Raw genomic sequence first — 72089 nt, forward strand, 5'->3', positions numbered from 1 at the left:
ATTGATTTCAATGGACTAAACATAATATACCGGTGTCTCTAAGTTTACTCCATTTTGGAAACCCATACTTTTTTTTTTTGCAGCCACCTGCTTTTTGGAATTCCTTAAAAATGTATGTGCTGGTAAGTGGACCAAATGTAGTAAATAGTAGGCTATGTTTGGTCTATTGAAATCAATGGATCTAGAATGGGTAAATGCTGCCAGTAATGCCAACACATACCCAGATATTACACTACTTTATAGATTTACTCGTCACAGCCAACAACTACTGTACATTGTATACACCGATTTACCTGTCTCATAGTAGTCTAGGATAGTTGCAGTGGCTGCCTGAAGGTTTCCAACAGGAATTTCTTGCTCAACTAAGAATGAGAAGGTCTTTACATCTTTATTGAGCTGATTCAAGACAAAAGAAAAGCAAGTTAGTAAGTAAACATTAATTTCATTGTATAGATACTGTATATTTGCTGTATCTATTGCATCAGCAGAACAACGATATACTGTAGTGAGTCCATACAATGAGTAACTGCACAGTTATATAACTAGGCTGACTCTATCAGCTTTGTGCATATTCTGTAGTCTGTCCTATGAGATGCAGCTTGACACTGCTCTATTGATTGGAGACAGACTGAAGCTGCATCTTATAGGAATACACATACTCTATTAAATGGGTTATCCAGTGAAAAATCTTTTTATTTCAAATCAACTGGTTTCAGAAAGTTATATAGATTTGTAATTTACTTCTATTTAAGAATTTCCAGTTATCCAGTACTTATCAGCTGCTGTATGTCCTACAGGAAATGTTGTTTTTTTTCAGTCTGACACAGTGCTGTCAACTCTGTCCGAGAGGGAACTGTCCAGAGCAGGAAAAGTTTTCTATGGGGATTTGCTGCTACTCTGGACAGTTCCTGTATTGGACAATAGTGGCAGCAGAGAGCACTGTGTCAGACTGAAAAGAAAAACTACAGTTCCAGCAGGACATACAGCAGCTAATAAGGATGGGAAGACTTGAGATTTTAAACAGAAGTAAATTACAAATCTATGTAACTTTCTAGGACCAGTTGATTTGAAAGAAAAAAGATTTTCCCTGGATAACCCCTTTAAGTAAGTTAGAGGACAAATTTTTTGTGTCACTTGCTATCACTATCACTTAGACTCAGAGCATGTTGAGTGATGCGACTCTGCTCCTCCTGTCTCTGCATATCCAGAGGCATTGCAGGAAATTAAGGCTGTATTAGAAGAACCATGTCAGAGGGGAAGAAGGAATGAAGATGGCAGACAACCTGTAGACAATACATCAACTAAAATAGGTATACACAAGTGTCTCTACATTATTCTATAAAAGTAGCCAGAAATGAACTATATAGGCAAAAAAAAAAATGTTTTTCTATGCCTGGTGTTGTTGCTGCGTGCAGTATATGGACAGCATTCAATGGGGTTGGATGTTGTGATGGACAAACAACCTCCAGAAAACCCTTTTACGTTACAGTAAGAATAACTGAGCTTACCTTCTCGTAGTATACAATGACTTTATTGGTATGACTCTCTGTCCTGCTAATGGAATGCGTCTTTGTAGCTGGAAAAGAAGATATAAGTCTACATGATGAGCCTTTATTAAAGGACATCACTAAACAATATATAGTATAGTGTGTGGTTATTATACCTCTCTGACAGAAGACTTCACCGGGGAGTATCCAGATGGCAGCTTGATGTCTACTAAAGCCATATTTGAGACCTCTCTCTTGCCGATGTAGCTGTAAGAACAGATTCAAGATAAAGATTATATATATAATATATATATATATCCCTCCCCCCCTCATTATATGACTCAGATTTCTAATATATTCCAGTATTCCTACCTGTACTATATAACTACCACAGCGACATGTCAGAGCAGAGGGCACATATAAATACTATCATTCTTATTGAGTTTTAAAACGTTCACTTTTTGATACAAGATTCCAAAAACATTCAGGAGCCCATGTCTATCCTGCCCACCTCAGTCTACTGGCCTAAATCCAGCCTCTCTGTGTCCGTGGGGGCCCCAGCCATTAGCCCTCACCCCATCATTCTATCATGAGTTACAGAACATTATCATATGGAAAAAAACCTTAAAGCGGACCTGTAACCTTTAAAAAAATAGCACCATCACTGCTTTTTTTATTTTTCTACCTCTAAGCCCTATTATTTAGCAATTGGTGCAGTTAATTTCGATACCCAATATGCTAATGTGCCCTAGACTTTCAATTGGACGTGATCTGCTTCTTAGTTCTGAATAGGGAGAGTCTTAGGTTCACACCCCGTTACAGCAGTAGTGACCACCCCCTTGACAGTCTATGGAGTTGTAGTTTATGTGCTGTCACACACTGTTCTTAATTGGGTGTAAACCTAAGGCTGTTTAGGTGGTGACAGCCCAGGCCTCATCCCTATTTTGGCTCATCCAGGACACACTCTTCTAGTCTGCACACGTATGAAGACAAAGGTGGAAATACATTATAATAGTCTTACAGTAGTAGTTCTGTATTGTGCTTTCACACAAAAACACAAAAAAATGCAACAGCTCACCGCAATGGCAAGATACATTTTTTGAGTTTTTGTGTGCTTGCAATTTCAGCCATAGCAACGTGCTCCTGCCTAGTGTGAATGGTGTTCTAGGAGACCAAATCTGTCTTTTTTTCTGTATTGTGCTTTACATGATTTTATATACGAAAGTTATGGACCATTGGAATTCACATTACCAACATTAGAGTAAGGTTTGAATGGAGGTAAGATGTTATGTAACTATATTGTGCATAAATGTTATAGATCTAATATATAGCCGGGACTCCTGAGGACAGTTATTAATACCTCAGTCAGTATATATACACATATATAATGATGCTCGTACATCTCACCTGACATTGACATGGATGGTAAATGATTTTAGAGACTTGACGTTACAGATCTCCGGCACTGTAGACACAAAAATGGTAAATGGTGCTTCACCTTCAGGATGTGGCACGTTGTACTTCAGGTTAGTCTGCAACACAAGGACATTTCTGTCATTTTATTCAGTTCAAGCCATCAACACTTTGTAAATTTAGCAAACGGAAATGAACGTGTCAAACTGAAAAATACTGAACTTGGCGACCAGGGAACAAAAGTGTAATGGTTCTCCAAGATGAGAATGGTTATTGGTGTAAGCACTAGTATACTAGATGTTAGGCACTAGATCTACAGCCAACCAGTTCCTCTAGGCAGTAGATTTCAAGTATAAAACTAATGGAAGTTAAGTGGGTCCTATGGCAAATGAAGACCAACATTGACCCATGACGTACAATATTTCTGTACTGTGGTCTCCATGTCAGTCTGCAATAGGCCTTCACAATGACATTTAGAGACTAGCAATAACCACTAGGGTGGTGTCTTCCACTTCAGCCCTTGTATCATATGTTACCTGTCAACTCTTACATTTTCCATCTTATTGGCTCTATTTTGCCCTTGTACGTACTCATTGTCAGTTGAAGCAGACACTAAATGGTATTTGTCCATAAATGGACAATATATAGAGTTATAATGGACCTCATTCAAGTTATAATGCGAAACACTAAATTTTTGCCATTCTTTGGTTACTTGTTAATAAAGGCTATAGGGCTAAATGTTTCCCCGTACACATGAGATAATAATGGAATATTACACTGTTGTCCCTGATGACTAACAGAGGAGAATAACTCTACTCGCCCCTTGGAGTCTGCTACCAGGATAAAAAAAAAAGTTCAAAATGTTGGAATGTACATCTTATTCTGGAAGTACTAGAAAAGACTACAGGCTAAAACATACACAATACTAGGCCAACATTACGTGAGTATCTTCTCAAGACGTCCATATCTGTAGCCCCTTACCTGTAAATACAGACAGCCAGATCCGCTGATGGTGGCGGTGTATTCCCCAGGCACACTCGACAAAGGAACCTTCTGCAGGAGTAGCCGGTAGAGTCTTCTACATCAAATTTGACAATTGGGGCATTGTCCATGGTTAAGGTGACTACTCGCGGACCATCATGGCTCAGAGCATGATAACCATAAAGGGAGAGCGCCTGAAGAGCGACCACTGTGTCCTGGACAAAATACAAAACATTTTGAAATCTCATTGACATTGCGGACAACATGAGGATACAAATACAGAGTTATTTTAACAGCTATGTCCACCATCACCTACAGGTCTCCTGGTTCAGGGCAAGACTTGCACCATCAGGGTAGGACTTGTACCATCAGGGCAGGAATGTACCATCAGGTTCACAAAAAGGACTGCGACATTGGCATGCCCGCACAGGTACCGATCCATTGAGGTAAAAAAACCAAAGCGATGTACCTGATAGTACATTAGCTTTAAGGTTGTGCAACCCATGAAGTCACACAGAATGCATCAGACATCCCTGCTGAAAAGCACCACTAGGAATTTTAATAAAATTTATATAGGGGCATTACCTAGACATTATAAAGCACTGCCATTATATTTCCATATGGATGTAGTTGTTATTTAGTCATTGTATCTTGGTATTATTTAAGCTCTGTATGATGTGTCCCATTACTTAACTAGTGGCCCCTGTAATGTCCCTTCTCTAGCCCTAATCAAAGACAAGCTCAATCATTTTGGAACATTTAGGCCAGTCCAAGTGTGGTTCCTCTTTAATTGCATGTTCTTTTTTGAGTTCCTTGTATATTTCTTAATTCCTATTCTTGTTGTCCTGATTCTGTGTTTAGAAATCATAGGTCTTACTTAGGGCCCTATTCCACCGGACGATTATCGTTTGCATAATCGTTAACGATTAACGATCTCAAACGACCGCTATTGCGAAAGACCTGAAAACGTTCACTCATTTCCATGGAACGATAATCGTTACTTATGATCGTAATTGCGATCGTTTTTCTTCGCTATTTATTCGCTATTGCGTTCATATCTATTGCGAACGACCGAACGATGTCTTATTCAATGCGAACGATTTGCGAACGAGCAACGATAAAAATAGGTCCAGGTCTTATAAAGCGATCAACGATTTCTCGTTCGGTCGTTAATCGTTAACTGCATTTCAACCGAACGATTATCGTTCAGATTCGAACGATTTAACGATAATCTGAACGATAATCGTCCGTGGAATAGGGCCCTTAGGGCCCTATTCCACCGGACGATTATCGTTAGCATAATCGTTAACGATTAACGATCTCAAACGACCGCTATTGCGAAAGACCTGAAAACGTTCACTCATTTCCATGGAACGATAATCGTTACTTATGATCGTAATTGCGATCGTTTCTTCTTCCGTATTTATTCGCTATTGCGTTCGTATCTATTGCGAACGACCGAACGATGTCTTATTCAATGCGAACGATTTGCGAACGTTCTGCGAACGAGCAACGATGAAAATAGGTCCAGGTCTTATAAAGCGATCAACGATTTCTCGTTCGGTCGTTAATCGTTACTGCATTTCAACCGAACGATTATCGTTTAGATTCGAACGATTTAACGATAATCTGAACGATAATCGTCCGGTGGAATAGGGCCCTTAGTGTGCCTTTCTGTCAATTATCGGTGTAGTTTTTCTGGATCTTAATGCCTTCTGCTTGTTTCCATTGTATAGTTTAGTCTAGGGGTAGTGCAGGGACATTACAGGGACAACTTTATGTTAGGGAAAGATATAAAGTCTGAGATACTGCTAGATTATCAGTTATTATGGTCTGTTCCATTTCTGACAGTTGTCTATACAAATCCACCTGAACCATCATTCTAGCCATTATTTCCACTTCCACTCATCTAGTGGTGAGTTGCTATTTTTATCTTGTTACCTCTGATATTGTTATATGCTTGTATTATTTTTCTTGTGAATGCCTTCTAGTCATCCTTTTCTGCCCTACTATAGGTCCTGGGGGTATTTGAGTACTGAGGGCCATTGTAAGGACCCAGGAGAAGTGACTGCTATATGTGAAGATGTCTAGCAACCGGCCAACATTGTTGCATTAAGACTATTATTGTTTAACGGATACATGTGTTTACAGGATCCTGAGTATCACATAAGTCTACCTGTGTAGATGAAAAGCCGCCTGTGGGGTTCTGTTGCTCTATCAGCCAAGTGACAACTTTTGTGGCGGCAGTCATGTCTTCGGCAGTGACGCTAGGTTTAGACAACATGGCCAGCAGCACATAAGATGTCATCTCAACCTCGATAGATGCGGCTCTTCTGTACCGAGGTCTCACTGAAGCTTCTGAGAGTTCTGGGCGATGCCAATGGACTGTGTCATCTAGAATATAAAGGATACAAGATCTTATATATTTCTATTATATCCTATGCACATATATAAAACCACTAAGTATTCTTTAATATCAGCCTTTGTAATGGAGGGAAATGCCAATTTTAGAGTAAACTTCCATCCAAAAGGTAATAGTGGAGCTTGGATCTGACCAGGGCCAGTACAACTACAAGAATCTCTCTCCCTGTGATGTAAGTCCTCTTCTCTGTTTTCCCCATCTTTGATCTGTTATAATGATGTTTTATGTATGTCCCACTTAAAGAGATAATAGATGAATGCCGATACTTCTTCTACAAGCTAGTACAGCACAACTTCTCTCAAAGGTGGGATGGGGTTACCCACTTCAATAGATACATATACCAAATACTCACCGGCCCATGGCCTGGGGTACAAATATATAAAATATTTTAAAACTATGATCCCCTATTGCTGTTAATGAGAAATATACTCTTAATGGAGGGTGTACCCTGTCAAAGAAGATAACAGTGTCACAGTATCACAACACGTCCTCAGGAAGAAATTAGGCTATAGGACATCCAGCTTTAAAGGGACACTTGGATCCCCCCGATTTCACGCCCGTTGCCGGTTTGGGCGCCAGCCCGGTCTCAAATGTTTTATGTCACACCATGGATGTATATGCCTCCTCCCATATGTCATATGTTATGTTTTTCATGTTTTGCTACATGCCTATTAGGCGCTTGTTGTATTGTTCTCTTATTTGGAAAACTTGAAAATTTGAATAAATTCAGAATTAACAAAACAAAAAAAAGGAATGCTTGGCTGCTCAATAGGTTAATTGCCTAATTTTTTCCTGAGGACATGGTGTGATACCCCGAAACATGTTGAAGGGGTATTTGTATCAAGAAACTGAAGAAGGCAGAATTGCCCTTTAAGGACATAGCTGAGCCGTGCGCATACAGCCTGTAAAGTGGAGCCCCAACAGTTACTTCCTATGGAGGTGTAGGTACTCCATGTGCCGCCATATCACACATCCATAACGGACTATTGTAAATGTATTCTCTCCTAGAATCAATGCAATGACTCTAGGGGAGGATATATAAGTAATGCAGAATCCGAAGGCACATGCAATAGATTTATCTGGTCAGATTAAACACCACCATATGCCTCTGTATGATATTGTAGACATAAGGAAGCTCTGTATGGTCCCATAGACCCCTATGATTGCCATATTACAGCTGTGTACAACTCACTCCATGCAATGTACACAGAAAGGCATGAATAATGCACTATAGTCCATAACGTCTTTTCATATCACAATCTTGCACCTTTCTTAATGGCCTTTTCTTCCAGGGATTGAAAGAGACGAACGCGAAGGTCCATTCTTCCGGCGAGTGTAAAGGCATAAGCCATTAATGCTTGTGTATATATGTTGTTTTGGCTGCTCAGTGCACTCTCCAGGCAGAATAATGCATTTCGGACTACAACATCCTGTGGAGAGAGTAACTTTGATTATATGGCTGCTCTTTACAAATCAATAATCCCCCATATGCATGATCTCCTATTCATAGGTAGTCAGCGACTAATGTCGATTCAAGCTTAAAGTGGTATTCCTATTTGAGCATGTTATGCCCTATACAAAGGTCCTATAGAGAATGAACGGAGCGCTGGCCACATACACAATGGGTGTTTCATTTATTCCCAAGTGCAATTTACCTTTGTTCTCTGGATTGATGGGGGTAAGACACCCACCAATCTGCATGTTATGCCCCATTCTATGGGAAGGGGATACCATGCTCTGATGGGAATGCCTCACCCTATTATGAAATCGGTAATGAATATGATAAAACCTCTGACATGTCATCGTGACATTTCAGAAGTTATGATCAGTGGGGCTCCAGGTGCTCAGACACTCACTGATTCCTAAAACGAAGAGGAAGAAGAGTTCCGCTGAGTGCAGTATTCATTCGTTTTGGTTTGGCTCTCTTTAAAGGGAATCAATCAGCTGTAATCCATGTTTCAAATTGCAGACACTGATAGGGTCCATTTATGCTGCGTTTACACGGAACGATTATCATTCAAATTTTCGCAACAACGATCGCATTTGAGCGATAATCGTTCCGTGTAAACACAGTGAACGATGAAGCGACGAGCGAGAAATCGTTCATTTTGATCTCTCAGCATCTTCTCAAATCGTCGTTCGCTAAAAATTCACGCGTCTACTACTCACCTACTCCCCGTGCTGACCTACTTCATGTTCATCAGAAGTGGCCTGGACTACGCTGCCTTCTTCTCCCTGCAGCATAGTCCCAGCCACTTCCAGTAAACATGTAAAACAGTCAGCACGGGGGAATAGGTGATTAGTAGATGCGATGACAGGAGCGCACATCATGCTCTCTTGTCATCTCTGCTGCCGGGGGTGGGTGCGGGGGGTCCGTGTTGGGTGGCGGGGGGTGGCTGTCTCCCGCTAGTGGATCCGTGCCGCGATCCTTCTCCTGATCGTGGCACGGATCACATGAATAAGGCCTTACTGTATAAAAAAAGCATTTTTCTACATTGTGGAAGAACAGACAGATATATAAAAAGGTACCAGGTGCCCCCAAGATCTAACAGCTATCAAACAGCGTCAGCCATTTGGAATAAGAATGACGGCTGACAGATTTCCTTTAGGCTATGTTCACACAACGATTTTCAATAGCCACTATTTGATACTCACAATAACAACTTTTGAGTATGAAATAACGGCCCTTATTTAACATACTTTGGCAGCTGCCATTGCAATGACAGCCATTGGTACATTATTCTAGATCAGGTTGAATGATGGCTCTTTTAAATGTGTCTTTTTTTTTTAAGGTCCATTGAATTTAGTATAAAAGACAGTGAAAGGACAGTGAATTACGGTGTGAACAACTTAAAATAACGGCCATTGTTCCCTAAATAAAGGCTGCAAATTAATGTAATGAACATTAATTTGGCGCCCACTGCGATTGATAGGCAATGCATTGTGTGACCTTACGGCCGTTGTTTCCATGAAACACATCTATAGCTTTATATTGCTAAAACCGACTTCCATACTAAGTTAGGTCATAGGTTGCCATAACAGATTCTTTACCAGAATAGATAAGTATTAAACGCTCCGCCATACTGATTGGCTGTCATAAATCTCGCTGATAGAACAGTGCCGTATCTACTGTGTTCACGTACCTGTGTAGGTAATGGATATTCCAATAAAGCTATGGTAATGTATGCAGCCAGTGTTACTTCATCATCTACTCCACCCTACAGAGAAAAACAAGCTATACTTAGACCAACACATCAACTGCATATACAATACCCCATATAGACAGTATGCAGATGCTATATCTGAGGGTGACACAGAAATAGCTAATTTACATAGCAAGGTCATGTTTTATGATTGAACTATATAGCAGCTTGTCATTTATGTTTATCTATATATATATTTTATCAAATTTTTTTTTGCTACGAAACTAAAAAACAGTCAACTGCGAAAATAAATTGTCACAAACCAGACAAGTTATACAGAACCACTCCTTACGAGTGACTACCCCATGTCATATGACTTTTATTTAAATTAACCAATATGTCTTTCAGATCTTCTGTCAAATATCATGTACTGTATTTTCCTGAATATAAGGCTACTTTTTAAACCAGGAAAATCTTCTCAAAAATCGGGTCATCTTATAGGGCAAGTGCTGAAAAACTTCAGAACCTGACTGGAGAATCTGCGGTCACCACATACGGTGGGGGGAGCACAAATATGGCCGCATCCCCACCATATGCAACAACCATTCGAAGGCAGAGAGGCTGCAGCCATCTGAGGATTGGAAAAAGAGATACGGTAGAATGGCGCTGTGCCCAAAAAAAGACACCTCTTTCACCTGTCTGTCCCGCCCTCGTACCCTACCGGTATTACTGTACCTCCTTCTCTGCCTCTCAGATCACGCTGCTGAGGACTGCAGTGAAGCGGCGCAGGAGCCTGTATGTGAGATCTGAGAGAAGGAAGTACAGTAATACCGGTAGGATACAAGGGTGGCCAGATGGATAGAAGAGGTGTGTTTTTTCTGGGCACAGCGCCACTCTACCGTATCTCTTTTTTCCATACCCTGGATGCCTACAGCTTGCTCTGCCCTTCATACAGAGGGGATGCAGCCGCTTTTGAGCTCCCTTGTATCCTATTACCGTACCTCCTTCTCTGCCTCTGATATCTCGCTGCTGTCTGATGTTTTTATTAATTTTTATTTGGTGTGCATTGGAAGAGGGGTAGTCCTATACGGCGAGTAAATCCCAAACTATATATTTTAACTAGAAAGTTGGGGGTCGTCTTATATGCCCAGTTGTCTTATACGCCGGAAAATACGGTAGTTGTGACAACCGTAGAGGAACAGTGGGTCCTGTACTGCTGGTGCAACTAGAGATCACGGCGAGCCAGGCAGTGTACGGATCACCTTCTCCCGGCTCGATCTTATGATCGGTCGTGGTGTATGCTCTTAGACCATGACTGACCAAAACTTCTCATCAAGTTTGTTAAAGCGGTTTCTCCAATTAAAACTTACTTGTACCCTATCCACAAGATAGGGGACAAGAAAGAGGTTGCAGGGTTTCCAACTTCCGTTGCCCCCCCCCCCCACCGGTGATCAGCAGCTGTGTTCAAACAAAGGAGCCCAGGGGGGGCGATCTGGAGATTGCTGGGGCATGGACCCCCTGCGATCTCTTATTTGTCTTCTATCCTGTGAATAGGGGACTACCATGTTTTCATTGGAAAACCCCTTTAAATAACAGGGTCACTTTAACATTATTGTTACCCACTTTAATACCATGTAATCTGTCCACTGAAAGCAAATGCAATGCATCTTCCTCCCTTCCACAACATCCTGGACTGTCTACTTAGGGCACCATCGACTATTGTCTGCCTCGTTTTAAATCTTGCTCTCACCTTCATGGCATTGTTAAAGAGAGAGCCAACATTTTGGAAGCAGCCATTAGACTTCTGTCTTCGAGTAAGCCAAAGAAGAGCATCAGACGCGTGCTGAGGATCAATGTATATGTAAGACTGGGCTCTGGCAAATGACTTCATGACAAAGGCCGTCAACCTGCAGAGAGACGTATTATTAGAATAATGAAGCTTTATGATCAAAAGAGCCAAGAAGGTTTATGGCAGCAATATAAAGATGTGTTTTACCTGCAGTAATGATACACACAAATCAACGAGACACATGGTACCCTTCATATATCCAGCTGTGCTTCCAGAACCTAGAAAGATGCTTTATTCTGAGGTACAGGGAGTTAAAGAGACTTTTCCAAGCTCCTAAATAGCTGCAAGATGGAATGCCTCCTCTCCCCCCTCCCTGTTTGATTGACACCTGGAAGCTAAACCCTAAGCAGGGTCAGGTATGGGAGGGGTGAGTAAGGGCCCTATTACACGGGACGATTATAGTGCAAAAAATCGTTATATCCTTCGAATTTAAACATTAATCGTTCTGTGTAATTGCAGATGACGATCGAAAAATCGTTTGTATGTCGTTGATTGTTGATTTAGATCTGAACCTAAAATTATCGTTTACTAATCGTTCGCTGTAATTCCACATTCGTTTGCTCAAGTTCCACATTTTTTCACTAATCGTTCAGTGTAATTGCACATTGCCCATTGTTTTCCTGAGATCAGAAGGAATAAATGATCATAGTACCAATTGCAATAATAATCGTATCTAACGATCATCGTTCTGTGTAATATGGTGGACGATTTCAGGTTGACGATAAACAATCTCGTTTGCGATCGTTTATCGTTAGTCAGTTAAAAATCGCTCCGTGTAATAGGACCTTAAGGAGATGTTGAAGCTTGCTGCACTTCAGGAGCTTTAGAAAGCCCCCTTGACTATTTTTTCTACAGGACAACAGCATTTTCTATGTTCTGGAAGCACAGACAGATATAAGAAAGGTACCATGTGTCTCCTGGCCCAAACAACTATCTAAATGTGGAATGTGAATTGCAGCTGACAGATTCGTGTCTGGGGTCCGGATTAGTTTAGGGACCTAATCTGGGGTTGGATGGTCCCTCTTCCATCTTCCATATTATACTAGTGTATCTGATGCCGTTGTTGGTATTTTCCCGCCTCTCTTCCCTTTTCTTTTGACGTGTGTCAGTGTGTGGTCATTATTGCCACTTAACAATTCAAACATTTGTGGGCATGTAGTTACCTGTCTGAAGCCTTTCATGACTTTGTATATATCCAATAATTCTGTGATTTACATTGCTTCAGTGTCCCCCACTTTTGATAACCCTCACATCCCAATTACCTACCAGGTATTTTCCTGAACTTCCTCTTCCATATCCTGGTCCAAATGCGCTGTAGGATCCATCACTGTGTTTATAAGCCAGCTGTTTTTGATACCCTATATAAAAACATTCTCTGCTTTACAGGTAAGTAGTAAGGCAAGCAAGCACAGAACATAGACTTAAAGGGAACTGGTCACACTAAAAATCTGCCGCCAGAATGTTATAGAGCAAGTAGGACTGAGTGTATATATATATATATATATATATATATATATATATATATATATATATATATATTAATGTAACATGTATTTTATCTATTTAAATATCTTCTAAGGGTAGATTAACACGTACCGTATCACAGCAAATTTGATGGTGCGGATCCACGGCAGATTTGATCTAAGTAACTGAACACAGCATCAGTTCCTGCACCATCAAATCTGTGGATCTGCTGTGGATTCTGTATGTGTGAACACACCCTTATTCTAATTTTAAGAGTCCAGAGGGCAGTCCTAATCAGTGATTAGCGTGTATACAGACATAGCAGTCAAGTTGATAGTTTTGTATGTAACCCCCCAGGGGGTGATTGATAATTTGTATGTAACCCCACAGGGGGTGAATGAGCTGCAGATCTCTTACCAGTGCTCAGGTAGCTCAGGGCTTTGGCTTTTATCGCTGGGGTAAGCTGGTTCTGTTTTATTGAGATACTCCAAAATATAAATGTTAGGAGTGTGAACAGAACCATGTTTTGCTCCCCACATCCAAATGGCAGCTGCAGGAGATTGCCCAAATTCTGCATTGATGTTCCCATGACATCCCCTAAAAAACAACAACAAATTAATAATTATAATTAGTCATGTCAACAAAATTCATAAATTATTTGTTCTGTCCTCTAAGTGTTTGAGGTATTACAATTCAGCTCTATTCATTTATTCATATCAATGGAACTAAGCTGCAGTACCACACGCTGACTGAGGACAAGAGTGGCGCTGTTTCTAGAATAAATGAATTTCTAATCTGGATAGCCCTTTTCACTAAATAAATTCTTCTAAATATTGCATCCATTATCACTTTATGGCTATGAAGGAGAAACACGTCCACAAAATGAGCAATATGTCCACTTATTTAGTGCTAATAGTAGTTTTAAAAGCCATTTTTAGGCCGTGTTTCCCCACACTGTAAAATAGTACCATTGTTATCAGTCTTTGATGACTTCCATTAAAGTCTATGGAAACAATGGCTGTCAGTTCACACAATATATAAATAACAGCGGCCCCCAAATTAATGTTCATGTCATTATTTGTGGCCATTATTGAGCAAACAGCGTCTGTTATTTTACGTTATTCACACGCTGATTTTCTCTTCACTGTCCTTTCACCATAATATCCACAATATTGAAAGGGACTTTAAAATAGACACACCCAAAAGGGCGGCTATGTCCAACCCAAACTTGAATAATGTAACAGCGGGCCGTCATTATAATGATGGCCACCATAGTGTCGTTAAACAATGTCCGTTATTCGATACTCAAAATAACAGCTGTGGTTTTCAGTATCGAATAACGGCTGCTGAAAAACATTGTGAACATAGCCTTAAAGAGTCACTGTCGTATTTTTTTTTTTTTTTTGCAGAAATCAATAGTCCAGGCGATTTTAAGAAACTTTGTAATTGGGTTTATTAGCCAAATCTGCCATTATCTGCATGTAAAAAGCCTTTTCCCAGGTCCCCCCCTCCTTCCTCTTTTTCATCCACTCTGAAAAATCTGAAAATTGTGACTTGTTGCAGGAGACGTACCCTGTCTGCTCTAGGGAGAGGGGAGGGGGGAGGAGGAAGGAGGGAGTGTTAGCCGGCAGCAGAAAGCAGATAACAGAGGATTACAGGCACAGAGCTGGGTGACAGCTGTAATCCGAGCTCAGACAGGTCACTGGTGATGGTCAGAACAGATAACGGGTGAGGGATTTGTAGATTAACTCTTTGTTGTCCTGTTTTGGTCTTTCTTTAGCTCTCTCCATAGGAGAACAATGAAGACAGGGGGGAGAGTTTCAAACTGCTTTTTCATGATAAAAATGCATTTTTCGGATAATAAACCCAATTACAAAGTTTCTTAAAATCGCCTGGACTATTGATTTCTGCAAAAAAAAAATTCACGACAGTGACACTTTAAGATCTATCATTCCAATATGAGTGTCACAGTTGTTGGCTTGGTGTCTGCCATTAGCTATACATTGCTCTTTGTGATTCCAAATGTCCGTCATACAATAGCATGGCTGCTCTATCAATGTGTTATAATGTAAAAATGTATGAGTGTCACAGTTGTTGGCTTGGTGTCTGCCATTAGCTATACATTGCTCTTTGTGATTCCAAATGTCCGTCATACAATAGCATGGCTGCTCTATCAATGTGTTATAATGTAAAAATGTATGCTGTGTTTTGTAGGCTTTACTTACCGATAACAGAGAAGTAAGCGCGAGGAGAACCTTCCACCACTTTTTCTGGAAGCTTCAGTGAAATCTGCTCAGAAATATCATCACCTGAGTATAAGATGTGGTAAAAGTTATGTTCTTTTATATCTTTTACTTTACATATCATATAGCTTTTTATTTCTATTTACCGTATATCACTTTTCATATTGTTATATTTCTTTTATACTACTAAACTCACTATATCACTTTGTATAACTTTACATATAAAACTTTTTATTAACTTTACATATAGCACTTTATATTCCATACCCAATAAGTATAGGAAGAATAAAAAGAAAGAGGAGATGGACCCAAAGAAAAAATAGAAGAATCTGAGAGAGAGAAAACAAAGGCACATGAGAAGTATTTTGATACATAGTAGTAGTACTACTACAATATATTACTCAAACACACCACACGCAAAAATTGAGTCAAAATACATCCAAAAATCATAAATAATAATAAAGAACTCTATATAAACTCCATAGATCTAGTATAACAAACAAGTCTAAGGCCTTATTCACACGTTATGTAAATTTGTTCGTAATTGCAGAAATTCAGAACCCCATTGCTCTTTATTGGGCTATTAATACTATCTGTAGTTTTACGGATCTTCAATCAGTTCCCCCCCCAAAAAAATAGGACATGTCTTAGAGTGGACCATAAATGTGGAAAAAATAACCAATAGAAGTGTTTATGTCTGTAACGTCCGCAAAAAATACATACCTCCTTAATTTAAATTTCTCATTTAGCCTTCCCATTTTTGTGGTTCCGCCAAAATAGGGATTGTACTACCGATGGAATACAGGCATATCTTTTGCAGACCACGGATGACGATTGCAGACATAATATACGGTCCAAAAAAATCACTAAACGTGTGGATAAGGCCTAAGGCTATGTTCACAGGACATTGATGCCAGTCATTTTGAGGCAACAAAGGAATGTATTTTCACCTTAAAATGACGGTTCGCCAAAAATACGTCTGAAAACAAATGTAGTGTGAACATATCCTAAATATCATAATAACACAGATAACATCAAGAGTATTAGAACAATTAGCTTGCAACATAGAAACATATTAGTGAAGCTTTCAGTCAAGTAAACAAATGAATAACACACAGTGAAGCACCGGCACATTTCGCCTTTTTGCTTCTTCAGGGGATAGTAAATCAATACTGATTATGCGGTTACCTAAAATTCTATTCACAACATAACAGGTCTGCACCCACAAACAATTTACCTTTTCCACAAATCATAGTGCTCTGGGTTTCTTCTTTTTCCACACCCTCAGGCTGCAAATAATAACAAAACAAAAGAAATAGTTAAAGGAGAAGTCCGGCCAAAATTAATTTTTGATATGTTGTTACTTATGAAAAGTTATACAAATTTCTAATGTACATTAATTATGGGAAATGCACATATACTGCTATTTCCCTTAATTTAGTAGATCAGGAAGTGTTAGAATTCTCTCTGAAGAAGTGACGTCACGACCCAGGGTGTAATTCCTATGGAGTGTCCAGCAGGGGGCGCTCTCTATATAGAAGTCTATGGGACTTTATTGTTTCTATGGGTTTCTATGTAATGTAATGTAATGTTATGTACAGTGTGCTTTATTGAATGAATACATCTATGGAATACTTTGGGGAGCAAGTGTCCCTGCTCCCCAAAGTATTGCATAAATGTATTAATTCAATACATTCGGATATCACAGTAAGCCCGCCGATCCGCCGCATTTCCGCCGATCCGCCGCACGCCGATCCGCTGCATTCCCGCCGATCCGGACCATATACATTGAACTACAGCTCCCATCATCTGCTTCTAGTATGAACAGGTGATGGGAGCTGTAGCTGGGTAATGGATATGACATGCCGCCGGGCGCAGGGGGGAGCCGCTCAGTACACAGGAGCGCTCCCCCCTCCTCCTCCTCCTTCCGGGATAACTTCCGCCTATACCAATGCTGAGTCCCTGCCTGGCCGCCGCTCTCCGCTCTCATATACCGGCTCCCGGCATCAGCGCGGACACCAGGATGCATCGGGAGCCGGTATGTATGGGGGGGAGAGCGGAGAGCGGCGGCCAGGCAGGGACTCAGCATTGGTATAGGCGGAAGTTATCCCGGAAGGAGGAGGAGGAGGGGGAGCGCTCCTGTGTACTGAGCGGCTCCCCCCTGCGCCCGGCGGCATGTCATATCCATTACCCAGCTACAGCTCCCATCACCTGTTCATACTAGAAGCAGATGATGGGAGCTGTAGTTCAATGTATATGGTCCGGATCGGCGGGAATGCAGCGGATCGGCGTGCGGCGGATCGGCGGAAATGCGGCGGATCGGCGGGCTTACTGTGATATCCGAATGTATTGAATTAATACATTTATGCAATACTTTGGGGAGCAGGGACACTTGCTCCCCAAAGTATTCCATAGATGTATTCATTCAATAAAGCACACTGTACACTACATTACATTACATTACATTAGATAGAAACCCATAGAAACAATAAAGTCCCATAGACTTCTATATAGAGAGCGCCCCCCTGCTGGACACTCCATAGGAATTACACCCTGGGTCGTGACGTCACTTCTTCAGAGAGAATTCTAACACTTCCTGATCTACTAAATTAAGGGAATTAGCAGTATATGTGCATTTCCCATAATTAATGTACATTAGAAATTGTATAACTTTTCATAAGTAACAACATATCAAAAATTAATTTTGGCCGGACTTCTCCTTTAAGTGAATACATTGTTACTTGTAACATAATTTTATGTAAAACATTTTATTCAATTTATCCTGCAGATTGTGTGTTTTTACATTTGTTTGTACACACACACACACACACACACACATACATATTTTTGTTACCACATTTACACTAAACAGTAGGCAAGCGCCACATTTACAGGGACATTCCAGGAAAAGAAGTAAATGTGAATTATCCTTTTTATTATTTATTCATTTATCTTATTATTTGCTTGGTCACTTTCTTACCCTGTTCAAAACAGGGAACACATATAATCTCTCCATCCACCTGCATGTTATAGAACAGATTAGGTTGATAGATAATACCTTAGTCCTTCTGTCGTACTCACCTCAACTAAAATAGATTTGATAACTGTGTCCTTTCTGCCTTGTACCGGATTCACGATCTCATTGCCACAGACACCTCCTCCAGGAAGAGTCTGGGCACTTATTGTAAACTTCACTTCACCTGAAATGCAGAGAACAGAGGTGAGTGATATGGGTTTTTCGACAATTTGTCAGTGTTTTCATCTGTAACCCCAACAACCCATGGAAAAAACCACGTCCCGGGAAGCTCCGCTGCCCCCACAGCTACCCCTGTCATCGCGAGTGACGTCACTCATGCTGAGCAGGGAGAGAAGTGGCTGGGGGACTAGAGGAACCATACGGGTGATCATAGCTTTTATTGTTTCAATTACAGATGAAGGGGGTAGTGGTATGATGATGATGAAGGGGCAGGAGGATAATGAAGGGGTAGTAGTATGATGATGGATAGACAGGAGAATGAAGGGATAGAAGTATGATGGTGGAGAGGCAGGAGGATGAAGAAGGGGGTAGTAGTATGATGATGGAGGAGCAGGAGGATGAACGGGGTAGTAGTATAATGGTGGAGGGGCAGGAGCATGAAGGGGTAGTAGTATGTAGATGGAGAGGCAGGAGGATGACGGGGGTAGTAGTATGATGATGGAGGGGCAGGAGGATGATAAAGGGGGTAGTAGTATGGTGATGGAGGGGCAGGAGGATGAAGGGGTAGCAGTATGATGTTGGAGGGGCAGGAGGATGAAGGGGTAGTAGTATGATGATGGAGGGGCAGGAGGATGAAGGGGTAGTAGTATGATGATGAAGAGGCAGGAGGATGAAGGGGGTAGTAGTATGATGATGGAGGGGCAGGAGGTTGATAAAGGGGGTAGTAGTATGGTGATGGAGGGGCAGGATGATGAAGGGGTAGCAGTATGGTGTTGGAGGGGCAGGAGGATGAAGGGGTAGTAGTATGATGATGAAGAGGCAGGAGGATGAAGGGGGTAGTAGTATGATGATGGAGGGGCAGGAGGATGATAAAGGGGGTAGTAGTATGGTGATGGAGGGGCAGGATGATGAAGGGGTAGTAGTATGGTGATGGAGGGGCAGGAGGATGAAGGGGTAGTAGTATGATGATGGAGAGGCAGGAAGAGGAAGGGGTAGTAGTATGATGATATGGGGTGCAGCTGCATCATATAGGCACAAACTACCAGTATATATAGCCAGTCGGTAGAGTGCTATCCCTGGCCCACAGCCTGTATACTGCTCTGAGGTGGGGTGTGTCTTTTTGTGTTGTTCTGACTGTAAAATTATAACTGGAAATTTGTGGGGGAAAAACCCACTGGTGACAAGCCACACCCTGCAAACCACACCCACAATAGTCTAGACCCCATTGAGACCACACCCACAATAAGCCACACTCTTTGTTGTCAATGGTAAAGTGTCCCTGGAAAAAAATTTTCAAATGTTGGCAACTATGCAAGCGTAACATATAAGAAAGGAAGAGCACTAACCTAGAGAAGTCAGTGTCACCTCCCAAGATACGGTCACACTGCCATTCGCGTCTATGCAGTAATCTTCATCATCATCCTCATCAGTGCTTAATTTTTTGGCCGTGAACTCACCAGATTTTTCCAAGTTGATGTTTATCTAGGAAAAAAAAAGAAAGTAGCACATGGTTAGAGAAGGTTAGAGGGGGTGGGACGTGAGGTTATAAGGCTTTCTTGTCGCTTACACTTATGGTTTGCTTGAGGTAATTGAACACGGTGGCCTTCAGAGTGAACTTCTCGCCCCGGATTGCTGAGTATGGTACTGTAACCTCCAGGAAGAAAGGCTGGAAAGTTACCAGGGAGGTTGGCTGTACAAGGCCAAAGCCATTTTCCTCAGATGTGCAGAACATGCCAACTTGCCACGTAGTGATGGTGTCTGGTACAGTCAGTTTCAGATTAGAATGTCCAATGGAGCTAAAGAAAAATGATGGTAAAGTGTGTTAATCAATATGACACCATCTCTGCAAGGTGCAATGGCATTGCCAATGGACCAGCCTTGCATATTGCATCCATAGACCAACTAAACAGGACTACAAATGGAACTGGGACTTTAGTGTCAGTAAATGGTATAGGAAGGTATCTGAGCTGTTCACTCTAATAAACTAGATTGAAAAATTAAAGAGGACCTGTCACCCGCAGTGACGGGATGACAGGATCCTGACCCCCGTTAGAGCCCCCTATACTCACGTGATCCCACCGGGTCCCGCTTCTGGAGATGGTCAGGTCACGGAGATATCGGCGCCCGAAGCCCGACGCGCATGCTCCTCAGATGAGTCCAACACTCATAGAGAATGACAGGAGAGTCCAGCGCTCCGTCATTCTCTATGAGCGTTGGACTCATCTGAGGAGCGCGCGCGCGGGGTTGCAGCGGCTGAGATCTCCGTGACGTGACCATCTCCAGAAGCGAGACCCGGCGGGATTAGGTGAGTATAGGGGGTTCTAACGGGGGGTCGGGAGCCTGTCACCCCGGCACGGGGGGGTGACAGGTTCCCTTTAATCACTGTCATTTCAATAAACTTTGGATACATCAGTAGTGAATATAAGAAACTTTGTAATATATCTTATCAGACAAAAAGGCTTCCTTCTACTGTTATCAAGCATATTCTGCACCAAACTCTACTCTGGAAAATCAGTCTAGCAATGACTTTTGTTTACTGAGGGGGGAAGAGGGAGATAGAAGGGGGCGAGTCTGGCAACGCAGTCAGAGAGAGAAAGAAAGACAGCTAAGTGGAAACATGCAGAGCAGAAATGTAGTGAAAAATGCCATATACAAGATTAGGCCATGTTCACACAACGTTAGTGCCGTATTAATCACGGCTGTTGTTGCACAGGGTATATGCTCTGGCCAGGATCCCTAGCGGCACCGTAGAAAACTGACATGTCAGTTTTCTGCGGCCGCTGTTCATTGAATAGCGGCCACAGAAAACCCTGTCAGTTCACACTATGGAGCGAGCGGCTCCGGCCACACGCTCCATAGTGTGCAGTGGGGATTTCTGATGAGGGCGCACACGGATGCGCCCGCATTAGAACTCAGCAGAGCTAGAGTTAGTACACTTTAAGGCTATGCTCATACCTGTAAAATATAATAAAAATATGTCCTTAATTTCAATTTTATAGTGCGCACCATTGAAGTCAATGGGATATTGGATGGCAATGCACACACAGTATAGAATAACTTTTGTAATTGATTACAATCATCCAGACAAAGAACGTCCTCACTGTTTACCACCTGCTGTTGTAAAACTCGGCTGTTCTTTCTTTTTTTTTATTTTAATGTGTTCCCACGTCTGATGATCCTGATTGTCAAGATTATGTGTCATTAAAGGACAACTCCAGCCAAAACTTATTTTTTAATATGTTAGTTAGACAAACTCCTAATGTACATTAATAATGGGAAATGCACATATACTGCACGGTGGTGGTGCTACTTTTGGCCGTACTTCTCCTTTAAGCATTATTGTGGCTACTGTACTTACTCAATCTCAATCAAATCCCACAGCCAGGTTTCAGGGAACAACTTCCGGACAGTTTCAATAAGTCCACCACTTTCTCCCAAGGAGAATCTTAGGGGCGTTGCCATGCCTGCCATTACTGCATAATATATAATGATATAATACAAATAAATACATATAGAGAGACTAAGATTTTTAATCTGGCCTCACAGCTTTATGTTACTTTTTTACTGTAACTTAACATAAGGTTAAATTATCTTTAAAAGAAATAGCAAACTGAAATAAAAAGACAAAAAAAAAAAAGATCCCATTCCCTGTATGAGTGTGCAATATTTTCCTTATTCCCCTGTCTTCTCCGGGACTAGCGACATAAAAGGCAGGGGAGGAAAAAAGATGTAGGAATGCGGCCGCCGTCATGGTGCAAACAAGAAAACAGCTAGGCTGGTGCGGTGAGGGGGGCTCGGTCACAACTGGTCAGGGAGCTGGAGACAATACCACAATGACACAAAGTACACAGCTTCCTGTCAGGGGTAAACCCAGCAAAAACATGATGAAGTCAGCACAGTGAGTTATATAGCTTGGGGTGATAAATTTATTTAAAAAATAATTTTCTCATACTGGAGTACCCGTTTTAAAACCTAAAGCCCTGTGCAGCCTTACCTGTGGCCCTCATTGGTTGTGGCTCTCTCAGTCTGTCAGCAGCGTGTATGCCTAATTAAAATATTAATACACATAATATATGAATACACGCTATGGATATGGCCTTGGCTTTGGCCTTGAGTGTAACGCAGTACCTACAGTGTTAAAAATGACCCCAATAGATCCCACTATCACAGGTTTTCTAAATGCAATGCCAAAATTTGCCCTCATGGAAGGTGTACTTTAGCTTTGGGTTCCCAAAATGCATTACTGTGTGTGAAGGACAACGGGGAAACCTTGTGTTCCCCCCAGTACTGAGGTTGCGTGTCTATCAAATATACTGACGTAATTGCCTTCATGTTGGGTACTGCCATGTTTGTTGTCAGCCCGTTAATCCTTTGCTTGGCGGGCCACTTTGCATTCCAGCATTACCATGCCCTTTAGGGGTTGCTGGGCATTAAGGGATGCTAGCATTAGCAAAGGCAATCTCCAGAGATAGATAGTCCCGCCCCCAGGGCACCAAACCATTCATGTTTATTCATATGGAATAAAGTTAAGATTTCCTGAAAACGGCAGTGAGGATAAAGGACTTTATCCCCAGCACCCTGTGCACTATGGGAATGCAGCAGCAGGGTAAATAGTTCCAACCTTCTGTTAGTGTCACTGTAAGGACAGTATAGTACAGTAATACCCATAGGCCCATGCACTTACCCAACTCAAGATTCTCAATGTCTATAGAGCCCCATCAATGCAGAGACCCAGACCGGACCATCCCTATTAGTTAGGCTGGGTGTATATAACATGTTCCAAATGGCATAAGCCATGTTGGTTAAGAATGATTGAAATTTGTTTGACCTCTAAAACCATGTGGCCAATAAAAGGCATCATAGAACCGTGGTAAAATGTGGGTGGTTGTGTCCCATGGACACAATGGGGGACATTTATTAAAGGGGGTTGGCCACTTTATAGTAAAATAGGTCAGTACAAAGTATTAGTAAGTGTGCTCAATGTATATACTGACAGCAGCTCCTTGTGTACCTCATAGAGCTAAAATCAGACTCCCCTTTACCAGACTGGGCTGCCCTGCTCTGTTTTGTTTCAGTCCATAAAATGGCCGACATGGAGGAGCATGTGACCATGCCCTGTCCCCTGTGTCCTCCATAGACATATACAGGCTCAATGGTGGACACAGGGGTGGGGCATGGTCACATGCTCCTCCATGTCAGCCATCTTATGGACCAAAACACCAAAGAGCAGGGCAGCACAGCCTGGAGGAGGGGAGTCTGATATTAGCTCTATGAGGTACACAGGGAGCTGCTGTCAGTATATACCGTGAGTACACTCAGTGGCGGTCTTTGGCACCAAGCACCCCAAGCGATCGCTTGGGGCCCCCGACATCCAGAGGGCCCCCCACGCCCTGCTCTTGTGCTCAAGACCGCTGGACAGGGCCGCTGCCCCGCTCGCTGCTGCCATCTGAACTGTAACTATGAGCACTCATAATAAGCGCTCATAGTTACATACAGCAGCACTGACAGGGCGGGAGACATTGGCTCCCTTCCTGTCAGTCACTCTTGTGGCCACAGGAAGGGTTTTCCCTGCGGTCACAAGTGGCAGCTTTGTCCTTGTGGTGCCAGCGCTCCAGTGACATCACTGGAGCATCAGCGCCAGGACAAGGGGAGTGCGGCCTCTTGTGATCGCAGAGAAAACCCTTCCTGCGGCCACAAGAGTGAAGAGAAGAGGAGACGCCCGGACCCAGGTGAGTATAAGTGTTTGTTTTATTGTGTTATATACTATATGGGAGGGGGAGCACACATATTGTTTTGGAACGCGTGTCGAGGGGGGGCCCCCAGACATAACTTCGCTTGGGGCCCCAGAAATGCCAAGACCGCCCCTGAGTACACTTACTAAAACTGTACACTTAGCAATTTTATTATAAAGTGGCCAACCCCTTTACGCCGGACTTATAAATGTCCCCGCATCTCTGGCACTACGGGGATTTATGCAGAGGCGGACTGCCTCTATATAAATCCTGTGCGCTCTGGTGTGCACCGCCGAAAACCTACGCCAGCTGAGGACTGGAGTAGGTTTTCGGCGTATCTTTTTGCGGAGCGGATGGTGAATCGCGGTGACTCTGAGTCCGCGTCCTCCGTCAACTTCACACCCCCTCCCCGCCCCCCCCCCCCCCCCCCCGGCGTACCCGTCGGAAAGTGCAGATTTGCGAATATTTTATTCGCAAATCGGCCATTTGCAAATAAAATATTGCGCAAATCGGCAATTTCCACCGAAGACCCCCGGACCGCACGATGATACATGTCCCCCAATGTGTGTTCCTAGCTGTGAGCTGTATAAATAAAAAAATAAATGAAATATTTTTTATTTTTTTTTTTTTTTTTAAATAGATACCACTTTCAGCGTCATCATAAATAATGTATGCCACTCTAGGTGCAGAATCTGCGCAGATGACAGGGATTCTTATCATTGTGTTCGTGGCAACTTTCAGACCCAGGTTCTAAAAAAAAATATGAATATATAAAAATGGGTAAATAAATGTTTTTTCATGTCTGCCACAGAACAGGAAACAGGACACAAAAGTAAAAAAAAAAATATATTTAACTGATACAGTTTGTTATAGTGGAACATTATAGTGGGGCACTACATGATGTAGTGGGGGGGATTTATTAAAGGAGAAGTCCCATGAAAATAAAAAAATCCTGACTCCCCGTACCCCCGGACTGCCTCCTGTTACGTCATGGTCCGGCTCCTGGTGTTGGTGTCCTGTCCCAGTCACTGATTGGTTGAGCAGACAGTGCTGGGTACGTGACGTTACAGCAGCAGAAGCTGCAGGAGGCCGGGGCTGTCTGAGATTGGTAAGGCAGGTAAGGTAAACTGTCTAGTCTAAGTTTAGGTAGGACCCCTTTTTTGGGGAGTTTTTTTTGCACAGAACGAAGGATAAGCTTAGACTATGCCCTTAGGGATAGACGAGCATATGGCACAGTGGGCTTATGTCCCGCTGATCCTGACATGGGCATTCATAAAACAGTCAAGAAGTGGTGACAAACCCTCTTTAAATGGTACCCAGGTATACAATGTTGTAAAAAGGCTGTAAAAAACCATAATTAGTACTGACCTTTAAGATGGTATAGGTGTCAGTGTCCCAGGTAGGAGCGGATGGTTTATAATACACTCCATTCATAAAGATAGGTTTCAACTTTAAGCAAGGATCCTCCCGTTCCTCTTCTAAGTAGTTTCCATCATGAACATAGCCAGACAGACTCGTAACTGGCAGCAGATCATATACCTGGATAATAAGACAAAAGTCCAGAACACATTTGATGGAAGACTTGTAAGAAATCAGTTGAATGTATTTCGAACAGTCATTTTCGTACCGACTTTGCTGACAGCTCAGCCTCGGGTTTCAGCAATGAAACACTGATATCAACGGCTCGCAATGCACAAAGAGAGTTCGGCAGAGCGAAGAGGGTGAGATCGACCTGAGATCCGGGAAGAGCCTCGCTGGCAGAGAAGGAAAGCTTCACCTGATAAAAAACAAGATAACAAACAGCTAGGCCGCATGCACATGTGCACTATAGCTCACTATGAGCTCACCAGGCAGTTTAATGAAAAAAAACACAATAAACAGGCCTAAATTGGTGCATGGCTTTTTTATTAGCTTAAAGACCTCTGCGCCTTCTGAGCTCTCTAACATTGTTACTTTCCCATTGGTGGAGCCATAAAAAGGCTTATTTTTTGAAGGACAAAAGGATTTACTGCAAGAATAGAAGATCATTTATAATCCAGCTAATAATAGGCTAAGTTCTAACTACAGGAACATAGCTGGGAAAGGCATCCGTCTTGTTATAATCACAGTCGGGAACAATGACCATGATTGTTATTGTACCGAGATGGACAATTTTCCCTGCTATGTTCCCGTAGAACATAGCCATAGGCTGTAACACTGGATCTCTAGTGGAATACTGTACATAAGCAATGCTTACTAAACCTTTAATGCAAAAACAGCACCATCCCTGTCCTCAGGTTGTATGTGGCATTACATTCACTTCAATGAAACTAAACTACGCACCCAAACTGTCAACAGGAGAAGTGCTGTTTCTGGAAGAAAGCGGTCAAGTTTTTGTAAGACTGGACAATTATATGATAAGTGATCGCTCATCTTACCTTGTTTGTAAAACACTTCTGTACTTTGAATTCGACACTATCCGCAATAACCTCACCACTTTCCAGCACAAGGTATACCAGCACTTTACCCAAGGGGGCAGTGTTGACATTAATAGGAAGAGTAAATGTGAATTGTCCGAGCGAATCTGTAGTAAATAAGACAATATATGACTATAAGTACCACACTTCAGATAGTTGTCAGCCAAAAGAGATGAGCGGATTTACAATAAGTAAGGGTTTATGAAATCCCAAATGCTCGGAATTTGCCTCCCAGGGACTGGAGAAGATGAATGCAGGGTAACCCTGTATCCCACTAACCTCTATTCTTTCTGTCATCAGCATATAGCCCTCAGGATTGGGTCCACATCCCAGCCCCCATGAATTTACATTTTTGGCATATCTTTTCTTCTAAGACCCATAATGTTTTTCTTTTTCCACTGACAGAACCATATGGGGGCAATTTTTTGGCGGGACAAGTTGTACTTTCACTGTAACCCAAAGCCCGGCCTCCCTCACCCGACCCTTGCCGTAACTCTATGTCATGTATTGGGAAGGGGTTAGAAAGCAGAGACTTTTTGACTATATGTGCACAAGGAAAGTGTGCAAATATTTCCATCACAGTTTTTCACTTTTTTGGTAAAAAATACTGACCAAAATTAACTCTGTACTGTATGTGAACATTGCCAAGTGTCAATACAGTCATAGTGGAATCTTACATTTGTATAGATTACTGTAGTGTACCTTGGTTTGAAGTTATTTTCACCTCATGCGTTCCAAAGTCGATAATCCCTCCTTTTGCCATCACCTGTGTACAGCAAATATAACTTGAATGTAGCAAAAAAAGGTGGGGTCTTAGCACTTTACTTATTTGGAGCAGACCCTATTCACTAGAAAGGGAGTGTTTTCTATGCATGCTCTGTGACCTGTGCAGAGGCCATTCTACAGGAGAGGAGGCTGATCTCTAAGCTTCAGCTCTAGTAAATGTCCATGATGATAAGGAGGAAACTTTTAGAAATTGATCTGTACAGAATAGTAAGTATCAGCTTAGTTTTATGCTTAGTGGTAAGATTGGAAAATGCAATGAAAAATTAAAAAAAAACATAAAACTTGATTAGGATAATGGACTAATAACTTATAATATCCTAAAATTATGTCTACACCTCACCCCACTTTAACAGTTATAGATGGATAAACACCTACCAGATGGTGGAACACAACGCCAGATACGTTTCCGACCCCTTCTGGAGTTAAAGCATAGAATACTGTAAATGTCTCATCTTTTTCACAGGTTAGAGTCCTGAATATGGGCTGGATCTTTATATAGCTCTTAGTCCGGGAGTAGAAATGTTGTATGGACTGTGAATCGTCCTCATAGACCGGAAACAATGTGGAATGACTGTAGCACCTATCTGAACTCTTGTATTGGGCCTATGTGAATTCAGTAAAATATGGACAAAATATAAATCTTTAGATTATCTTTTTTTTTTAATAATAGGATGTATTTAAAATGCTGGCAGATATTTTTTTGTCAGCTACTTCTTACCCTTAGACTTATAGATGATGAATGAAAATCCTTGGTGTCGATAGAAAAATCTGCTGTCCCATCAGGTCCAGTAGTATAGGTGAAGTTTTTGCCATCGTGATTTACAAAAAGTGTGACATTCTCATTCGGAATTGGTTTGCTGGAGGCATCTTCTAGGAAAATCTGCACAAATATATGAGAAGACCAATAGATAACACTGTAGCATTGGTACATATGCACATTCCTCCAGTTGTGGCCGGAATCTCACCTGTCCATAGAAGGGAATGCCCTTCTTAAAGTGGGAATCCAACTGTCGTAATGATACTTTAGCAATAGTCTTTTTGATCTCTGATTTTCCTTCTCCCGTAAGAACAACTCCTACAGAAACAGTAATGCTTTACATACCTGTTGCGTGTCCACCATTTCATTACTTTATGCTATCTATGCTCTTGTTTTCTCTCACCTGTTCCTTCTTCAGTTAATTTCGCAGTTGCAATGAGTTTCATCTCATATCCAGAACGTTTCATCTGGAAAAGTTTGGTCTTTACCACTTGTGAGTAACATCCATTTTTGTCAGTCTGCAAAAAAAGATCAAAACGTAACAGTTGGTAGGTTGGAATTTCCAATAGTCTATATGTACTGTCAGGGCGAGTTCATGAGCCAAAAGCGAAAACTGAAGTGCCCCCTTCCCCTTTGGAAATCATAATATATGAGTGGAGAAAACTTGCAGCTTAGGGCTATGTTCACACAACATATTTTTTCGTATTTGCAATCGGCAACAACGGCCGTAGTTAATCCGAAAAAATACGTTGGCTTGCTGTCTATGGGGTCCCGGCCGGAGCGTATACACATTGTATAGGTTCCGGCCCGGACCCCTAGCGGCGCTGCAAACAATTGACATGTCAGTTTTTTGCGGCCGCTATTCAATGAATAGCGGACGCAAAAAGCTCTGTTAATGCACACTATGGAGCGAGCGGCTGTGGCCGCAAGCTTCATGGTGTGCCGTGGTGAGTTCTGATGCGGGCACCGGCATCAGAACTCTGCAGGCTGAAAGATCTGCAGTACCGGCCGGGATGATCTTTTCAGAGTCTGTATACCCGGCTGAGTCACAGAACAGCTGGTCTCTTACGCCATGTGAACATGGCCTTGAACTGTACCAGCAAAGTGCCCTGTATACCTCTATATTATAGTCATTCAGTTACCAATTACTGCCATTCTAGTAGACGATGCTAGATAATATAGTATTGTTTACAGCCACTCCATGAGACCACCTCTCAGGGACTCTGCAGTCTACCGCCTGAGGCAAGATACAGCCTGATACAGATAGGTGAAAAGTATACCCCTTGGAATTTAGAGTAGCAGGAGGCACATATGCTGTACCTGCCCTATTGTCATGTCCATGCCTATTCAGACCTCAGCACAGTCCTCTGCTCGTAGAATACAGCTAAGAAAGCAATTTTAGCCTTGATTCAGTGGTTGAATTCTATATTTCATTTTCACCAATCTGCTGTTATTTCAGTACTTGCTGTATGGTGTTTCCACCACATCTGTCTGGGATTCTGCTAGCCTTGTCCTGGACTGCATAAAATTTAGTCTGAGTGATGATGGACAGTTGTCTTCGACACTCATCCCTTTCCTTGTCAGTCTGTATAGCTGGTCCAATGATGCTCTAGACCAGGACCTGACATCCCCCAAACTGTCCTTTACCCCAGACTCCATTGCTTGCTATTAGTCTCAGTTTGAGTGTGCTAACATTTCCTCCTGTCTATCATATCTTGTTTATCCTGACCCTCTGCTACGGCTATTTTATTATTCTTGTAGTTTTGACTTTGTACTTTGCTCACTGATTGGTTCTGACTCTTGGCTTCTTTATTGGCTTGTTAGTTTGTTTTTGTCTACATTTTATGTATTCAATTGTGTCATAGGAAGGGTCATTTGCCAAGTTGTCCGCTACCACTTAGGGTAGCTGAGGCAAGCAAGTAGGGACAGCTGGGTGGGCCAAAGATTAGGGCTCACTTGTCTGCCCCCTTTCTCCCAGGTTTCCAGCAGCAGCTATTGGCATAACACCTATATTCTAAGACACTCACTTGATGGGAAAAGTCTTCACATACACTTCTCTCTTCCATGGGACATGAGGAATAAGCGTCTGAGAACTTTCTGCAGACTTGGCCATCGATTTTTCCTATAACTGGTTTGCCATAGGTGTACCTGATAAAAAAAGACATATCTTCAATTCTGCCTTCAATTATATACATTGTTGACATTAGCGATAGCAAAGGATGGGATGAGATATAACAAGTCTTAACTGCTGCTAGTCTACCTTCACCCCTTCTCTGCTACCAGGACATTATCAAACCAGCTTTGAGCAGAATAGATTGGATGCAAACATGTCTGAGACAATGGGTAGAAGGAGTAGGTGACTACTTAAAGTGACACTGTCACCCCCTATTTGCATTTTGACTGCTCTCCACAGGTGTAAAGGGTAAATGTTACAGCTTTCATTACTTATTTTATATCACACCTCATGGTGCTTGTTCTGGTAAAAAGTCGTTTTTATCACCTGTGGATTGGTATATGTGAGCGGGGCAGCCTTTGTGCCACATCGCTCCACCCCTACCGCCCCTATCGTGACGTCATCGACACATAGGCCCTGCCCACTCAACAGCCATTGGAAGGGCCAGCCTAAAGCTCTAGGCCCCACCCCCTAGATTGTACCATACCAATGGCTGCTGAGGGGGCGGGGTCTATGCAGCGATGACGTCCCAGATGGGGGTGGTGCTAGGTGGTGCTAGGGGCGGGGCAATGTGGCACAAAGTCGGCGAGGCCCCGCCCACATATACCAATCCACAGGTGATTAAAAACAACTTTTTAACAGAACAAGCATCATGAGGTGTAATATAAAATAAGTAATGAAAGCTGTAACATTTAACATGAAACATTTAACATTTAACATGTAACATGAAAGCTGTAACCTTTACACCTGTGGAGAGCAGTCAAAATGCAAATAGGGGGTGACAGTGTCACTTTAAGGTGTCATTGAGGCAAGGTTCCCAATTTAACATAAAAAATTGTAATAATAATATTTATTTGTATAGCGCTAACAGCCCTTATGATAATGCTAAAGGTGCGTGGAAGCAATTATGAGATTTTTGCTATATGCCCACATCAAATCTTCCAGTGGTCATAACTTAAAGCGAATGTACAACTTGTACATCGCTTTGCGTTTTTTTACTGCAGTACCGGCCGGGATGATCTTTAATTAGACCCGGACGGGTCACGGAACAGCCGGTCTCATACAGCGTGTGAACATAGCCTAAGTGTGTAATACTAGCCTGCATCTGTAAGAAACCATAGTAAATATGTTTACAGTGAAAATGCTGTCAGATATGACTATGTTACAGGCTTACATACTTGCCACATACTGTCACTTCAACTTCTTCTTCTAGAATGGTAATAACTGAGGGGATTGTCACCTTCACCTCATATTTGGGTAGCACTGCAAATATAGTAAATCAAATATTATAGCGAGCAATTTTCTATGGTCGGATCTAATGCTGTAAAGCTGGTAATAACAACTAAGGTTTAAGGCTTGCACTAAAGTCAGTTAAACTATACTTATCTATTAAATTTTTACTGCACCCAGCAGCACAGCTCCAGTTCTCCCCTCCAGGTTTAATCAATGGAGAAGCTACCATGGAGGAAGACCATGCAGCTGCTATGGGGGCCTAAGCAACAGGGGGTGGGGTCCCTGCAGAGTGTGGTCTGCCTCAATGGTACGACGGCTCCAGTGCAGCAGTGCAATCACCCCCAGCTTCCCCCCTGCCCAGTCACCCCCAGCTGTTTTCTTGTCCCAGTCACCCCAGCTTCCCCAGATTTAATTTTAACCCCCCCTCCCCCAAGTGCCCCTGCTCCAGTTGCCCCTTCTTCTTTGTGATGCACTGCCAGAGGTTGTCTGGGAGGGGAATTTTTTTGCTATAATTAATTAATCCTAGCTTCGCCCCTGGGTTTAATTACATGGCTAACCGATGACATGCCTGTATACCCACATCACAACTTGCCTTGTATTGTATACTGCTGATACCAGTGATGCCGCAGTGATGCGGGTATATGGGCACCTTAATGCTGCCGCCATGTAAAAAAAAATCTGTTGGGAGGGCAGAGCATTAAATCACAGTATAAATGTATCCTTACAGAAGATAGGTGTACTCGCTTTACTCAGCAGTCCTATAGACTTTAACCCCTTCACATCAGCAATACGTAGATATACATTACTGCTGCAAATACCCTGTGCAGTAGGAATGTATATCTACGTTCCTGACTGAGGGGTTGTAGATGTGTGCGGGACCACTGCAGTGAGAGCAGTCCTGCACACATCAGTGTCTGGGGACCCCAGCATGATGACCGGCAGTTGTGATCCTGCAGCTGCCTGTTATTAACCCCTTAAACGCTGTGATCTATAGCTATCCCGACATTTAAGGTTCTCAGTGACAGGACAAGCTCCTGCCACTGAGTGATCGGGACCCCCCCCCCCAGCCATGCTGCAGAGGTCCCAATTGCTGGTACCGATGGGTAGGGGTTAAGTCACTTACCTCCGTCCTGTCGGATCAGCGTTCTATGTATAAAGTCTGGCAGTCTCTATGCACAGATTGACAATAACACTGATCTATGCTATGCTATGGCATAGCATAGCTCAGTACATGAAAAGTGTTTTAGAAAGTGTAATATAAAAAAGTTTTTTTAAAGTATAAAAAAAAACTTATAACCAGGGGGTTAAAAGTTCAATTTACCTCCTTGCCCATTATAAAAATAAAAATATATTTTTTAAATAAATAAACCTGTTATATATCGTAGCTGTGGATTCTCCGATCTATTAAAATATAACATTATTAGAATAAAATTAATAAAAAAGCTATCAAAAATTTTCTGTCACACAGTTATGATATTTATAAAAAACTAGAGATAATTTTGCAAAAAAATGACAACCCCAGCCAGCCCTGGTAGGTGCCAAAAATAAAAGCGCTATGGCTCTTAGAAGGGGGGAAGGAAACATTGCATAGATTTGACCCGGACATCCATGCATCAATGGGCTCAGTCTTGAAGGGGTTAAATTAACTGTTTGACTACTGCGTCCTTCAAACAGGGCACTTAGAACCCCCATTGTATTCATGTTCTGATGCATTAATAATATAAGAAATATACCATATTCCTCCACAGTAAAGCTTTGTTCGATCTGTGAGCCCTTTCCCCTTTGAGCGACCAGTTTATATGTCCCCAATCGAGGCTCAGAGGTTAGAAGAAAAGACTCTTGTGCAATTCCTTTCTTTGTCTCCACATCCAGCCATTGGACTATACGATTTCTTTGAGGATCCTAAAAAAAAAGAGATGCCGTTTTAGGCTATGTTCACACAGTGTATAAACAACGGCCATTGTTTGACATATTACCATATCGGCCGCAGGAGCATCATCTATTTTATTTGTATTGTGAGCACATTTGGGTGTGCCTGCACTTCATTTAACCATTGAAGTCCATGCAATGTACAGTGCGGCTGTCAGAGCGGCCATACGTTGTGTGGACAAGCAGGAACAATGGCCTTAAAATAATGTACTGCATTGAACTCTATGGGAAACAGTGGCCATTGTTCGCACACTGTATTGAGCAATGGCCGTTGTTCCCTACAGTCACACATAATTGACATGTCAATTATTTGCGTCCGCTAATGCAGGAACAAAGGTTATTGTTCAATACAGTGTGTGAACCACGGCCGCTGTTCCCCATAGAGTTCAATGCAGTACAGTATTTTAAGGCAAAAACAGCTGTTGTTTCAATCACCAACAACGGCAGTTCTGGTCTTGGTTTTTTTTTTTTTTTTTTACAATAGAAGAAGGCAGCAAATGGATCTATCTCCTATCTATCTATCTATCTATCTATCTATCTATCTATCTATCTCCTATCTATCTATCTATCTATCTATCTATCTATCTATCTATCTATTTATCTATCTATTATTTATCTATCTATCTATTTATCTATCTATTATCTATCTATTATCTATCTATTTATCTATCTATTATCTATCTATCTATCTATCTATCTATCTATCTATCTCCTATCTATCTATCTATCTCCTATCTATCTATCTATCTATCTATCTATCTATCTATCTATCTCTATCTCCTATCTATCTATCTATCTCCTATCTATCTATCTATCTCCTATCTATCTATCTCCTATCTATCTATCTATCTATCTATCTATCTCCTATCTATCTATCTATCTATCTATCTATCTATCTATCTATCTATCTATCCCCTATCTATCTATCTATCTATCTATCTATCTATCTATCTCCTATCTATCTATCTATCTCCTATCTATCTATCTATCTATCTATATCTCCTATCTCCTATCTATCTATCTATCTATCTATCTATCTATCTATCTATCCCTATCTATCTATCTATCTATCTATCTATCTATCTATCTATCTATCTCCTATCTATCTATCTATCTATCTATCTATCTATCTATCTATCTATCTATCTATCTATCATCACACTACCTACCAACCACCTACCTAAGTATTTCTCTATCTTCTTTTTATCTATATATCTATATTACATTTATTGATCATTACACTATCTTTTCATCTATCTATTAGAAAGTAATAACATGAATGTAATAATTATAAACTTCTTACCTCGACATAAATCACAGGGAACTGAAAGAGAAAGCAGGAAACACATTAAACGCTTTTTTTTAAAAAACATTTAGTTCATATTATTATTATTATTTTTTATCATTAGCAATAATATTTTATTTATTAGCAATAATCCTGCAATGCAATATCTACTTACAAGCAGGCATATAACATGACATTGAAGCGATTTCTAAATGATGTTTTCAGTTGCTCATGTGTTGTGATGAATAATTCTGTATTCAGTGTCTGATTGATCATCTGATACATGACCTACATGATTGCTTTTGCTGTATTTGGAGCAATTTTGCATTGATAATCAATGAGCCATCATTATTTATATTATTTTATATTATATTATTTATAAAGGATCTGAGAACGATCAGTTTTGTGGTTAGACTGGCGATCTTCTACATACCTTCTCATGTACTGCATGAAATGTTTCATCCAAGGCAGCAATACGGTACTGGACTATATAAAAGAGATGTATAAATACACAATCAATACACAGTCAATACACAGTTATTGATCGCAGCATTAGAACACTTAAATGAGCAGAAAGTGACCTCAGCTGCCTGGTATGAAGCAAGCTCAGCTCCCTAGCCTGCTCCAAACTCACCTGATGTCTGTCTGCTGTACAGTTGGGCATAAATGGAAAAAAGATTAATCAGGAGCTTTGGGGCCTTTTACAACATGATCATAAATGATAGACATTCATTTTAAGGGTTTTCTCCAGCAAATAAAATTTGTAATTTACTTATTTAAGTCTTTCAGTACTTATCAGCTGCTGTATGTCCTGTGCTGACACCTCTGTGACTGGGAACTGTTCAGAGCAGTAGCAAATCCCCATAGACAACCTCTACCACTCTGAACAGTTCCTGACATGGACAGAGGTGGCAGCAGAGAGCACTGTGTCAGACTGGAAAGAATACGCCACTTCATGCAGGGCATACAGCAGCTGATAAGTATGGGAAGACAAGATTTTTAAATACAAGTCAATTACAAATCTACGTAACTTTCTGGCACCAGTTGATTTAAAGAAACAAAATGCCACTGGAGTACCCCTTTTAAGTTTAATAGAATGCTATTAAGACATTCTTTGTTGTATCTGCATATTTACGATTATACCTCCACATGACTTCTCACCCAGCATGTCCAAGTGCCAATGTTACAGTATTAAAGGGCTGTCCAGAGAAATAAGTATAATATAATCATACTAACATAACAAATCTTTCCCTATTTGAAACCTGCTTTCCTGATCTCGACAGCCCTACTTCTGTATTGGTCCTGACACTAGTATAGGAGCTTTCTCCCTCTGAGTATTGGGGCATGATCATGGACGTGCCTGAACAGGGCTGCCAGCCTCAATTTAAAGTCAGGCGATTAAACATTTTTTAAAATGGAAGTGGGCAGGGGGAAAATAACAAACAATCACAGCTCACCTCTCCCCATGCCTCTCCAGCACTGGATTTCCGCTCCAGGACCCCTCCCGCCAGGCTCCAGGATCTCCTTCACAGCTGACATCATGACCCGGTTGATGGACAGCCTGCTTGACCAGTCAAAGACTGGGGCGAGACGCGGCTGCAGTCACTGATTGGCTGAGCTGGCAATCCATCAACTGGGTCATGCATTTTCCCCCCGAGTCGTGATGTCATTAGAACTCAGGGGAATCCCACGTGACAGACAGGGGGCAGACAGGGGGTGGGGTAAGCAATGATTGTTTATTACATTCCCCCCTGCTGGCTGCCAATTTTTAATAATCGCTGGACTTTTTCTTCAGTAGTTAAGTGACTCTGTACCCACAATCTGTCCCCCCAAACCACTTGTACCTTCGGATAGCTGCTTTTAATCCAAGATCTGTCCTGGAGTCCGTTTGGCAGGTGATGCAGTTATTGTCCTAAAATACAACTTTTAAACTTGCTGCACAGTGCCCAACGGCTGTGGCCTAGAGTATCTGTGTGCGATGCCCTGGCCCCTGGGGGCCACTTCCGCAGTGCTGGTGTTATGAGCGGGCAATGACCGGGGCAGCTGCAGGGTGTATACTTGTCACGGTATAGGCCTGAGGGCGGCACAGCTGTAGGGCCGGTCTGAGGAATCTGCGGGTGATGATGGGCATGCGATTCTTCGCTGCACTTAGTCAGGGCACCAGTTAGTGGACACCAATGCCAGGGTTCAGTAACAGCGGTTTTATTATAGATGAGGTAACTAGTAGCAACAGTTCTGTCCGGATGCAACCGGGTATATAGCAGGCTTTGACAAATAAGGCAGGAGTGGTGCTGCATAGGCTGTGAGAATACGTGCCGGATGATGGGAGTAGGAGTATGAGAGGAATAGCGTTGCTGGGTGGATTAGCTTGAGAATAATACTTGCTGTGAATCCTTGCAGCGATGAGGAGAGATAACGGAATGACACCCAGATGAGAGAGAAGACTCCGGACACTTGAGCAGGCAGATACAGCCGAAGACTGGTATATAGCAGCAGACTTAGTCACTCTTCTGTGTGAGAGGATAGAACCACACAACCTCCTTGCTTGGAAGCAGGGGGAAGACCAACTTGTTAGGAGGAAGTGGGAGGTCACATGGTTGCTCCTGGCCAGAGCTAGTGGGCCATTGGAGTAACCATGGTTACAGGTCACGTGATCAACAGCCTTGCATACCACTGTACACTGTAATAATACACAGGAATACATGAGAATACACATGAAAATGCACATTACCAGAGAATACTAGGGGAAAACCAGCAGCAGTTGCAGTGCAAACACTTACCAGAACAGGCATTGACACAGCAAGAGAAATGGCCATAATAGGAGTAGTAGTCTGCATGTTCTGGGACACTGCATACCTCCCTAGCAAATTTGAGCCGACCTCGGCGAATCTAGAAGGCAGCAAACATGAATAGACTGGACAATCAAACAACAGGAATGAATGATGAGAGTGAGTGTGATGAGGTGTGTGTTTCCCACGCCCAAGGCACAGGTGAGAAGAGAGAGAGAATGAGAAACCCTAGTGGCAGGACTTCACCTAGGGGTGCCTAACGTACTCTGGCGACCAGGTAGCTAGTGCGTGAACCATCTGACGTGTAAGCCAGGACAACTTAACTGCTGGCGGGTGACCCTCCATATTCCAGCCAGTTAGACAGTAGGTTTTCTGTTAAATGTGTTACCCTACTGGAAAAGAGAACTGTGAAGACCTGTGTACTACCTTGGCGTGTCTGAGTAGTGTCTTGGATACCTGGAAGAGAAAAGAACAAAATAATAAAAGCAAACATACATGGGGAGCTCCCTTTCATACCACTCGATCACACACACAAGCACTCCACAGGCCAAACACACGAAAAGATATCCAAAGTGCGATATGTATGGACAAGTGTGAAGGTTAGGTATGACTATGTGTGATAACTACTGTGTTGGGACAAGACGGAGGCGAACAAATACTGGAAACAAAAAGGAAGGGAAACACAAAAGACAACAAATACTGCGAGGTCTTGAGGAGAACTGGCTCATATGAATCTGAATGAAAATCTGAGAGAAATCTGAATGAAAATCTGTGAAAAATCTGAATGAAAATCTGAGAAAAATCTGCATACAAACTGGCTCAACTAAATCTTTCCAGCTATAGATACGATAATAATACACAATACTGAGACTGGATGAGAAAATACACTCCTACATAAACTGGACTTTCTCTGAGGTATATATATATACTGACTTCTCTTACTCAGAGGAGGAGCTATCTGACTCAGACACTGGAAAATATACTGTTTTACAAAAGAGGCGCTCTACTCTGAGGCAATCTATGTAACCTTGTGCTTACTCAGAGGAGGAAATACAAAGACTTCGATAACACTGGAATGCAATAGTAGAAAAAAAAAAAATGCAATAATGAAATAAGTGCAATAATACCCTGTGTGGAACACACAATCACAGGAAAGTGCATTAGGAAGGAATGGATTAAGTGTCTCTGTTAGGTAGAGTCTCTTTTAGGCAATTAGACATCGTCCATGTAAAAGGCTCTGGGACAGGCACTAGAGAACCTTTTGTTACTGTAAGTGTCCATCAGCTCATGGCTGGTTAGTACAGGGAACTTGGTCAGGAGGACCAGGCACGAACCTTAAATGTTGCAGGAACTAAATGGTGGAACAGCACACAAAAAAAACACAGTCATAGAACTCAGCCTTTGAAGAGAACACCTAATAGAGGTGTCCTGGAGGACCCCAAATGGCACCCCTCTTCTCCCAGGAGTAATACCGGGAGGAAGCCGGAGCAGGAGCCTCATCTGCTGCGGTGGTGACCACGAGGCTAGGGGTCACGGTGGTCACAGGAGAGACAGTAGGGGCTACTGTGGTCACAGGAGAGACAGTAGGGGCCACATGGTAGGTAGCGGTGGTGGTTGCAGCTTTAGCCACGGCAGTGGTAGGGGAAGTCACCGTAGTAGCCATGGTGAGGGGGGCTTTAGCCACCGGAGGTAGCAAGGTTAGGGTCTGCTTGATCTCATCCGCCAACTTCTTGATAACCGGGTCGTCCCCAAACACCCACTGAGGCAGGGATGGTGACTCGGGCCCGGGGAGCCTCCAGGGACTGGCGTAGCAGGTGGCCTTAAAGTTATCCCCCTGGCTAGAGGCAGGAAGAGGGGCGCCCGGAACCCCCGGTACTCACGGATCCATCGTTTTCTGGTGAGGTCGATCCTCCTGTGGAGAAGGCAACCTCGGGAGTGCTGGAGCAACGAGATCCCGGTGAGACGCTGGCGATGGAGACAGGCTCTTCCTCCGGACCGTTGGAGACTGGTGTAGAGCCCCAACTGATATCGCTGTCGGAGGGTGGCGGCATTAGCAGGCACGCAGGATTGAGCAGAGGCAGACTCTCAGGCAGTGTAGGCATCACAAGCGCTGGGGCTGCAGGCAGGTGCTCTTCATAGGCCGCCATCTTGCGTTCCACTGGCCGGAACTTGTAGCAGGAAGGGGAGGAGCGCCAGGCTGGAGGATCAGGCTCCAAAGTCTGCCCAGCAACAATGACGTCAGTGGAAGCGGCCGGCCAATCAGGAGAGACAAAGCCATTATCAATGGCGCCAAGCAATTCCCGCTTCTCGGCCGCATGGCAGTTAACCCCCTCGTCACTGGGGGATGGCGCAGGTAGAAATAACAGCAAGAAGCGGCCATTTTGTGTACAGTCCCAGCCGTGCAGCGACTCAGTTATCAGAACTCCCATGGCAATTTTAGCACAGTCTCTGGAGACGATATTAAACTGTAGATCTGGTACACCGCGTGGCGTGTGTATCCTGTTCGTGACGCCAAAAATGCGATGCCCTGGCCCCTGGGGGCCACTTCCGCAGTGCTGGTGTTATGAGCGGGCAATGACCGGGGCAGCTGCAGGGTGTATACTTGTCACGGTATAGGCCTGAGGGCGGCACAGCTGTAGGGCCGGTCTGAGGAATCTGCGGGTGATGATGGGCATGCGATTCTTCGCTGCACTTAGTCAGGGCACCAGTTAGTGGACACCAATGCCAGGGTTCAGTAACAGCGGTTTTATTATAGATGAGGTAACTAGTAGCAACAGTTCTGTCCGGATGCAACCGGGTATATAGCAGGCTTTGACAAATAAGGCAGGAGTGGTGCTGCATAGGCTGTGAGAATACGTGCCGGATGATGGGAGTAGGAGTATGAGAGGAATAGCGTTGCTGGGTGGATTAGCTTGAGAATAATACTTGCTGTGAATCCTTGCAGCGATGAGGAGAGATAACGGAATGACACCCAGATGAGAGAGAAGACTCCGGACACTTGAGCAGGCAGATACAGCCGAAGACTGGTATATAGCAGCAGACTTAGTCACTCTTCTGTGTGAGAGGATAGAACCACACAACCTCCTTGCTTGGAAGCAGGGGGAAGACCAACTTGTTAGGAGGAAGTGGGAGGTCACATGGTTGCTCCTGGCCAGAGCTAGTGGGCCATTGGAGTAACCATGGTTACAGGTCACGTGATCAACAGCCTTGCATACCACTGTACACTGTAATAATACACAGGAATACATGAGAATACACATGAAAATGCACATTACCAGAGAATACTAGGGGAAAACCAGCAGCAGTTGCAGTGCAAACACTTACCAGAACAGGCATTGACACAGCAAGAGAAATGGCCATAATAGGAGTAGTAGTCTGCATGTTCTGGGACACTGCATATATACATATATATATATATATATATATATATATATATATATATACACATATACTGTATATATGTACATGAGATGGATTTTTAGAACAGTGAGACGGAAAAAGACCGTGCTCTGTCCTCTCCAGGCCTTGACCTTGTACTGCAGTGCTTCCAGGTTCAGTGCCCTCCCGAGTGCGTTTCCAAAAATTAGACACCCCCCCCCCCCTAGGGTGCGTAGCAGACTTTTCATACCACCCTGCGTGTTGTAAGCACCTTGGCCGGTGAGTGCACATATAAGGCTTTACATTTACCATGTGTGAATGGAGCAAAAGTTGTTTACATCTAGCATACACAGAGAAACATTCCGTGATGATGTCATCAAGGCTGTGATGTCACATATAACTGCCAGGCAGACAGACAGACACTGTAGTTGCAGCCAGGCAGCCAACCAACCAACCAGGTAGGTAGGTAGCAAGGAAAATGCAGGTAGGTGCCGTTCAAACCATTTAATTAGGATTTTTTTTTTGTGGGGGGGGGGGGGGGTAGGTCATAAAAGGGACTGGACAAAAGTTGCTCTTAAAAGGATGGGACAACTTGACTGCGCCAAATTTTCTTTTTAAGGGCCGGCACCGAAGTCGTTCCTAAAGGGGCAGCACCAAAGTCGCTCTTAAAGGGGTGGCATCAGTGCTTACGCGTACAGCACCAAAACTAGCCGTTAAAGGGGCGGCACCAAATTTGCTCTTAAAGGGACGACAAATTTGCTCTTCAAGGGGCGGTACTAAAGTCGTTCTTAAAGGGATGGTACATAAGTCGCTCTTAAAGGAACAGTACATAAGTTGCTCTTAACCCCTTAAGGACAGAGCCTGAAATGACCTTAAGGACCGGGCCAATTGTCACTTTTGCGTTTCCGCTTTTTCCTCCTCGCCTTCTAAGACCCATTACACTTTTATTTTTCCACCTACAGGGCCACGTGAGGGCTTGTTTTTTTCAGGAGTAGGTGTACTTTGTAATGGCATCTTTCAATCTGCCATAAAATGAATGACGGAACCCCAAAATATCATTTATGGGGTGAACTTGGGTCAAAGAATGCGATTCCGCAAATTTTGGGGGGGCTTCCATGTTTACGTAATGCACTTTACGGTAAAACTGGCATTTTTCCTTTATTCTATAGGTCGGTCTGAACACAGCGATATGCAGGTTTACTAGGTTTTCTTACGTTTTACTATTTTTTATTAGCAGTAAAACTTTTTTTTTTTTTTTTGCAAATAGGCATATTTAAAATGCTCCTATTGTGACTCCTATAGCGCACTTACTTTTTCACCTACGAGGTCGTATGGGGTGTCATTTTTTTGCGTCATGATCTCTAGTTTTTATTAGCAAAATTTTTTTCTACATCAAACGTATTGATCGCTTTTTATAAAAAATTTTATACATAAAGTGTCATAAAAAAAAAAGCAATCTCTGCGTTTTTTTAACCGTTTTTTTGTTCACGCTGTTCACCATGCAGGAATAATATTGTTTTATTTTAATAGATTGGACGATTACGCACGCTACGGTATATAATATGTTAATTAACTTTATTAGTTTTTATGTGTTTTATGTATGAAATGGGAAGGGGGGGGGGGTGATTTTCACTTTTATTGGGGGAGGGGCTTTGGGGCATTGTGTAAAACATTTATTTATTTATTTTTTTACACTTTTATAGTCCCCTTAGGGAACTATCCTGTACATACAATAGATCAGTAACACTGATCCCTGCTATGCCATAGCATTGCAGGGATCAGTGTTATCTGCGATCTTCTGATTCAGCCCGCCTGTGGCAGGCTGAATCAGAGGACCGAGCAGAAGACTGCACGGAGGTAAGGAGAAGACCTCCGGCAGTCAGAAAATGCGATCGGGACCCCTGCAGACATGCTGCGTGGGTCCCGATCGCTAAGTGACCGGAGATGCTCCGGTCACTTATACTTAAATGCCGCGCGATCGCTGCGTTTAAGGGGTTAATGGCGGGCGGCCGCGAGATCGCGGTCATCCGCCATTGAGGATGAGGGCCTGGCTGCATATAGCAGCCGGTCCTCACCCGCTATGGGGCGGGCTCAGCTCGTGAGCCCGCTCCGTAGCACGGGTCCGCGCCAGGGCGTACATTTACGCCCTCTTGCCTTAAAGCCCAGGCAGCGGGGGCGTAAATGTACGCCCGCGGTCCTTAAGGGGTTAAAGGGAGGGTATCAAGGCTTAAGGTTTAACTTAAAGGGAAGTCACTGTTAACGGGGCGCTCTTTTCAAGCACTATGGGGGAGATTTATCAAAACTGGTGTGAAGTAGAATTGTCTTAGTTGCCCCTAGCAACCCATCAGATTCCACCTTTCATTTTCTAAAGAATCTGTGAGGAATGAAAGGTGGAATCTGATTGGTTGCTAGGGGCAACTAAGACAATTCTACTTTACACCAGTTGGATGAATCTCCCCCTAAGTATTTTTCTGGAAATGCTCGTCTAATTAATATTTCATAGTTGAGCCGTGATTGGTTGCCGTGGGCAACAGGGAACATTGTTACTATATATATTAGAGGGATAAATCCAGTATGTGGTAACATAACATTGTACCTAAAGTTAAAAAAAAAAAAAAAAAAAAAGAAGCATAGTGTGAAGGGGGCTATACATGTCAGTGTCATCAAAGCCCATTGGTCAGTGATCAGCCAATAGGATTGCAGGAGACAAACACGCAACATCAATAAAAGCAACGCGTCGCTAGGCAACCTTGTCTGTTGGATCTCCTCTGTGGGTGAAGACAGACTTCTCTGCGACTGCTGCTCTTTTGCTCTTTTTGGACCGCTCTCTTGGTGATTTTTTTGATTGGATTACTCGGCATACGACTTTTTGGCTTCGGATTCTTGGACTACGATTTTTGGATTTCGATTTTTGGACATGGACTTCCTGGACCTGCATCTGCGAGACATGAAGGCGACACCTGAGGACTACTGGAGGATGGCCGGCGCCCGGGCTTTCCTGCCGGTCAGTGTATTTATGGGATGGAGCCAGAGACCGAGGGCCCCAGGTGGCGCTGCTAATGGGAGGAGACCGGGGAACCAGTCATAGGGAACCTCCACCATCCCCAGGGTCACACTCCTCCGGTTCCTTGGAGCCATGGCATCATTACCACTATGTATTGCCATATGTAGGGATAGTAATGGTTTTTTTTTTTAAAGGTGTTGGTCGCCCCCTGCCACCCGCCCTCCCATAGGACCCCTATGTAACTGTCCGGGGTTACATGTATAATATGTCTGCCCTTATTCCTGCTATAGGAAAGTTTACATTCACTGTATTGTTTTCTCTTTAGATCTTCTATCAACGCCTCCCGATCTTCTATGGACCCGCCGTCGATCTGAAGACCATGGATATGAAGGCCCTCCAGACGCTCGCCTACGCCGCCAAGTTCCTGCCTTCTCCCATCTTCCAGAAGGACGTAAGTCACCGCATTGGCTGCTAGGATCCCTGTAACAATAATATCTAGATCGTTTCAAAAGAATCTCTGACTGACTTCAATTATTTTTCTGTTTTAGAGATGTATGCCGACCAACGAGGAGGCCCAGCGGAGGTATCGATCAGCGCCCAAGGCCGAAGAAAAGACTCTGCCCAGAAGATCGGAAAGAGCCAGGATTCTCTGCACCTGCATGGATGAAGATTTCGTCATTCCACCTCACCCTCCGAAGAGACTCATCCTGAAGAGGAGCCGACGCTAGGAAGCATCCGCATGCAATGTATGACATCCGCACTTGCACTACATACCTACCCATACACTGCATGCTACCTTCCCCCAACACTACATCATACCTGCCCCTACATGACACCTGCCCCCGCACTACATCATACCTACCCCCTGCACTACATCATACCTGTCCCTACATGACACCTGCCCCTACATGACACCTGCCCCCACACTCCATCATACCTGCCCCCCGCACTACATCATACCTGCCCCTACATGACACCTGCCCCTAAATGATACCTGCCCCCCACACTACATCATACCTACCCCTACATGACACCTGCCCCTATATGATATCTGCCCCCACACTACATCATACCTACCCCTACATTACTATCAGTCCCCAGCTAGTGACATACTTTAGCAGCTTTGATCCAGGGTCCTCGGACCGATCGCCTATGTTTGGGGTCAAGAAGGAATTTCCCCCCTGCGACAAAGATTGACCCCCGATGTCCAGAGGTTTTCGCCTTCTTTTGGATCAATAGCTTAGGGATCCCATAACAATAACATAATACATTTGCCAATAAAATTCTTCATTTTACCCCTATCTTATGTGTCCTCTCGTTTTTTTGTTTCCTCAAAAATTATTTCATTTTCGCACACTGACATGTTTCCTATAGGGGGAGATTTATCAAAGGGTGTAAAATTTAGACTGGTGCAAACTTGCCACAGCAACCAATCACAGCTCCTCTTTTCTTTCACCAGAGCTGGAAGCTGAGCAGTGATTGGTTGCTGTGGGCAGTTTGCACCAGTCTAAATTTTACACCCTTTGATAAATCTCCCCCATAGAGTTTGGGGAATTGTTAAAGGGGCAAAACAGGATTAGAAGAAATGGCTGCTCTCTCCCAAAAACGACGCCGCACCTATCTTGGCCTCATTGACTTTAATACGGCTCGCAACCCAAAGACTGGGGTTGTTTTATTTCTCGAAGAAAGCCGCCACGTCTTCTAATCCTGTACAGCCCCCTTAACAATTCACATTTGTGTCTATGGGATCCATCAGAGTTTCCAATATTTTTGATGGGAACGTCGGCCCAATGTGCGGTTCTGTTCTTTCCATCAAAAATACTGAATTTCAAACACTCCCCGTGATTCTTCCTGTAGGGTGTTAGCCGCTCCGGACCCCTACTGAAATAATCATGGATGGATATATGGTGGAGCTGGGAGGACTGTGGGGTTTATGAGCGGTGACCGGCATTTCATGATGCATGTGGCTGGCGTAAAGGGGGATTCCCATCTCAGCTTGTTGTCCTTTACCCATAGGATAGGGGATAACAAGCTGATCGCTGGGGATCCAATCCTAAAAATGGAGACGCAATCATCCCTGCAGTGAATGGAGCGCTGACCGTGCCTGAGCGGCTTGTGCTCCATCCATTCTCTACAGGGCCACTAAACGCTTCCAAGCACTGAACTCAGAAGTGTTATGTGTCCCCATAGAGAATGGATGGAGCGAAGGACACGGTGAGAGCTTCATTCACTGCAGGTCCCAGCAATCAGCCTGCTCTCCTCTATCCTAGAGATAGCGCATAACAAGCTGACATGGGAACACCCCATTAAAGGCAGATCTCTGATTGGCTGATCCACTTGAATGCGGCTGAGCTGTAATACCAGATACAGCCTCTGGATAGATGTGGCGCTGGAGCAAAAAAAAACAAAAACAAAAAAAACATAAGGATAAAGGATAAACTATAGTCACAGCAGTCACAGACATTGATCACCGGGGTGGGGCCGGCGCTGGACTTATTGGCCCGATGTCGGGTTACAAGAACTCAATCCCATAGTCCAGCTCTACATCCAGACTCCGGCACTATTCATGGGGATCAAGGAAATCATCTCGGCATCAAGAAAGATTCTCGGGGCCCTATTACAGGGAGCCATAATCTCTCCAATCAGGCCGATTGGGCAGATTATCGCTCTGTGCAAGGCTAGGTTCACACTGCGTTTTTGCAATCCGTTTTTCTTCATCCGTTTTTTGCAAAAACGGATGAAAAAAACGGATGCATTTGTGTGCATCCGTTTTGATCGGTTTTCCCATTGACTCCCATTATAAAAAAAAAAACGGATCAGAACGGATCCGTTTTTTTTTTTAACAGACACAAAAACGTAGCTGACCCTACTTCTGTGTCAGTCAAAAAAAAAAAAAAAGACGGATCCGTTCTGATGCGTTTTTTTTTTTTTTTTTTTATAATGGAATTCAATGGAAAAAAAGATTAAAACTGATGCACACAAATGTATCAGTTTTTTCCATCTGTTTTTCATCCGTTCTTGCAAAGAACGGATGAAAGAAACTGATTGCAAAAACGCAGTGTGAACCTAGCCTTATAAAGACAACCATCGGCCGGGGGCAATGATCATCTGCTGATCGTCTCTTTTGGTCCCGACCTAAAATCACCGTCTGCCGAATGATGGACGTGTACAGAAAGAATAAAGTATCTACGTACCTGTCCACGCTCCCCGGAGGGCTTCTGCCCCCTCCCGGGTGTCTTCCTGGCTTCTACCCGCAGCCGCCGGTGGAACTTCAGAGCCGGACTCTGAAGTAACAGGCCGCTCAACCAATCACTGTCCGACGGAGCCGCGAGCAGTGATTGGCTGAGCGGCCTGTCACTTCAGAAGCTGTCCTTGCAGTTTTCCTGGCTGCTGCGGGCAGTGAGCAGAAGCCAGGAAGACACTGGGGAAAAGTGGCTCTTAAAGGGACGGTACCAAAGTCGCTCTTAAAGTAACTGGACCAAAAAGAGTGACTTTGGTGTAGTCCCTTTAAGAGCGACTTTGGTGCCGTCCATTTGAGAGCGACTTTGGTACTGGTTTTTCAAGAGAAAATTTGTTGCCTCCACTTGATGAGCAACTTTTGTCTTGTCCCTTTTAGTGCAACTTTGGTCCTTCCCTTTAAGTGCGATTTTGGTGCCGTCCATTTAGGAGCAACCTCTTAAAGGGACAGTCGCTCTTAAAGGGACAGTACTAAAGTCGCTCTTAAATCGACAGTACCACAATTCACTCTTGCAGGGCTGTGGCAAAAATCCCTCTTAAAGGGACGGTGCCAAATACGCTCTTAATGGTAAAGGGCCAAATTCGCTCTTAAAGTTATGGTGTGAGTGAATGTACCAAAGTGAGTGTAACAAAGTTTCTTTTCAAGGGACTGGACCACAGTTGCTCTTAAAGGGATGGGACCACTTAAAGTGATTGCACCAAAAATTCTCTTAAAGGGCTGGCAACAAAGTCGCTCTTTAATAATTGGTAGCTATCTATACATAGCTAGATAGACACATAAACACATAGATAGATAGATAGATAGATAGATAGATAGATAGATAGACCCCCCCCCCCCCCTAGGGTGCGTAGCAGACTTTTCATACCACCCTGCGTGTTGTAAGCACCTTGGCCGGTGAGTGCACATATAATTCTTTACATTTACCATGTGTGAATGGAGCAAAAGTTGTTTACATCTAGCATACACAGAGAAACATTCCGTGATGATGTCATCAAGGCTGTGATGTCACATATAACTGCCAGGCAGACAGACAGACACTGTAGTTGCAGCCAGGCAGCCAACCAACCAACCAGGTAGGTAGGTAGCAAGGAAAATGCAGGTAGGTGCCGTTCAAACCATTTAATTTGGATTTTTTTTTTTGGGGGGGGGGGGGTAGGTCATAAAAGGGACTGGACAAAAGTTGCTCTTAAAAGGATGGGACAACTTGACTGCGCCAAATTTTCTTTTTAAGGGCCGGCACCGAAGTCGTTCCTAAAGGGGCAGCACCAAAGTCGCTCTTAAAGGGGTGGCACCAGTGCTTACGCGTACAGCACCAAAACTAGCCGTTAAAGGGGCGGCACCAAATTTGCTCTTAAAGGGACGACAAATTTGCTCTTCAAGGGGCGGTACTAAAGTCGTTCTTAAAGGGATGGTACATAAGTCGCTCTTAAAGGAACAGTACATAAGTTGCTCTTAACCCCTTAAGGACAGAGCCTGAAATGACCTTAAGGACCGGGCCAATTGTCACTTTTGCGTTTCCGCTTTTTCCTCCTCGCCTTCTAAGACCCATTACACTTTTATTTTTCCACCTACAGGGCCATGTGAGGGCTTGTTTTTTTCAGGAGTAGGTGTACTTTGTAATGGCATCTTTCAATCTGCCATAAAATGAATGACGGAACCCCAAAATATCATTTATGGGGTGAACTTGGGTCAAAGAATGCGATTCCGCAAATTTTGGGGGGGGCTTCCATGTTTACGTAATGCACTTTACGGTAAAACTGGCATTTTTCCTTTATTCTATAGGTCGGTCTGAACACAGCGATATGCAGGTTTACTAGGTTTTCTTACGTTTTACTATTTTTTATTAGCAGTAAAACTTTTTTTTTTTTTTGCAAATAGGCATATTTAAAATGCTCCTATTGTGGCTCCTATAGCGCACTTACTTTTTCACCTACGAGGTCGTATGGGGTGTCATTTTTTGCGTCATGATCTCTAGTTTTTATTAGCAAAATTTTTTTCTACATCAAACGTATTGATCGCTTTTTATAAAAAATTTTATACATAAAGTGTCATAAAAAAAAAAAGCAATCTCTGCGTTTTTTTTAACCGTTTTTTTGTTCACGCTGTTCACCATGCAGGAATAATATTGTTTTATTTTAATAGATCGGACGATTACGCACGCTACGGTATATAATATGTTAATTAACTTTATTAGTTTTTATGTGTTTTATGTATGAAATGGGAAGGGGGGGGGGGGGGTGATTTTCACTTTTATTGGGGGGGGGGCTTTGGGGCATTGTGTAAAACATTTATTTATTTTTTTACACTTTTATAGTCCCCTTAGGGAACTATCCTGTACATACAATAGATCAGTAACACTGATCCCTGCTATGCCATAGCATTGCAGGGATCAGTGTTATCTGCGATCTTCTGATTCAGCCCGCCTGTGGCAGGCTGAATCAGAGGACCGAGCAGAAGACTGCACGGAGGTAAGGAGAAGACCTCCGGCAGTCAGAAAATGCGATCGGGACCCCTGCAGACATGGGATTTATAGGGGAGTGATTGGTGCAACTAACCAATTAAGGGCGGACTGGCCCTTTAAATCTGAGACAGCCGGCGCGCGCGCGCCCTAGGAGGCGGGGACGCGCGCGCCGGCCGGCACAGCGACAGACCGGAACGTGGAGAGGTGAGGCGCCCCCCGGGGCCTGAAGTAAACAGCAGCGCCGGGTCCCTGACTATGGACACCGGCTGCTGCATGGGGCAGGAGGCGGTCGCGGCGGCGGCCCGGAACGCGGGACGCCGCCGCGGCCGTGACAGTACCCCCCCCCCTTTGGCCTCCCCCTCTTTCTTGCCTGCAGATGGCACAGGAAGCCACAAAGTCTTTGACATCTTGGAACAGACTGGACCACCAGTAGTGACGGGAGATCCGTTGGCCGGTCTTACGGACTCCAGAGTGCCCGGCCTCCAATGAGGAATGTCCCCACTTCAAAATACCTCTTCGAAGCGCAGGGTGAACATGGGTCTTTCCGGGGGGTATTCTCTGAAGAGTAGAGGTGACGACTGGTACTAGGCGATCAGGAGGTATACTGTGGCGAGGGGATGTGGGTTTGTGGATGAGATCCTTCTCGGCAGAGAAGGCATCCGCCAAGTCTTGGTCTTCTGCCGGTAGGCCGGATAGAGGCTTGGCGGGGTCAGGTGACGACACCGAGTACTTGGTCTGAGGTGACTTGAGACACTGGTTGGAACAGTCCTGTCCCCAACTGATAATCTCCCCGGTTCTCCAGTCCAGCTTAGGAGCATGCAATTGCAGCCAAGGGAGTCCCAGGAGGATGGCGGGGGATGAATGGGGCAGGACGTAGAAGGATATCTTTTCCTGATGTAAAGGACCCACCTGGAGGACTAGAGGTGCAGTCTGGAAATATATCTGGTCGGTAAGAATCTCGCCCGTGACCGAGGAGATAGTCAAGGGCCTGGCTAGTTGGATCACGGGTAGCCGCCATCTTTGGACCAACGTTGCCGCAATAAAACTGCCTGCTGACCCAGAATCGAGAAAGGCAGTAGTCTGGTGATTTTGTCCTGAGGGTGACTGGATGGAAACCGGCATAGACAAACTTGGAAAGGTAGCGTTCACGCCTAGGGACACCTGTCCCACCGGACCTAGGTGCGAGCATTTTCCGGACGTTTGGGGACGTAGGGGACATCTCAGCCGAAAGTGATCCGAACCACCGCAGTAGAGGCAGAGATTCAGCTCCAGACGACGGATTCTTTCATCAGGCGTCAGGTGAGCCCGTTCCACCTGCATGGGAATCTCAGGAGAGGGCTGGGACATCGGAAAGTCAGGATTCTGGAAAACCGGCGCCAGCTGGGGATAGCGACGGAAACGGCTTAGTAGATGTTCATGCCGAACCTCCTCCTCCCTCTCCGAAAAACGAGTATCAACTCTGGCGGCCAGTAGGATGAGTTCGTTCAGGGAGGTAGGTAGGTCTCGGGCGGAAAGCACGTCTTTCACTTGACTGGATAGGCCCTTCTTGAAGGTGGCTGTTAGAGCGGCTTCATTCCAGTCCAATTCAGCCGCCAGGGTACGGAACTGGATGGCGTAATCGCCAACAGAAGAGCTCCCTTGAGAGAGGTTGAGGAGAGCAGTCTCGGCTGAAGAAGCACGGGCAGGTTCCTCAAAGACGGAGCGAAACTCGAATAGGAAGGCCCGGAGATTGGCAGCAACAGGATCATCACGGTCCCACAGTGGCGTGGCCCAGGCCAGGGCTCTACCCTCCAATAGGCTGATGATGAAAGCCACTTTAGAGCGCTCGGTGGAAAACTGACTACTTAAAAGTTCAATATGCATGGTGCACTGAGTCAGGAATCCTCTGCACAACTTGGAGTCACCAGAGTATTTGCTTGGAAGAGCAAGTCGGAGTGTAGAAACAGCGTCAGGGGGTGGTGTGCGCTGTAAGGCGGCAGTGAGTTGCTGGATCTGCTGCAACTGTTTCTGGATTTGTTGCGCCTGTTGAGCGACCACTCTGGCGACGTCACGGAGATCAGGCACCTCGCCGGGATCCATGGTTGGAGCCTACTGTAACGCCTGGAGTAGTGGATCCACTGGACCGTCACCAGCGATGGCACTAACCTCACCAGGGAGCGGAGTCTAAGGGGCCGCTGGTTTTCACCAGAGCCCGCCGCAAGGCGGGATGGACTTGCTGTGGCAGGTGACCCCCAGGTCGCTACCCCTGGCTTGGTTGCTGGTGATGGCAGGCGAGGCGTGGCAGGAGCAGTAGGCAGGAGATGGTAGTGGCAGAGGTCTGTAGTCGTGACCGCAGGAGACAGGCTGAAGACAGGAGCAATGGAGTAACGGGGAAGCAGGAACCAGGAACAAGGAGTGGGGACCAGGTAGCGGACAGGGATCAGGAACAATGGGAAGGCAGCGGGCAAGGATAGGGACAAGGACTAAGGACAGGAACAAGGGACAAGGACTATGGTCAGGAACAACAGGGAGCTGGGCCAAACGCTATGGGAAGCATGTAGAGGCTCCAACACAAGGGACAGGGCATGCTGGGATTTATAGGGGAGTGATTGGTGCAACTAACCAATTAAGGGCGGACTGGCCCTTTAAATCTGAGACAGCCGGCGCGCGCGCGCCCTAGGAGGCGGGGACGCGCGCGCCGGCCGGCACAGCGACAGACAGGAACGTGGAGAGGTGAGGCGCCCCCCGAGGCCGAAGTAACAGCAGCGCCGGGTCCCTGACTATGGACACCGGCTGCTGCATGGGGCAGGAGGCGGTCGCGGCGGCGGCCCGGAACGCGGGCCGCCGCCGCGGCCGTGACAATAATATTGTTTTATTTTAATAGATCGGACGATTACGCACGCTACGATATATAATATGTTAATTAACTTTATTAGTTTTTATGTGTTTTATGTATGAAATGGGAAGGGGGGGTGATTTTCACTTTTATTGGGGGAGGGGCTTTGGGGCATTGTGTAAAACATTTATTTATTTATTTTTTTACACTTTTATAGTCCCCTTAGGGAACTATCCTGTACATACAATAGATCAGTAACACTGATCCCTGCTATGCCATAGCATTGCAGGGATCAGTGTTATCTGCGATCTTCTGATTCAGCCCGCCTGTGGCAGGCTGAATCAGAGGACCGAGCAGAAGACTGCACGGAGGTAAGGAGAAGACCTCCGGCAGTCAGAAAATGCGATCGGGACCCCTGCAGACATGCTGCGTGGGTCCCGATCGCTAAGTGACCGGAGATGCTCCGGTCACTTATACTTAAATGCCGCGCGATCGCTGCGTTTAAGGGGTTAATGGCGGGCGGCCGCGAGATCGCGGTCGTCCGCCATTGAGGATGAGGGCCTGGCTGCATATAGCAGCCGGTCCTCACCCGCTATGGGGCGGGCTCAGCTCGTGAGCCCGCTCCGTAGCACGGGTCCGCGCCAGGGCGTACATTTACGCCCTCTTGCCTTAAAGCCCAGGCAGCGGGGGCGTAAATGTACGCCCGCGGTCCTTAAGGGGTTAAAGGGAGGGTATCAAGGCTTAAAGTTCAACTTAAAGGGAAGTCACTGTTAACGGGGCGCTCTTTTCAAGCACTATGGGGGAGATTTATCAAAACTGGTGTGAAGTAGAATTGTCTTAGTTGCCCCTAGCAACCCATCAGATTCCACCTTTCATTTTCTAAAGAATCTGTGAGGAATGAAAGGTGGAATCTGATTGGTTGCTAGGGGCAACTAAGACAATTCTACTTTACACCAGTTGGATGAATCTCCCCCTAAGTATTTTTCTGGAAATGCTCGTCTAATTAATATTTCATAGTTGAGCTGTGATTGGTTGCCGTGGGCAACAGGGAACATTGTTACTATATATATTAGAGGGATAAATCCAGTATGTGGTAACATAACATTGTACCTAAAGTTAAAAAAAAAAAAAAAAGCATAGTGTGAAGGGGGCTATACATGTCAGTGTCATCAAAGCCCATTGGTCAGTGATCAGCCAATAGGATTGCAGGAGACAAACACGCAACATCAATGAAAGCAACGCGTCGCTAGGCAACCTTGTCTGTTGGATCTCCTCTGTGGGTGAAGACAGACTTCTCTGCGACTGCTGCTCTTTTGCTCTTTTTGGACCGCTCTCTTGGTGATTTTTTTGGTTGGATTACTCGGCATACGACTTTTTGGCTTCGGATTCTTGGACTACGATTTTTGGATTTCGATTTTGGACATGGACTTCCTGGACCTGCATCTGCGAGACATGAAGGCGACACCTGAGGACTACTGGAGGATGGCCGGCGCCCGGGCTTTCCTGCCGGTCAGTGTATTTATGGGATGGAGCCAGAGACCGAGGGCCCCAGGTGGCACTGCTAATGGGAGGAGACCGGGGAACCAGTCATAGGGAACCTCCACCATCCCCAGGGTCACACTCCTCCGGTTCCTTGGAGCCATGGCATCATTACCACTATGTATTGCCATATGTAGGGATAGTAATGGGTTTTTTTTTAAAGGTGTTGGTCGCCCCCTGCCACCCGCCCTCCCATAGGACCCCTATGTAACTGTCCGGGGTTACATGTATAATATGTCTGCCCTTATTCCTGCTATAGGAAAGTTTACATTCACTGTATTGTTTTCTCTTTAGATCTTCTATCAACGCCTCACGATCTTCTATGGACCCGCCGTCGATCTGAAGACCATGGATATGAAGGCCCTCCAGACGCTCGCCTACGCCGCCAAGTTCCTGCCTTCTCCCATCTTCCAGAAGGACGTAAGTCACCGCATTGGCTGCTAGGATCCCTGTAACAATAATATCTAGATCGTTTCAAAAGAATCTCTGACTGACTTCAATTATTTTTCTGTTTTAGAGATGTATGCCGACCAACGAGGAGGCCCAGCGGAGGTATCGATCAGCGCCCAAGGCCGAAGAAAAGACTCTGCCCAGAAGATCGGAAAGAGCCAGGATTCTCTGCGCCTGCATGGATGAAGATTTCGTCATTCCACCTCACCCTCCGAAGAGACTCATCCTGAAGAGGAGCCGACGCTAGGAAGCATCCGCTGGTAATGTATGACATCCGCACTTGCCACTACATACCTACCCATACACTGCATGCTACCTTCCCCCAACACTACATCATACCTGCCCCTACATGACACCTGCCCCCGCACTACATCATACCTACCCCCTGCACTACATCATACCTGCCCCTACATGACACCTGCCCCTACATGACACCTGCCCCTACATGACACCTGCCCCTACATGACACCTGCCCCCACACTCCATCATACCTGCCCCCCGCACTACATCATACCTGCCCCTACATGACACCTGCCCCTAAATGATACCTGCCCCCCCACACTACATCATACCTACCCCTACATGACACCTGCCCCTATATGATATCTGCCCCCACACTACATCATACCTACCCCTACATTACTATCAGTCCCCAGCTAGTGACATACTTTAGCAGCTTTGATCCAGGGTCCTCGGACCGATCGCCTATGTTTGGGGGCAAGAAGGAATTTCCCCCCTGCGACAAAGATTGACCCCCGATGTCCAGAGGTTTTCGCCTTCTTTTGGATCAATAGCTTAGGGATCCCATAACAATAACATAATACATTTGCCAATAAAATTCTTCATTTTACCCCTATCTTATGTGTCGTCTCGTTTTTTTGTTTCCTCAACATTATTTCATTTTCGCACACTGACATGTTTCCTATAGGGGGAGATTTCTCAAAGGGTGTAAAATTTAGACTGGTGCAAACTTGCCACAGCAACCAATCACAGCTCCTCTTTCTTTCACCAGAGCTGGAAGCTGAGCAGTGATTGGTTGCTGTGGGCAGTTTGCACCAGTCTAAATTTTACACCCTTTGATAAAACTCCCCCCTATAAGAGTTTGGGGAATTGTTAAAGGGGCAAAACAGGATTAGAAGAAATGGCTGCTCTCTCCCAAAAACGACGCCGCACCTATCTTGGCCTCATGACTTTAATACGGCTCGCAACCCAAAGACTGGGGTTGTTTTATTTCTGGAAGAAAGCCGCCACGTCTTCTAATCCTGTACAGCCCCCTTAACAATTCACATTTGTGTCTATGGGATCCATCAGAGTTTCCAATATTTTTGATGGGAACGTCGGCCCAGTCGGCGGTTCTGTTCTTTCCATCAAAAATACTGAATTTCAAACACTCCCCGTGATTCTTCCTGTAGGGTGTTAGCCGCTCCGGACCCCTACTGAAATAATCATGGATGGATATATGGTGGAGCTGGGAGGACTGTGGGGTTTATGAGCGGTGACCGGCATTTCATGGTGCGTGTGGCTGGCGTAAAGGGGGATTCCCATCTCAGCTTGTTGTCCTTTACCCATAGGATAGGGATAACAAGCTGATCGCTGGGGATCCAATCCTAAAATGGAGACGCAATCATCCCTGCAGTGAATGGAGCGCTGACCGTGCCTGAGCGGCTTGTGCTCCATCCATTCTCTACAGGGCCACTAAACGCTTCCAAGCACTGAACTCAGAAGTGTTATGTGTCCCCATAGAGAATGGATGGAGCGAAGGACACGGTGAGAGCTTCATTCACTGCAGGTCCCAGCAATCAGCCTGCTCTCCTCTATCCTAGAGATAGGGCATAACAAGCTGACATGGGAACACCCCATTAAAGGCAGATCTCTGATTGGCTGATCCACTTGAATGCGGCTGAGCTGTAAAACCAGATACAGCCTCTGGATAGATGTGGCGCTGGAGCACAAAAAAAACAAAAAAAACCCCATAAGGATAAAGGATAAACTATAGTCACAGCAGTCACAGACATTGATCACCGTGGTGGGGGCGGCGCTGGACTTATTGGCCCGATGTCGGGTTACAAGAACTCAGTCCTATAGTCCAGCTCTACATCCAGACTCCGGCACTATTCATGGGGATCAAGAAAATCATCTCAGCATCAAGAAAGATTCTCGGGGGGGCGTGGCCTGGACATGGAACGGGCCGGATGTACTGGTGAGAGCTCCGGCATATGCAGCACCCCGAGCACCGACGCTGACTGCCCACGGCCTCCCAGAGAACCCCAGAGACCTCCCAAGAGATGTCAAGGAGATCTAGCCACCCTTCAGCAACGCCTGGCTCCTCCATCACCCGGTACCTGACAGCTGCCGGCGCTCTGCAGCATCAGCGCCCGCATGAAAGATGGCGGCGCCGCGCGCTTCACAGAGGCAGACACAGAGGGGACTGATGGGGTCCCTCCGTCTCACTGCAGACAAGCGATCCGGTGAGTCTCCTACCACCCGATTGCCCACAGCAGCGGGCACTAGCGCTACCAGACTCGGTAGCCCACAACAGGCCCTCATGGAGACAACCCCTAGCCCACGCCGCTCAGACCAGCAGGGAGAGGCAGCTATAGAGAAGGGTCAGGGGAGAGCTGCTGAGGTGGCACATGCAGCACATAAAGCCCCCCTTCATGGACTCAGTGACATGACCCATGGTCCCGGTGATCAGGGAACCCTCTGCCTGGGGGGGTCCCACAACGACAGAGGGGGCGCTGCAGAGACTTTTTCTCAGGGTCAGTCGCACCATCTCCTCACAGGAGGGAGACACAGCCATTCTGCCTGCACTGCAAAACCAAACACACATTCCTGAGGCAGAATATGCATTGAACCCTGCTCTAGATGACTCAGAGGGCTTTTCCAGCACCCCAATGATATTTCACACTCAAATGCAAAGGGACTCCTCCAGTGATGCTTGTTCCCTGTCAGGGGGATCAGACAGACCATCGGGTAGATAAAGAATGAAACTCAGGGACCTCTATTCCATTCTAAGTGATCTGCCTACAAAGAAGGACCTTTCTGCTCTAATCCAACAAGTAGAATCTCGTCATGAGAAAGTGCTAAAGGAACTGAAAGTAGACATCGGGTTCCCTTTCTCAACGATTGTCCTCACAAGAATCTGGTGCTAGTGCCTTAGACAAACGCATCACCAAGATAGAGGACACCCTTGCCTTGCAACGTTCCCTTAATCGTACTTTACTGCTCCAAGTGGATGATCAAGAAAACAGGGGACGCAGGAACAACGTTAAACTAAGGGGTGTCCCAGACTCGGTCCAAGCCAAAGATTTGCAGCTTGCAGTCACAACTATATTTAACACGGTCCTGGGTAGACCACTGGACACTGAGATTAACATAGACAGAGTACACAGGATTTCTGGTCCGAGGGTCCCGGGTCGACTAGATGTTCTCTGCAGAATTCATTTCTACAAGGAGCGGAAAGTTATCCTGCAAAAGGCCTGTCACGAAGGGCTCGGTCCCCTTCCAGGACTCCTCGATCCAACTTCTTCCGGATGTGTCCAGACGCACACTAGCTATGAGACGCTTGCTCAAGCCCCTATTGCAGAAGATACAGGAGGCTGGTGCATCTTATCGTTGGGGCCATCCATTTCATGTGATAATATGTTGTGGCAATGATGCCTTTACGCAGCACTCCCCGGATCAAGCAGAGGACTTAGCAAGGTTCCTGGAGCTTTCATCTCTTTCTCTCCCTGAATGGCTGGACTTTCCATTGCCGCAATCTGCCTCTGCCCCTCTACCTCGGAGGAAGAATCGACGTGCTGGGGGATCACGGCCCGGTGGAGAAGTCGCCTCCCAGGCAGAAGATGGCTGATGAGGATATGCAGACTTTGTTCGTCTCGCTCCATTTGATGTCTCTTTGTTCTTGAGAAGGCCCTGTTATCTATTTGCCCATAGCGAGCTAGTTATTTATTTTATTTCTTTTTTTTTCGTGGTTGTTTCTCTCTCGGGCTTAGTGTATGGTTCTTGACACTACCTCTCTCTCATATTCTCTCTGGTGGTTGGGGCTCACTGGGTAGAAGGCCCGTGGGTTGCCTTCAAGTTTTATACATGTTGTTTCTCCATAGGTGCATTGGGGTTTTATTAGCCGTTCCTGGTTTCTGTTCCAGTCCCTCATGACCCCACGTTAGTCTGACCTCGGCGGGTGCATTCTGTGCGTCCCCAAAGAGGTTCCAACATAGTATTTTCTATACCATCCCTGGATTAGCCAGGTTTGGCAAATAGTGTTCCTACACTAGATCTTTCTTCTCTGTAACTTTCTTCTTTTTCTTACTTTCCTTCTTCTCTACTTCCTGCTATTAGATATCTCTATTATTATCTCTACTTACTGCTATTAGTTATCTCGGAGTTTGGATCACCAGGGATCTTTCAGAATTGTATGTCCATAATTTCCTTACTTTGTATAAGGACTCTCCATGAGGACTTAGCCAGGTGGTCTAAAGGCCTCTACACATGGTTCGGTAGATGTTCCATTTATAAATGAATGTGTTGTCCAGACTCCTATATCTTCTGCAGACCCTCCCAATTAACTTCCTAACCACTTCTTTCGTCTTCTCTCCAAGGACTTGACCAAGTTTATTTAGGCAGGAACAGGCGCCCAGAATCTTACGCTCTCTTCTGTTCATACCGAAGTAAAGGGGTGGCATAGGGCTACCGAATGTTAGGGCTTATTATGAGGCCTCTGTGATGCAGAGAGTCCTGGATTGGCATCGTCATGCCGGTCTTAAGCAATGGGTACACTTGGAACAAACTTTCACCCCAGTGCCTCTCACGTCTCTCCCCTGGATCCACCCTGCGCACCTGGGGAATTTGTCTAGGCATCCCTCTATAGGCCCAACCCTAACTACCTGCCAACGAGTGTTCCCTAGAGTGGATGTTTCCCCTAGACCTTCTCCGCTTTTTCCGGTTCTGGGGAACCCTCAGTTTGACCCAGGGCTGTCAGGACCATTCCGGTCATGGCGGACTGCAGGGAAATACAGAGCACAGGATTTTCTTCACCATGATAGGTGGCTTACAGCTCAGGAACTTTTGGAGGTGCGGGACCCGATTAGTCTCGGTGCCTGGCGAGTACAACAATTATCGCACTTTTTGGGGGCTCTTCCAACACCGTCAGGGTTCGCCCGCCCCCTTACTTCTTTTGAGACAATCTGCTTGGGGTCTAACCCATTGCGCCATTCCCTCTCAGTATTCTATTCCCTTCTGGTCTCGCCCCGGGTGATTTTCGTCCTCCCTTTGTAGCTAAGTGGGAAGAGGACCTCAACATCACACTCACTGACAAACAATTAGAAAGGGTGTTCCAATTCACACATAAATCATCCATTGCTAGTAAATTTCAGGAAGCGGGCTATAAATTGTTAGCCAGATGGTATTATGTCCCTGTAGATTACATAGAATCTTCCCAGAGGTGCCTCTGCGTGCTGGCGGTGTGGGAGTGGAGGAAGGCACGTTACTCCATGTCTTTTGGCCGTGCCCAGTGCTACGTCCCTTCTGGGAGGGAGTCCATAGTGTCATCAGTACCAAACTGCAACTTCAAATTCCAAACACTCCTGCCTTTTTTTACTACACCTGTCAAACATCCCCATTAAACGGTACAAAAAAATCTATCCTGAAAATTGTGGTTAATGCAGCTAGAGCCTGCATACCAGCTCATTGGAAGTCCAGAATCCCGCCTACAGTGGGGTCATTGGATCGCAGGGTGGAGGACATACAGAGGATGGAGGAGTTGACAACATCTTTGCAGGAACGGTCAGACAAATTTGCCTCTGCCTGGACGGCTTGGACTGTCTTTGAGAGTTCTCCCGACTACAAGCAGCTTTTAAACCATCTGAGGGCGTTAGTGTGCGGTCCGGGAGTCCTGAGCCTTCTTCTCTCTTTCCCATTCCTGCCCCTCCCCCCCCCCCTTTTGTTTTTTGTTTTCTCTTCTTCTTATTTTCTCTTCCCCGTCTTTCCCCTTTCCCTCCTCCCCATTTCTCTCCACTTCTTCTCTTTTTACAACTAAAAAATGGTTTAAGAGCTACGCCTGCTTTGCGGCGTTTATTATTTCTTTGCTGATGTTGTTGGCTTTCAGCGGTTGCTACAATGTTATACGTTGATGTACAATTTATCCTTATTTGTCTGTAACCGCTGGCTGATCTTCTTATTAAAAATTTGATAAATAAAGAATTTTAAAAAAAAGAAAGATTCTCGGGGCCCTATTACAAGGAGCCATAATCTGCCGAATCAGGCCGATTGGGCAGATTATCGCTCTGTGCAAGGCTAGGTTCACACTCCGTTTTTGCAATCCGTTTGTTTTTTTTCATCCGTTTTTTGCAAAAACGGATGAAAAAAACGGATGCATTTGTGTGCATCCGTTTTGATCCGTTTTCCCATTGACTTCCATTATTTAAAAAAACGGATCAAAACGGATCCGTTTTGATCCGTTTTTTTTTTTTATAATGGAAGTCAATGGAAAAACGGATTAAAACTGATGCACACAAATGTATCCGTTTTTTTCATCTGTTTTTGCACAGAACGGATGAAAGAAACTGATTGCAAAAATGCAGTGTGACCTAGCCTTATAAAGACAACCATCGGCCGGGGGCAATGATCATCTGCTGATCGTCCTCTTTTGGTCCTGACCTAAAATCACCGTCCGCTGGCTGATGGACGTGTACAGAAAAGAATAAAGTATCTACGTACCTGTCCACGCTCCCCGGAGGGCTTCTGCCCCTCCCAGGTGTCTTCCTGGCTTCTGCCCGCAGCCGCCGGTGGAACTTCAGAGCCGGACTCTGAAGTAACAGGCCGCTCAACCAATCACTGTCCGACGGAGCCGCGAGCAGTGATTGGCTGAGTGGCCTGTCACTTCAGAGGCTGTCCTTGCAGTTTTCCTGGCGGCTGCGGGCAGTGAGCAGAAGCCAGGAAGACACTGGGAAAAGTCGCTCTTAAACTGACTGACCAAAAAGAGTGACTTTGGTGTAGTCCCTTTAAGAGCGACTTTGGTGCCGTCCCTGTGATAGCGACTTTGGTGCCGTCCATTTGAGAGCGACTTTGGTACTGGTTTCTCAAGAGAAAATTTGTTGCCTCCACTTGATGAGCAACTTTTGTCTTGTCCCTTTTAGTGCAACTTTGGTCCTTCCCTTTAAGTGCGATTTTGGTGCCGTCCGTTTAGGAGCAACTTCTTAAAGGGCGGCGGTTAAAGTCACTCTTAAGGGACAGTACTAAAGTCGCTCTTAAATCGACAGTACCCACAATTCACTCTTGCAGGGCTGTTGCATAAGTCCCTCTTAAAGGGACCAAGTATAATTCCAAACAAGAAGTAGTCCACAGCGCCTGCACAGATATACCCCAGTGAAAATTGGAGGGAATGGAGTGGAAGCGGGATTAGTATGGTGGATCAGGGGATCGTGGTGCTGCTCACAATAACCACAGTTAATGTTATACAACTGGGATAGAAGAAAAAAGGAGCGCACTCACCCCGTAAAATCAGGTACTTCTTTATTCCTTAATCAAAGATTAAAGCCATCCATGTGAACATCGGGTGGTAGGAACGCCAGAGCACTAGAATCACTGATGAGTGACAGCTGCTTCGCGCCTTGCTGCGCTTCTATCAGACGTCGCTACCCCATGCACGTACACAGGTGTATTATAACCGAGTGGACGTAGATGGGGGGCGTTACACAAGTAATTAAAAACAACATGTGATTTAACCCTGTGTTACAGAAACATACTGAGGTCTATTCTATCGTTCAGACCACTTGCTCCCTGCGCATTAGTGGCCAATATTAACGTGCTTCTTTTTGTAGGAGTATCTTATTTACATCTTGCCCAGAACTTCCTTGTATCTTTTCTAGACCCATGAACTTAATTTGTTTTATGTCGTTGTTATGTACGTCTTTCATATGTTTGATGAACAAGTCGCTCCTATGCTGTGCGGAGTGATCGTATATGCTCACTGAACCTGTGGTTAAGGCATCTGATGGTTTTGCCTATATAGTATAAACCGCAGGTACAGGTCATTGCATAAACAACATTTTTAACTTCGGCAACATATTAGATCTTTTATTTTCTGTGTCACGCCTCCTAATGTAACCATTTTGTTTTCCCCATAATATGGGCACCAAGAACATGATCCGCATTTATAATTACCTTTCGGGGTACTTTTGTAAGACAATTTTCTTTATTTTTGTCTTCTTGTAGCTTACTATGGACTAAAAAATCTTCAAATTTTTACATCTCTTAAATGTGACCATAGGGGTGTCAGGTATTTGCGTGGCAAGAACCGGATCCTCTTTTATCAAGTACCAGTTGTCATGAATGGATTTTTTTATTATGTTGGCTAATGGAGAATATTTAAATGTGAATGCAAAATGAGAATTCTTCTTGTTAATGTCTATTTGATTTTTTGAACTGTTGCCTTAAGGGACGGTGCCAAATTCGTTTTTTAATGGTAAAGGGCCAAATTCACTCTTAAAGTTATGGTGTGAGTGAATGTACCAAAGTGAGTGTAACAAAGTTTCTTTTCAAGGGACTGGACCACAGTTGCTCTTAAAGGGATGGGACCACTTAAAGTGATTGCACCAAAAATTCTCTTGAAGGGCTGGCAACAAAGTTGCTCTTTAATAATTGGTAGCTATCTATACATAGCTAGATAGACGCATAAACACATAGATAGATAGATAGATAGTAGCAAGGAATTGCAGCACTTCCAAAGTAGTGAAAACAACTGGTGGTTTATTTGGTGAAGCAAATAACAAAAAATCAGCAACGTTTCTGTCTCATCACGAGACCTTTCTCAAGCACAAAAATCAGTGACTCATATCCTTTTATATACTTAGTGAAATACAAAACAGGTGAATAATCACAGTGAAATCATGTGACTCAAAATACACAAGTGTTGTGAAAATTTTTTACAAAATAGGGTTCCAATCAGGAACACTGTGTAGTTACAAATTGCGTATACAATACATTTCATACAGTGATGTATATACAGCGTGTTACCAATGTTAAAATATATTAAATTAAATCGGCGGGGATAGCTTCCACTCACCACTGCTCAGAGAAGAAAAAGGTAAAATGTAGTTGTCTCCATGCTTGTTCGCCCTCGTTGTGAATGGTTTGTAAACAACATCATCCCGCATGCGCGGGTCCGTGGGTGTGTGTCAACTGGCTTACGTCATTGTAAGGAAGACATAACAACAAACACAATGTCACTACAGTCAAGTATGTACTTAATGTCCAGCCATAGGAACTTCTGCAGCTTCTGACGTATCTTCACACTGGTCATAGTGTTAGAAATGCTCAGTAAAATTGTGGCCCCTCGATCCATGAAAAACGCAGGTGTTAACAAAATCTCATGTGAACACTGACTATAATGGGGCACACAGGGAAGGAGCTGAGAATGGGTCTAAAGACGTAAAGGGATAGGAACTCATTCCAGTGTATCAGGGTTATCCGGTGGAGAGGAGAGCATTCCCGCATAGCGGAATCGCTTCTCCAGTCAAAAACCTGGGGGTCAACCGGATCCACGATGTGGACCACGGGACTCCCAGACGGTCACCCAAACCCCTATGCAAACTTTTCCCTCATCTAACCCAAAGCCCCAGCACATACTGGTATGTCGCATTCCACACTGCAGTGTGACTGTGTCCATTGAAGACTGTGCAGTCATCAAAATCCGGGCAGTGTATGGAGAACAAAAAAACAACAATCAATCAGAGCAGTGATTGGTGGGCAGCCCTCCTCGCCGTTCCAAAAAGAAATCTACAAAAAAGAAAGGAGAAAGGATATAAGTAACAACAAAATACAGAGTGAAACAAGACAAAAAATCTAGATGAGCTTTCGGACAAACCACTTCCCTGCAAAATTCATCTGTACATTTTAGTTGTAATAACAAATTCCGCATTTAACCCTTTAGGTTGCAATGTGTCAAGTCTGTGGATCCACATAAGTTCACGTTTTTTAAGCAATGTGGTCCGGTCACCTCCCCTTTTGAGGGGTGGTATATGATCCAAAATTTTTAACTTTAGATCACTTTCCCTGTGTCCCAGGTCCAAAAAATGTTTGGAAACTGGTAAGTCTTCCCTTTTTGTTCTAATCGAATACCTGTGTTGATTCAATCTGGTTCTCATGTCTCGGGTTGTTTCTCCAATGTATAAAAGTTTACATGGACACCAGAGGACATAAATTATCCAGCTGGATGTACATGTAAGGTAGAAATTGATGTTATACACTTTGCCAGTAGATGGATGTGTAAAGTTAGTCCCTTTGTTCATGTATGTGCAACTGACGCACTGTCTACATGGGAATGACCCTTTATTCTTCACCATAAGAAATTTTTGTCCACTGCCGGTTTCTTTTCTAGTCACTTCCCCTTTAACTAAACTGTCTCTTAAGTTCTTATTCCTTCTATAGGACATCAGGGGTGGTGTCTGTAGTTCCGGTACATTTTTATAACTCTCTTTCATGATACTCCAATGCTGTCTAACCACCTTTGCTATTTTAGGGGAAAGATCACTATACGTGGTGACACAAGGTATTCTCTTGTCCGTGCTCGCCATGTTGGATACCGGCTCTACTGAAGCTGTTTTTCTTTGTGTTCCCTCAGGAGACCCCGCGGGTACCCTCTCTCAACAAACTCCTCTGTCATGGTGTTGAGTGCTACCTCCAACTTTCTAGGGGAGTCTGTGATCCTGCGCGCCCTAAGCATCTGGCTAAAGGGTAAGGCTGTATATACATCACTGTATGAAATGTATTGTATACGCAATTTGTAACTACACAGTGTTCCTGATTTTGTAAAAAATTTTCACAACACTTGTGTATTTTGAGTCACATGATTTCACTGTGATTATTCACCTGTTTTGTATTTCACTAAGTATATAAAAGGATATGAGTCACTGATTTTTGTGCTTGAGAAAGGTCTCGTGATGAGACAGAAACGTTGCTGATTTTTTGTTATTTGCTTCACCAAATAAACCACCAGTTGTTTTCACTACTTTGGAAGTGCTGCAATTCCTTGCTACTATTTGAAGAGGAGACGTGGATCCAGTCTCCATTGCTGGCACTCCGAGCACCTGTTCCTGTGAGTGCACTCCGTTCTGCTGTTAGATAGATAGATAGATAGATAGATAGATAGATAGATAGATAGATAGATAGATAGACAGACAGACAGACAGACAGACAGATAGACAGATAGTGACAGAGAGAGATAAATGCTTCTATGTTGTCCATGGTAAAGCCGCCGCCAAACTGAGACATGTATGCCATGTGTTGTCTGATTGGCTTTTGTGGCGTCCCCTCAGAGGCCGCTCCCTTATAGCCTTTTGGCTTAGACCAGAGGTGTAGTATATATATATATATATATATATATATATATATATATATATATATACTGTATATATGTACATGAGATGGATTTTTAGAACAGTGAGACGGAAAAAGACCGTGCTCTGTCCTCTCCAGGCCTTGACCTTGTACTGCAGTACTTCCAGGTTCAGTGCCCTCCCGAGTGCGTTTCCAAAAATCCGACATTAGTCACCCCCCCACAGGGTGCACAGCTGCACCCCGAATGCATTCTCAAAAAATAAACCGCCATATGGTGCACAGCTGCACCCCAAGTGCCTTTCCAAAAAATACACCCCCCACAGGGTGCGCAGCTGCCCCCAAGTGCCTTTCCAAAAAATACACCCCCCACAGGGTGCTCAGCTGCACCCCAAGTGCGTTTCTAAAAAATAAACCGCCATTTGGTGCACCACTGCACCCCAAGTGCCTTTCCAAAAAATTAAATCCCCACCGGTTGCACAGCTGCAACCCAAGTTCCTTTCCAAAAAATACAACCCCCTCCCCCAGGGTGCGCAGCTGCACCCCAAGTGCGTTTCCAAAAAAATAAACCGCCATATGGTGCACCACTGCACCCCAAGTGCCTTTCCGAAAAATACACCTCCCCCCAACAGGGTGCGCAGCTGCACCCCAAGTGTGTTTCCAAAAAATACAACCCCCCACAGGGTGCGTAGCTGCACCCCAGGTGCCTTTCCAAAAAATGCACCCCCCCCCCAGGGTGCGTAGCAGACTTTTCATACCACCCTGCGTGTTGTAAGCACCTTGGCCGGTGAGTGCACATATAAGGCTTTACATTTACCATGTGTGAATGGAGCAAAAGTTGTTTACATCTAGCATACACAGAGAAACATTCCGTGATGATGTCATCAAGGCTGTGATGTCACATATAACTGCCAGGCAGACAGACAGACACTGTAGTTGCAGCTCCAAGTGCCTTTCCATTTTTTGCAGTTTTTATAACTTATTTTATATCATACGTCATGGTGCTTGTTCCAGTAAAAAGTAATCTTTTATCATCTGCGGATTAGGAGACCTGGGCGGGACTTCATTGCCGAAGCGCCACTTAGCCCCGCCCCAGCATCACTTAGCCATGCCCCCGCTGTGACGTCATTGGCACATAGGCCCCGCTCCTTAGCGGCCATTAGAAGGGCTGGCCTAAAGGTCTAAGCCCCACCCCCACTAGATTGATCCCCACCACCAGGCTAAGTGGCGTTTCAGCGGAGCTTAGTGGCGCCTTTTTTTGTGTTTTATGTTTTCTCACATCCATATGGCTTTTTACATAATAGTTTTTATTTATGTAGATCCCATGTATGTGTTTTATATGACATATGTATGAGCTGATTGCCCTTTGACCTACAACAGGGGGGGGGATGGGCTTTTCAGCTCATGTAGGGTATTTAAGGAATGAAATGTCTTGTATTGTTATGCTTCAGGAAATGAGAGCCCGAATGCGTTTGATTTTTCAAATAAGTTTTATTATTTGGAACCTACCCCTCTGGATATCCTGTCTACACTCTGTGATATTGGAGCGACTTCTGATGCAGTGTCAGACTGCAGTATCTGGGGCCCACCAGAGGAAATGATCCTGGGGGCCCACCAATGAAGAACCAGTGAGAAACAACATGTCAGTCAGTGTCAGTGCAGGGTCTAAAGCTGGGGGCACACCGGAGGATTCTCCGGTCCTCTGGTGGGCCAGTCGGGCACTGTTCTGATTTTCTGTTGTGGTTTTATACACAAGGTTGTCCTTGTTGTGGGTCTGGTCCTCTGTGAGCTGCATAGATCTAACCCTGCAAAAGGGATCTGTAGTGTTGTGCCTATATTTGCACATACTGGATTAGTATTCCTCTCAAGTTTATAATTAGTCTACCGCGCCTATGTGAATAATGAAGAGAAGAGGCACGCGGCCTGTGATATCATTAGCAAACGGTCAGGATGGCACGCACGGCCCTTGACAGCATCGCCACATGTGTGAATATGGAGGTTGGCGCAAGCCTGCAGGAGGCCATCTGGCGCAGAATATTCATGGAGCTAAGGCTAGGTTCACACTGCGTTTTTTGCAAAAAATGGATGAAAAAAACTCATGCATCGGTGTGCATTCGTTTTGATCCGTTTTTCCTTTGACTTCCATTTTAAAAAAAAAAACGGATCAAACGGATACTTTTTTTTAACGGACACAAAAACGTAGCTGACACTACTTTTGTGTTCGTCCAAAAAAAAACGGATCCGTTAAACGTAAGCTGAAAACGCAATGTGAACCTAGCCTAACTAGAAAGCTGTCACTTTAGCACACTGTCAGGACCTCAGGTCGGCTCTAGGTGCTGACAGATTCCCTTTAAGAAAAAACAGAGGCCAAACAGGATGAAACAAGACAGCCATCCCCGGCATCCTGCTGACATAGACTCAGATTGCACAATAAACACATCTATCAGGGTCCAGTTTTTTGACAGGAGAGAAACATAAGTCTTATGGAAACTCGTCAAACAGATAGTTTTAACCATAACGGACGTCCCACTAAAAACCTATGGATCAGATAACAGCTCCTTTGAATATAAGCAATATAGATCAGAGAGGTCGCCCTCAGCTGTTGCAAAACTTCAATTCCCATCATGCCTGGAGCTAAAACTTAGGACAGGGATTGCAGTTTTGCAGCAGCTGGAGGGCAGTGGTTTCCCCATCCCTGCTGTAAATAATATATAATAGAATATCATTGTGGCGATGACATCTGGAAGTGATTTTATTTATTTTATGAGATCCTGATATAATGTATATGAGGAGAAGATCTTGTAGAGATGTTATAAGACCAACCCAGATGCTTGAACAACTTAAACAACTTGGTCTATTCTAATATAATACTAGTGACACATTGCACCCAATCAGCTATACAACAGGGTTATACAGTGTTCTCTCCTACTATGTGTATGTCAGTTCTCCGGCCGCTATTCATTGAATAGCGGGTGCAGAAAACCCTGTCAGTGCACACAGTGGAGCGAGCGGCTCCGGAGGCACGCTCCATAGTGTGCTGTGGGGAGTTCTGATGCGAGCGCGCACAGATGCGCCCGCATCAAAACTCTGCAGCGTTAAAGATCATCCAGCCGGTACTGCAGTACCGGCCGGGATGATCTTTTCAGAGACCGGCCATTCCATGACCCGGATGGGTCAAGGAACGGATGGTCTCTTACGTTGTGTGAACATAGTCTTATAATGATTGCAATTGGCGTACTCTGACCACTGAGCTTTATTGGAGTTGCACTATAATGTGTAGTTTTACTATATAAATCAGTACCATGTTTTCATAGATCCATTTTGATCACTTTATTTCATGTTTTGTGGGATAAGATGGAATCTAAAAAAAACAGCAGTCATGGCATTTTTTATTTTTTTTTTTACATTTATGCCAATCGTCGAGTGGTTTTGATAACATTATATTTTAACAGTTTGTACTTTTCCACACATTATCATACTGATCTAATGGAGCAATGCAGAACATAGGTATTACATTGATATGTATAAGTGACTGTTCATACAAGTATCTGAGGGCACGGATAAAATAAATAAAATTAGTGGAATTGCTTTTCTCTGCGTATTTGTCAAAATACTAAATATATATGAGATTAAAAAAAACTGTAAAGAAATATATATATATTTTCCCCTCAAAAATACATAAAAAACACATAAAACCCTCTAAAATAGATTAAACAACAGAGATTTGCACTGCTATTTTGAACAACAAAGAAATGGTTGTGATCAGGAAGTCAAGACCCTTTTACACAGGTTAACTATCGCAAGGAGTGTAGCCAGTAGCGGTCCTTTGGCTGATAATCGCCCTGTGAAAAAGTGTCAATGATCGGCCGAGGAGCAGGGAATTTGATTGCAACTTTTGCACAGCTTTCAAAATTTGTTCCAATTATCGTGGCAAAATAGCTAACTGGCCATACAAACGATACATTGATTGTTTGTGTGGCCCAGTAGCACTATTGATTCTGCTTTCTAAAGGCAATGCAAATGAGCGCTGATCTCGCCGATTGGTACTCTCTTGCATCCTTGCATGGTCCCATATCGGGCTGTGTAAAAGGACCCTCAGGCTGGGGTTACATGGCAATTTTTGCAAGGTCAGGACTATTTGTGGGTCGCCATTCATGGCAGCGAAACACTGTGGTTTTTGACCACAGACTGAACCCACATTAAAGGAGCACCGATCTGCTAGATCTGTGCTCGCTTACAGAGCTTATCACACAGCTTGATAAACAGGGCTTCACAGACATTGTTTGCAATATCCGCGTATCCCTTGCTGTAATTGGCTTTTGGCAGATGATTTTTTAAACCTGTTTAAAGTGACTCTGTACCCACAATCTGACCCCCCCAAACCCCTTGTACCTTTGGATAGCTGCTTTTAATCCAAGATCTGTCCTGGGGTCCGTTCGGCAGGTGATGCAATCAGGCTGGGTTCACACTGGGTTTTGCAAAAAACGGATGCATTTGTGTGCATCTGTTTTGATCTGTTTTTCCATTGACTTCCATTATTAAAAAAAAAAGGATCAAAATGGATCCGTTTTTTTTTTTACGGACACAAAAACACTGCTGACACTATTTTTTGTCCGTTAAAAAAACGGATCCGTTAAACGTATGCTGAAAACGCAGTGTGAACCCAGCCTTATTGTCCTAAAAAACAACTTTTAAACTTGCAGCCCTGCGCCAAACTGGCATGGCCTAGAGTATCTGTGCCCTAACTTTGCACCACCCCTCCGTCCCTCCTCCCTCCCTCCTCATTATTAGAAATGCCACTGGCAGGATATTTTCTATTCCTCTGCAGTGAACACTACACAGGTGCCTTAACGATCCAGCCCATGTGCCGTGTTCTCACAGCTGATGAATAGGAGAAAATGGAGCATTCCTAATGATGAGGATGGCGGGGAGGAGGGACAGAGGTTGTGCCAGCCTAATGCATACACACTCTAGGCCACGCCAGTTTGGCACAGGGCTGCAAGTTTAAAAGTTGTTTTTAGGACAATAACTGCATCACCTGCCGAACGGACCCCGGGACAGATCTTGGATTAGAAGCAGCTATCCGAAGGTACAAGCGGTTTGGGGGGTCAGATTGTGGGTACAGAGTCAGTAAAGACAGTGATCAGCTGATGATCGGCTCCTCGGCTGATTGCTGTCTGTATTACACAGGGCGATATCTGCCCAGTTTGGCAGGTAATGGCTCTGTGTAATAGTCCCGTAGCTGACATTGACTGGGTGAGGACAATGTTGCAATAGAATTAAGCATATTCTGTACCAACTATACTGTATACATATACTGTTCTCCAACATAGCGGAGCATGTTTTTGCCCTGGGCAATAGAGGTTGCCCCCTTTACTACCTAAATATATAGTGGAAAGTTACTCCCCCTTCAGACCCTTCATCTTTATGACCCTTTTGAAGTGACTGCTCCATAAACTCCTACACCAAGAGGAATTCTCCTCCAGACTCACATTCTCACATTCTCACTGCCAGATACTAGTTTATAGATAACAATAAAATCTAGAAAGATCCGGCTCAGACCTCCCCTGTATCAGCTGGGAAGGTCGTGTTTATGTATATGTATATAACTGATATCATGTATTATCTTATTGTGTGGGGGTGGGGTAGTCCTATATACTATACTATATTATACAATACTGTTCTATATTAAACAATGATATAATACACAGTTTTGCTAAACTCTTGCACAGATATAATGTAAATTATAGGTGGGTGCACGGCCTACACATACTAGCAAATTATATCTATATCCGACAAGAAAGAAGTATGAAAGACACAAGACACTGCCACACTTCACCCAGTTTCCCAGAACTGGATCCATCTTTTCCCAGCACCCGGGGAGGAGCGGCAGGAAGCGGAGCGGACTTCAAAGCCCACAGCCTGATGAGCAGAATGCAGATAGGAAGGAAGCGCTCTACTTGGTTCCTACTGTGAATTTGTTCATCTTTAATCTTCACTGATGGTTTAAGCCTAGGGTTCCGTTTTGCGGGAGCTGCAGTTCCTCCACAACCACTTAATGGAGACAACATGTAGCTGCAGAGCTGACACTACATTCTTTAGATGTCTCCTACAGATGTCATAACTGCAGCTCTAGTCTCAATGGACACAACATAATAGCCTCCATATATCACTAGGTCTCCTTGACCCTTGAAGTACGACCCCCTTGGCAAGAAACAAGAGGAAGGTAATATGTAAGGGCAGGTTTGCTTTTGTTTTTCTGTATCTGGGTGACCTGACCTTTGCTTTAGGTGACAACCTTGCTCACACCCCTCAGCTATTATCTATCTCCTCCCTTGTGTCTTTGGATATTTCCTCACATCTGGTTCTCTGACTATATATTCACATATAGGGCTCCTTACTGTCGCACTTCAGCCCCTGCACACAGAAGGACGGCACTATGGCAAGTGTAGCTGCTAAACTAGCCAAGGACAAAGCCACCGCCTTGGGTATTGGGAGCTACCAGAACCCAAGGAAATACTTAAACCAAGAC

At 44.4% G+C, this 72089-nt stretch overlaps 1 protein-coding gene and 1 non-coding gene across 2 annotated transcripts; one reads left to right on the forward strand and one right to left on the reverse strand.

The window, feature by feature from the left end:
• Positions 1-270: 270 nt before the first annotated feature.
• On the reverse strand, positions 271-35039 carry LOC138780000 (alpha-2-macroglobulin-like; the record flags this gene model as incomplete). Its single annotated transcript, XM_069956664.1, is given in 36 exon segments — positions 271-396; positions 1509-1576; positions 1664-1754; positions 2895-3019; positions 3882-3970; positions 3973-4096; positions 6058-6275; positions 7571-7733; positions 9447-9521; positions 11197-11353; positions 12203-12212; positions 12558-12653; positions 13177-13228; positions 13230-13268; positions 13271-13356; positions 14985-15068; positions 16240-16291; positions 18084-18202; positions 19545-19680; positions 19766-19994; positions 21557-21671; positions 22193-22243; positions 24575-24680; positions 25299-25469; positions 25558-25707; positions 26348-26493; positions 27089-27152; positions 27548-27775; positions 27891-28052; positions 28138-28247; positions 28333-28447; positions 29957-30077; positions 31281-31365; positions 33069-33237; positions 34568-34588; positions 34983-35039. Coding segments are annotated over 36 exon segments (3900 nt in total), but the record flags the coding sequence as incomplete, so codon positions are not given.
• A 30505-nt stretch (positions 35040-65544) lies between these two features.
• Positions 65545-65743, forward strand: LOC138780001 (U2 spliceosomal RNA). Its single transcript, XR_011361224.1, has one exon. It is a non-coding gene; the product is annotated as a U2 spliceosomal RNA (small nuclear RNA).
• Positions 65744-72089: the final 6346 nt, after the last annotated feature.

The sequence above is a fragment of the Dendropsophus ebraccatus genome, unplaced genomic scaffold, assembly GCF_027789765.1.
Source record: "Dendropsophus ebraccatus isolate aDenEbr1 unplaced genomic scaffold, aDenEbr1.pat pat_scaffold_801_ctg1, whole genome shotgun sequence".
Lineage (NCBI taxonomy): Eukaryota > Metazoa > Chordata > Amphibia > Anura > Hylidae > Dendropsophus > Dendropsophus ebraccatus.